This window comes from Diadema antillarum, unplaced genomic scaffold, assembly GCF_040938485.1.
Source record: "Diadema antillarum isolate AM-2024a unplaced genomic scaffold, OU_Dant_1.0 scf00000035, whole genome shotgun sequence".
Taxonomy (NCBI): domain Eukaryota; kingdom Metazoa; phylum Echinodermata; class Echinoidea; order Diadematoida; family Diadematidae; genus Diadema; species Diadema antillarum.
The window spans coordinates 4,638,740-4,699,687 of NW_027270924.1; the positions used below are offsets into that span (position 1 = coordinate 4,638,740).

Below are 60,948 nucleotides of genomic sequence, written 5' to 3' on the forward strand. Positions count from 1 at the left end.
GGGGGGTGCGCCCCCTCCCAATCCGCTGGTAAAAAAAAAAAAAAGATTTACCGAAATAGTAGTTCAAGTGTTAGTAAACTGCTTTTGAATGAAAGGGTGATCCAGAAATAAGATATTTTTCTATGATTTCTTTTAACCATAATTAAATAGGTATATACATGTAGTGTGAAACATTGTTCAAAAAGCCTGGACCCGACAAAAGATTGTGATTCCTGGTTTTAAGCAGGATGTGCGCAGTGTACTCAGTACATCCGAACGAAGAGTCGCTACAATGTTGCGGAATGTGATGTAGAATGTATACACCTTTGTACCTTATACGCTTCGTTATAATATATCAAGGCTAGATCATTGATTTTGCAGTTTTGCTTTACATACTAGTCTATATAAAAATGTCTTGCATTGCCAATAAAAAGACTTGACCTGGGCTAATTCCTAACTTTTCCATGTATATAATACACACACACAAACAAACACGCACAATTAGTTAAGGGGATGCTCTAAAGTGCAGATTTTGGACATCCTTTCCCCGCTTGGTCACTTCGATTCCACCTCGCTGGTCATACCTCCCCCAGTCATGAACATACACCGACACCCTTGACTACCAGTGGTAGATCCAGGGGGAGGGGCGCACCGGGCGTCCCCCCCCCCCCCCTTTAATTTCCAAAGCGAAAAAATGAAAATAAAATAGCTGCAAACGGCAGCTTTTGGACAGTAAAATGTCAAAATTTTCAAGCTCGCTCGCTCCTCTCGCTTGCATTTAGTCGTAATGCCATTCTCTTGAAGTTGCTGCCAGTAATTGCCAGCAGTTGCGCCTGGTGCGCCCCCCCCCTTAATTTCCAAAGCGAAAAATATAGCTACAAACGGCAGTTTGGGGACTGTAAAATGTCAAATTTTTCAAGCTTGCTCGCTCCGTTCGCTCGCATTTAGTCTTTATGCCATTCTTCTGATGTTGCTGCCAGTAATTGCCTGCAGTTGCGCCCGGTGCGGCCCCCCCCCCTTAATTTCCAAAGCGAAAAAATATGGCTAAGAACGGCAGTTTTTGGACTGTAAAATGTAAAACTTTCAAGCTCGCTCTCTTCGCTCGCTCGCATTTAATTGTTATGCAATTCACCTGATGTTGCTGCCAGTAATTGCCAGCAGTTCCGCCCGGTGCCCCTCCCCCTTAATTTCCAAAGCGAAAAAATATGACTAAGAACGGCAGTTTTTGGACTGTAAAATGTAAAATTTTCAAGCTCGCTCGTTCCGCTCGCTCGAATGTAATCATTATGCTCTCCTGATATTGCTGCCAGTATTTGCCAGCAGTTGCGCCCGATGCGCCTCCTTAAATTCTAAAGCGAAGAAATATAGCTACAAACGGCAGTTTGTTTGTTTTTTACTGTAAAATGTCAAAATTTTCAAGCTCGCTCACTCGCTCGCTCGCTCGCTCGCATTTAATTGTTACGCAATTCTCCTGATGTTGCTGCCAGTAATTGCCGGCAGTTGCACCCGGTGCGCCCCCCCCCCCCCCCCTCCTTTATTTCCAAAGCAAAAAAATATGGCTCCAAATGGCAGTTTTGGGACTGTAAAATGTCAAAATTTTCAAGCTCGCTCTCTTCGCTCGCTCGCATTTAATTGTTATGCCATTCACCTGATGTTGCTGCCAGTAATTGCCAGCAGTTGCGCCCGGTGCGCCCCCCCCCCCCCATAATTTTCAAAGCAAAAAAAAAATATGGCTACAAATGGCAGTTTTGGGACTGTAAAATGTCAAAATTTTAAAGCTCGCTCGCTTGCTCGCTCGCATTTAATTGTTATGAAATTCTCCTGATGTTGCTGCCAGTAATTACCGGCAGTTTCGCCCGTTGCGCCCCCCATTCCTCCTTTATTTCCAAAGCGAAAAAATATGGCTCCAAATGGCAGTTTTGGGACTGTAAAATGTCAAAATTTTCAAGCTCGCTCTCTTCGCTCGCTCGCATTTAATCGCTATGCCATTCACCTGATGTTGCTGCCAGTAATTGCCAGCAGTTGCGCCCGGTGCCCCCCCCCCCCTCCCCTTAATTTCCAAAGCAAATAGATATGGCTACAAACGGCAGTTTTGGGACTGTAAAATGTCAAAATTTTCAAGCTCGCTCGCTCGCTCGCTCGCATTTAATTGTTATGCAATTCTCCTGATGTTGCTACCAGTAATTACCGGCAGTTTCGCCCGTTGCGCCCCCCATAATTCCTCCTTTATTTCCAAAGCGAAAAAATATGGCTCCAAATGGCAGTTTTGGGACTGTAAAATGTCAAAATTTCCAAACTCGCTCTCTTTGCTCGCTCGCATTTAATTATTATGCAATTCACCTGATGTTGCTGCCAGTAATTGCCAGCAGTTGCGCCCGGTGCGCCCCCCCCCCCCTTAATTTACAAAGCAAAAAAATGGCTACAAACGGCAGTTTTGGGACTGTAAAATGTCAAAATTTTCAAGCTCGCTCGCTCCCCTCGCTCGCATGTAGTCGTTATGCCATTCTCCTGATATCGCTGCCAGTAATTTGTCGTTTCACACCGTCATTCCATAATCCATTTATAGGGGGTACAACCCCCTCCGGCACTTCCACCCCCCCCCCCCCCTTGCTCGCTCCCTCGCATACTAAACCCTCCCCCCCCCCCCCCAAGATGAAATCCTAGCTACGCCGGTGCCCTTTCCCCGCTTGGTTTCCCTCAAAAAACAGTAAAAGTCTAGGGATTGAGAGCTTCGATATTCCAAATGTCTGTCCAAAAAATCTCGTAAACATTTAGTGTCAAAACGCACCCCCCTTGAAAAAAAGCTGGTGACGCCCCTGGAGTATGTACAGTTTTAGTCACAGTCAGTATCAGGGAGGCATTTCATGAAGGATATCTAAAAAGTCAATCATATCCGACAAGTTTTGAGAAATTATTTAGTCTGATTGGCTGATTTCTCTGAACTTGTCGGATATAATTGACTTGTCGGACATTTTTCCGACAAGTTCCTTCATGAAACGCCCCCAGGTCTATCGGGACCTGCTTGTAAGGCAAAAAGATGTCATGCTTCTGTGTACGGTCCTATTCAAATATTGTAGAAGGCTATTCTGGTTGATATGCAGACACAAGATGATGACGTCTCGAGATAAAATTCATGAGAAGATAAGATATGCACTTATTGATAGTAACCTTGATCCTTTTGCTATAAAAATAGAGAAGAGAAATATCCACGGATATTTCTGATAATAAACTCAAACAAAAATTGTGTGACAAGTACGATCCTTGGGAATATTAAGTATCATACTTAATACATAGCACCCCCAGTGCCCCAAAATAATATTGCCTGGTCGTTAGCTGATAAGAAAACTTTGGAATATATGTGTCATTCCTATGCCTGGTTAAGCATTATTATTTTACTCTCATTCCCCGTTTGAAAACATTATGTACACTTGCCTGTAACATTATAGTTGAGTTGAGTTGAGTTGAGTTGAGTTGAGTTTATTAACAATACATGTGAATATGATAACATGATAACATAAAATTCCACAGTGTAAGATACAATAACATGAAATTTTTTATGAGAATACGATGATTTTGTACAAGGTTCTTACAGCTTTGCAAGCATATATTTTACATACTTATATCTACCTTAGATGAGAATACATGTGTTATAATAGATTTAGTTTTGCTGTGATACATTTATCACTGAAAAAGGCAAAGAGAATGAATAAGTATGTAATGTAGACATATATGCATAGACAGAGGTTATGAAAAAAGTAATAGAAAAAAAATAATAGAAAAACAGAAGATAATGTTAAAGGGAGAACCAAAAGTTAGCACAAGTGCTAGTCGGGAATGGTTCTCCCATTATACATGTATATTTAAGCTGCTTATTGCAAGGTCTACTCTTTTAAAGTAACTATACTATAGAAGTACATTAAACTGAACACTGAAATTTCTTTTCATCACTAAACTTCTTTTAACAAGTGATTTTTTAGGTTTCTTCGAAATGAAGATCTTGTTCTTTCCTCTTGAACATTGGGCAAACTATTCCAAAACTTTGATCCGACAAAAGATATAGAAAATGTACCATGTGTCGTTTTACATTTCGGGAGTCTAAGCATGGAATGATCTTTGCCTCTAGTCCTGTATGCATGATTCATTGGCTCATAATATTGTGTTACAGAATGTGGTAAATGTCCCGTGTGTAGATCATATACAAAGGTTGACACTGCAAGCTTATGGGTCAAAAACATCTAACACTCCTAGGCTGGTGAATAATGGCCTAGAACCTGTTCTTAAGGGGGAAAATGTAATTGCTCTCACGGCCATTTTTTGCGCTAAAAATATAGTAAGTCCTACTTTTTTTAACATGTCATTTATTTTGTTGATGTTTCTGGATGATTGGTGAATAATTATGGAAATGAGTTATTAATCTGTCATCAGATCCTTGTCATGTGACAGACGCTCCAGCAGACAATATCATCTTGATCAAGATTGTTGACAACGAGGACGGGCAAGAAACTAATGGCCTCAGGATCACGTGTCACGTCGACCCACGTGACCAGCCATTTCCACCAATAGAAACTTACAAGATTGCAGTGAATGACGTCATCGAGTCAGCTTCAAACTCCCCTTCCTTGATCCTTGAGTCCATTCCGAGTGAATGCGTTGAAATCTCCTGCACTGGTATCAACGACATCGGAATGACGAACACAACAAAGACTTACTGTCCAAGAAGCGACGGTGAGACGATAACATTTTTCCATAGTGTTAAAGTCCATTTGAGTTCATGCACACATTCTCTCACCAAATCTACATAATAACCACTTTCTCTTACGTATTGTTAATTTACTAGACAGATTTTTTTTTTTGAAGATTTATCCATCTTTATCATCTACATACACCAGTTCTGTTTTAATAATGATAAGGGTAGCACCTTTATCGTTGATTCTTCCAAGTTGATTAAGGAGACACATTAGTACATGTTGCCTTGTGAAATTAAAAAAAGAATGAACAATAATTCAGGTCGCGGCACTTTGAATAGATTCATTTTTCTTTTGACATCGTTATTTTGTATTTACCCTAAACCTTTCGATCAATTAGCTTAAATGTCAATCGACCTAATAGCGGTAATGCAAGAGAGTTATTTTTTTTTCCCCTTAGTGCTGGAAGGTAGCTTGAATTTACAATTGTTTGAAATCGTGAATAATATTTCTACTGCTCATAAGTTTTAATAGGGCGGGTATTCTCTTTAGATGCATTGCACCACTTCCCAATATTTGTATTTCTAAATTTGTCACGTACCGCCATTAATCATAACTCAAAGAAATAAACAAACAAGCAACAAAACACTTTTTTTTCTCTCATTTTTGTATGTCTAGTTCAAGCACCTCCAGCGAGCAACATCCTCTCCATCGAGACCCAGGAGATCAATGGAGAAGGAAGCCAGGTCATTCTCTTTATCACGTGTCATATTAGTCCCGAGGACCAGCCCTCCCCACACCTTCACACATACACCATCGGAGTCGACAACACCACTCTCTCCTCGTCCAGCAGTACCTCGGCTCTCTTCAGACCACGCCCACACAACAGGTGCATCAATGTCACGTGCTCGGGGACGAACGGGATTGGTTGGACCTATAACACCAGTCTAGAGTACTGCTCGACTTTCGGCTCGGAGAAAGGTTGATATACTTTTGATATATTGATTTTATTTACCACAAGGCTGTGATGTAGAAAGCGAAAGAACAAAAAAAGAAAGAAAAACAAACAAGTAAACAATCAAGCAAAAAAAAAACCAAACAAACAAACAAAGAAAAAAAACAACAACAACGTAAGATTTTAATGTGAGATTCCAAGTAACGGCTCGGTGAAAGGTTAATGTTCTTCTGATACGATTTTATTCACCAAAGGAATATGATGTAGAAAGCAAAACAGAAAAAAAAAAAATCACGAACAAACAAAATAACAAACAATCAAATAAACCAAACAAAGAAACAAAAAATAAACCCGCAGAACTGGAAGGTTACACGTAGCGAGGTTGGCGGAGACAATTTTCTCCAGCGTTTTGATGCAAATCAATTTCAGTTCATATACTTATTTTTTTCTTTTTTTTCTAGTCGCAAATTTGTTCACGTGAACAAACAAAATACTGCCGTAGTAGAGTAGGATTTGTTTGTTTGTTTGTTCGTTTTTCTTTTTGTTTAACAAAATAGTAAAGTTTTAATGCTAACATTCATTTTTAAATGAGTTTTAAAGTGTTAATTAGGTGTTTTGTCGTGTTTTGTTTTTTGATAGACAACGCAAAATTTTACAAGCTTATTTGTCGAGATTGCGCAATGTCATCCAAACTCAACAGTGTCTGGTTTAAAATCTTCCTGTGATTACCGAGGATTGGAGGGGGATGTTTCTCATAAGGAATACTATCGTTGATTTCTTGACAAAAGCAAACAAACAAAACAGCAATAAAATAAGCAACATTACATGTTATTACAGAGTTAGGTTTTTATTTTGAACCAAATATAGATCTACCCGCTTGAATTCACTATTATATTTAAGCCTTGTCTACTCGTTCTACTCGAACACTAACGACTTTTCCTAGATGTTTTCGTCTGGTGTGTATTCTCTTGAGATGAGATAATCTTATGTTAGACCATTTTCCTATTAGTTTATTTATCAATAAATCAAATCGTATGGTGGTACCAAACGATGCGGCAACGCTTTAGGAATAACTGCCTAAAGAGAAAAGTGTGTGCAAGAACAATGACTAAGAGAACAATTATATGACTTATGGGGGCTCTTTAATTATCAATGACGGACATCCACTTCTTTGTGTGTTGGTTAATTCAAAATGAATGCAAATCTATTAAAAATTTAATTAGTAGTCGGTTTGGAGTTAAGGGCTCTCATCTTCACGTTGCAAGATTAGTAAACTTATTCCCCCTCCCCAGAAAAAACAAACAAACAAAAAAACAATCAATCTCTTCTTTGCCTCTCACTAAATCTAATAAGGAAAAGTCCAAGATATTGAATGTGTTGATAACGAATATTCAAGAAGTCATCCTACTCAGATCTTAAAGCCAGTAACAAACTATGATGATGATTATGAAGGACCAACGCTTTTACATTTTCATTTACCATTCTTCTGAAGTTGTTTACTTGTTAAATTCTGATCCTTCGAATTTTGAGTAGGGGTCTTAATATTGTTTATCAACGATATTCAGGATTTGAGAAGAATGGTAAGTACCTGACACAGTCTCCCAACCCCCACCCCCACCTCCACTCCCCCCAAAAAAATGATTGGTTTTTTTATGTTGTTGTTGTTGGTTTTTTTTTTCAATCTTAGGTCACGCGCCTCCAGCGAGTGACATCCTCTACATCGAGACCCAGGAGATCAATGGAGAAGGAAGCCAGGTCATTCTCGTTATCACGTGTCACATTAGTCCCGAGGACCAGCCCTCCCCACACCTTCACACATACACCATCGGAGTCGACAACACCACTCTCTCCTCGTCCAGCAGTACCTCGGCTCTCTTCAGACCACGCCCACACAACAGGTGCATCAATGTCACGTGCTCGGGGACGAACGGAATTGGTTGGACCTACACCAGTCTAGAGTACTGCTCGACTTTCGGCTCGGAGAAAGGTTGGTATACTTTTGATATATTGATTTTATTTACCACAAGGCTGTGATGTAGAAAGCGAAAGAACAAAAAAAGAAAGAAAAACAAACAAGTAAACAATCAAGCAAAAAAAAAAAACAAGAAACAAAACAAAGAAAAAAAACAAAACGTAAGATTTTAATGTGAGATTCCAAGTAACGGCTCGGTGAAAGGTTAATGTTCTTCTGATACGATTTTATTTACCAAAGGAATATGATGTAGAAAGCAAAAAAAAAAAAAAAAAAAAAATCACGAACAAACAAAATAACAAACAATCAAATAAATCAAACAAAGAAACAAAAAATAAACCCGCAGAACTGGAAGGTTACACGTAGCGAGGTTGGCGGAGACAATTTTCTCCAGCGTTTTGATATCTCTTTATCCCTACATGATTTAGTTTTGATGAGACTGGAATTTTTATGCGTGAGTTCACTTATATTAAACTTCCACCCGTTTTTTTAATGAATTATTTCAACCGTTGTGATGACATTCATTCAAAATACACACATCATCAATCTAATATTCATCCATTTTGTTTCTGAAGACTTCATGCCCAGAAACAGTCGATAAAGTTTCCTGGATCCAATTCTTGGAACTCCAGAATTCCTGAAAATCTTAAGCTGCCTTTGCATAATTTCAAGAAAAAAAAATGATATGTTTTTGCCTCCTCTTTATTCTATGTTATAATAATTTAATTATCAGGCCTGAGAGGTTCTGGTTGAAACTATATGCATGAGGCGACTTCACTAGTTCTATTTTGAAATAGTGCTATAATGCTACGTAAGACAACGAAGAGACATAGTTTAACCAGAACGTCGAATAATGGTCTGGTATATTTGTTTCATATCCCTCCCAATTAATTGAAGAGTAACAGCAAAGAGCGTGGTTGACTGGTCTAAAGATTCGAAAGTTTCACAATGTGGAAGTGTATAACTGTATGCATTGACTGTGGGATGCCCTTTATCTCTCGAAGCGAAGACGCAGTGCGTTTGGTGAAAAATCGTACTGTAACATGATGTATTATGCATTAAAATACGCGCTTGGCAAATACCCATCGCCATTGCAGCATGGTAATATTTTTTTCCCCCAAGGGAAATATTTGGGCTACGATTTTCATGACATAAATAATGTTTTGTCGCTTTCGCTGGCCTCAACCAATCAGGGGTCAAGAAATAGTTTTTGAGGAATAAGATATATTGTAGGCTTTGGTAGTTTTCATCCCATATTCCTTTTTGATGGTTCTCTGTCAAATAGTAAGGTCATATTTTACCATACAGGTCCAATTACTTGTCTTCATCGAGGAGTTCTTCAAAAGTCGTCGACTACGTACGCCCTGTTTGTGACGGCGTTCCTCATTTTGATGGCTAACTGTGCGATCGTGGTGATAAAAAGAAGAAAAATCATAATCTACTACATTCTTTTTCTTTTCATTTCACCGTACCTTTTCTTCTTTTTCTTTGACTGTTTCTATCATGCCTTCTACATCCCCTTCAAGTGTTAAAAATTCACCCTTTAACCTCTTTGTCTCTACTTTCTTCTTCCCACTCTTCCCTTACTTCTTCTGTTCATTTTTATTCGTTGTTGACATCTTCGTCTTTTTCTTCTCCTGCGGCCGTTAGACTGTCAACCTTGTTTAAATTTATACACGAGTCGATCAGTACTTCAATGGAAATAATTACGAAGAAAAGCTAAGGGTGGCAGTTTCTGGTTTGAACATTTTATTACTGGATAGGGGATGTAACTGTGTCCCCAGGTAGAACCGAGTCTCCGTGAACGGTTTCTATCATGTAGAGTAACAACAGCATTTTGAAACGTTGGTCTTGTGAGTGTTTGAACAATGTTATGTCAATAACAACAACAACAACAACAACAACAACTACAACAATTGTAACCTTTACTTTTTGAATATATAATTTGTTAGTTTTGCTGATAAGGTTGTAATCACAAGTAAATTTTGAAACCCATAATTTTATGACATTAAATAACATGTGACCTGTATGCCTCCGCTCTAGTAATGATTAAGCCTGTATACTATGGAGATTTTTCCCTTGTCAAATATGTCTTTATACTCTTCTAATAGCCAAATTATTTCTATTTTGTTTTGTTACTCTTCTTATAGATGGACAGCACAAACCGGAATATCGGCCTCATAATCAAGTTTGTCATTTTGTTCGACAAAAACAACCACCCACCTGGCGAATGTGACAGTGGATGAGTGTAAAGGCAGTAGATAATTTACCTCTTTTATTAAGCAGATGACAACCAGAAATTGATATTACTTCTATTCTAATACGTATATGTCGATTGCATGGTATGTGCACGGAAATAGGTAAGAACAAGTATTATCTTTAAGCGGATTTTTTTTTTTATCTTGCTTTTTTTTTTTAGTCAGACCTTCTTCTCAGTACCTAAATAATTGGTGAAGGAAGAGAAGTCTAGTCTCCGACTCGAGGACAATTACGTGAAACCTTCATAGATGTGATTAACTGGTCTTTACTTTTAAAACAAACAATTTTCATTACATCCTATGTCCATTGTACGTCAAAATATAGGATCAAATCATATTCATTCTAATTATATAATATACCAAAGTGCGCACTCAAAATTCAAGTAAAATTCTCAAGCTGCTGGACATGAAAAGAAGACTATCGTGGCTTGGATATGTAACGTGTATCCACGTTCACACGCACAGACACACACCTTATGACTTGTGATCTAGTCATCCCTGATCGCAGCATCATACTGGTTTTAAACCAGGACCCTGTTTCATAAAGATGTTCGTAAAGTAACGAACAAAAACTGGTTTTCAGTTCAGATGTGCTATACTTATTAGAATATCAATAATTCAGCACAAGAACTGATCACCAGTCGTTAATAAGTCGTTCATAACTTTTCGAACAGCTTTATGAAACACCCCCTGGACATTTTCTTTGCTTCTATGTGTTCAAAGCATTTGATCAAATCATATCCTGTTTAGGCTTTATTGATGATATGATTACATCAGTCTTTATCCGGCAGTATAGGATTGTCATTGTGAAAGCATATCACTCAGTAAAGACTTCTTTTGAAGATCAATAACCACGTCTTTACAACACTTGTCTGATTTCATGATTGCATATTTGTCATTGTATCTTTTCTCCCTCTTTCTGAAAAGAAAACAGAATCTAAAATCAAAATCACAGTCAGTGACGGATAGTAGAACGTGTTTGTGAATAGGTAAGGATGTTTCTATTAAAGTCACGTGACGGATGAGCGGGAGAAGTACGCTGTGTAAAAATTGGCAAAAGTAAGATTGAGACACATGTATGTTTGTGTATGCATCATGTCCACGTGTGTAAGCATGAAATGGCGTGCTTATGTGCATAGGTATAGAATGGTGAACACAGACTACCCATGACTGTGTAAGGCAAACTGCAGCGTTGGAGTTGAGTGTATCTGCGATGCTCATGACCTTGTAGTATGACCGTATAGAGAATGACAGGATGTTTGCAGAAAACAAGTTTGGAGGCAGAAGAAAAACACAATATGAGACTCCGCGTGAAATCGAGACGAATTTATATTAGTGAGTAGATGGATATGATTGTATGTTTGAAATGGATGGTGTAGTATCGTTAGAGATTAGGATGAGAGTTTAAACATTTTGCTAGATACTCGATATCAAGAAATCACTCACAAAATATTACAGAGCATATTATTCTAACAGGAATTCTAAAATCATTTGATGAAAATCGGTTTATGGCTAAGATATCAACAAAAAAAAAAATAAAATAAAACAAAGAGACCGTAATAAAAGGTTTGCCCCACCTTTTATTAGGATCAGTCTTTTTTGAATATCTCAGCCATATCCAAAACAATTTTTATCAAATAAAGTGGATTCCTTTTGGAATCACATATCTTTCATATTTCAAAAAGAGTTATTTCGTTATCTCACCAAAGAATGTTAGAGAGCAAACATAAGTATAGGTCTCAACCTATAAAAGTATATGAATGTATTTAAGACTATGTGTGTGTGTGTGTGTGTGTGTGTGTGTGTGTGTGTGTGTTTGTGTGTGTGTGTGTATACATAAATGACCCTACATCAGAAAACCAATAAAGAAGCCACAAGACATGGATTTTTTAGCGCGATCATGTTCTGGAAGAGTATCCAGACTTGAAACTTTAAATAATGCAAAACTCAACTCAAATATACTCTCCTAAGCTATCTAAACATTGGAAAGAAAGCACACACTCTGGAAAAGTGTGTTTCGAGAAAAGAGGTTCTGAAGTACAGCCTATTCAAGCGTTTAATCTTACCGTGAGCCGTGCTGTGTAAAACAAATATCGCAGTAGGGCAAAAAAAAAAAAAAAAAAAAAATGATGTAAAACTTCATAGCAACGGCAATGAAGGGATTATCAAATCAACTTCTATTTTATCATGCTCGACTAATATGATTGACACATGTTGTTAATGTGTAGTACCAACTTTCGAAACAGTGCTATCAGCATCCTTTCAAAAGATGTAAGAATTGATCTTGAAAAAGTGTGTATAGATTTTTAAGAAATGAAAAAGGGGCTCTTCGGACACATCTAATCACACAATTCTGCTTGAAGTAAAAATAAAATAAACAAAACAAAAAGGAAACACACAAACGTTTCCAAAATAATATACAGTCTTCAAAGTCTTATTTCTTCATTTTCACTTCTATGTTTCATTAAAGCAGGCACCTATCCAGGACGGGGTCATAGATTTTCAAACGCAAAGAGCTTTATCAAAAAGGTATTGTTTTGTTGTTGTTGCAGTTGATGATGATGATGATGATGATTTTGGTTGGGGTTTTAATCTGAAATAAAACAAACTATTATGACAAACGCCCTCAACGACATGTTCTATAGAGCAAAATTCTATCGGAGGAGTCAGATTAGATGTCAACCTAATCACCATTAAGATTCAGGTCTTACAGAAATGCCTGAGATGGGATTGATCAGAGAAGGCCTATAATAGTGGAATATAATGCAGTATTGAAATTAAAAGAGTCTGAGGTTTTCCCACAATTCTAGATATCTCAACACTTGCTTATGATAAGTCACTCGTTCTTCAGCAAAATCGTGTCGGAGGAGGCCGCAGACGGAAGTCAACCTGCAATAAACCTCAAATAAAGTAATTTAACTAAAAGGTATTTGTAGTATTCCAGTATTAGAGTGTAATGAAGTGCTGCAAGTAAAATAATCTGAGGTTTTCCTACAAGTCGAAATATCTCAACAAGACGTGTCAATCTCTCGTTCTACAGTAAATTTGTGTCAGAGGAGGAAGACGGAAGTAAACTTGCAATGCAGTTCAATAATCTAAGTTCTACAAAACATTCAGTGGTGGTTTTGGTAGCATAATATACCATGGAAAGTAAAACAGTAAAATATTCCTACAAGAAGAGACATCCCAACAGGACGTCTTACAGTGCATGTGCCGGTAAGTTGTAACTGTGATGTAATATTGAGAACATCATGCATGAACATACGACCTGTTAAACTTGTAAAAGATGGAGTTATCAACACCTTATGCTAATCACATATTCCTAGGTTCTGGAATTCAAAGAGCATTACGAAGATTTAATAGAGGAAGTGCAGTAAAATTATTTTGAAATGGACTCGTCAGACTCCAACCGTCAAAAAAACAAACAAACAAAAAACACGGCAATTTACCCAAGCAGTGAAAACAAGAACAGCAAAAAGTGAGATCCTCTATCGATATAGCTTTACAGGGAATATCCATGAACACGTAATTGGATTTAGCCTGTTGCTTCATGTTGCCACATGTTCTTAACTTCATCACCAGCTTCCATTCCTTTGCCAGGAATGGTTTTTGACCTGTTAAAGTGGATTGTCTTTTACAAATTAATATGTATTATTACATTAGAATATCAAGTAATACGTGCATTGAAGATATGCCCCTCATGGCAAATATTGAAATAAAAGAAATGAAATAAAAATTGAAAAAAAATGATATCATTCATCACTGATAGTAATATGGAAGCTTGAATTTAAAGAGCAGACTTCCTTTGGTTGAAAGCAAGTGAATTTTGTTACTCTTTCTAATGGGTTCCTGTTGAATAGGTGAGTTTGTTGATGTTTCTTTGTTTGTTTGTTTCTTTCTTTATTTCGACTGACCTCTACGAAGTCATTGTTTATTTCTACTTCTATCTTCCGTGTAGATACCAGTCTCCTATCTTCAGTTACAGGGCAGTATATTTTCAAACAAAAGAGCTATTGAAAAACAATCGTCCTGGTTTTGTTTGGTTTGGTTTGGTTTTGTTTGGTTAAAAGCCATTTTGTAGTTCGACTTTGCGCATGAGCAAAAAAAAAAAAAAAAAAAAAAGTCATTTTATAACAGGCATTGCATCTGTGATGCCATGATTGCTCATGTAAACCTTAACAGTTCGTGCTAGCACATCCACCTGATAGCAGCAAATTGTTCATTAAAGCCCAGCATTTGGCAATAATAGTAGAAATAGTTTGCTCTGCATACAGTGCACACTATGAAATGATGCTTCCCTGATTGTTGATCGAGAGGCGGCTTCTCTGGTAACCAGTCTGGTCTATGCACATTTATTCTTTGTTTGAACATGAATTCCATAAATTGCTACGTCGGGCAACCGTATGCCTCATAACGCTTTGAAACAAAAATTACATGCCTCAACCAAATGAGCAAAAAGAAAGGTCATTTTCGGAAAGGTTCACGTGAGCTAATTACGAAAGTGCTGATACATGTACCCACAACAACTAAGATAAGCCCCAGTGCCGAATCTGATAAGCCACACTGATGAACTCCCTCAACGACCAGTTCTTCAGCAAAATCGTGTCTGAGGAGGGCAGACGGAAGTCAACCTGCAATCATGCAGTCCAGTATTACGTCTAAGGTCTCTAACTTTCACCGGTAGTATTGGTAGTATAACAAAAATCAAAGTAGAATATAATGGAGCATGGGAAGAAAAGAAGCTGAGATTTCTCTACAAGTCGAGATATCTCAACAGAGCGTATATACCACTCGTTCTACAGTAAAATCGCGTCAGAGGAGGCAGACGGAAGTCAACCTGCAATACAGTTCAATGATTTTTAGGGTCTTAAAGAACTTTCACAGGACATCGTACTATTAGAAGTATAACAGTATAGAAGTAAAATGTAATGGAGCATTAAAAGAAAAGATCCTGAGGTTTTTCTACAAGTCGAGATATCTCAACAGAGCGTATTTACCATTAGTTCTACAGTAAAATCGTGTCGGAGGAGGCAGACGGAAGTCAACCTAAAATACAGTTCAGTAAGTTTAGGGCCTTGAAGAACTTTCACAGGTGGTATTGGTAATACTGTATGTCCACTGAAAGTAAACGAATCTGAGATATTCCTACAAGTAGAGACATCTCAACAAGACGTCACAGTGCATGTGCCTGCTATAGTTGTAACTGTGGTAGAATATTGAGAACATCAGAACATAGTATTATACTAGTTTCTAAAAGATGGAGTTATCAACACCTCAATGATTATCACATATTCTTAGTGTCTGCTATATTCACAGATCATTACGAACTGTTAATAGAGGAAGTGCAGTGAAATAATTTCAAAACGGACTCGCAGGACCTCAAACGTCAACAAAAAACCGGAAATATGCCCAAGCAGTCAAAACAAGAACAGCAAAAAGTGAGATCATATAATTATCCATATAGCTTGACAGGAAATATCCATGAACAAATAACTGGATACATCATGATGCTATATAATACTCAGACCAGTATTTCCAATGCGCAATGCCGTGATTCCCATTTATATACATTGTAGTTCATTGATCAGTCTAAATTTGATATCTCAATTGTGAAAATTCGTCCATTCTCATGATTTAAACAATAAACACATGCTATCTTTGTCCGTTTCTCACTTATCATTATAACGGAAGTTCTTGGTACATCCTTGAATTCGTCTCTACGCCGTAGCAAATCTGTCATATTTTCTGTTTTTATTTATCTGAAGGTTTTTTTTTTTTTCAGCAATTCGATAACAATAGACATTGGTGTTCAAATATGCTTCAGAAGGGATTTGCAAAGACTCGTATATCTACGTAAATAGAATTTTAAACTCTAAAAGCTTGAACACAAGAAATCTGATTTTCACAGCATTCAAACCCAACTGAAGTAAAACAAGGAAATCAAGACATGTGTTTTGATCATGGGAAGCGAGAGACCAGCCTTCCAGCCCACCGCACGTTGCGCGGACGGATCTGGATCACGGAAGTTGTCTTTTCTCCATTTACAACTATACCAGACCGGGTGACGAATGATGTTTATAATCAAGTATTTCTTGAAATGTACAACACTCTCTCCTTCACATTCTCCAGGAGTGATATCAATTGTGAGTAGAGGCGAGTACAGAAGACTAACGAATGCTGAATTTTATCTTCCTCAAACATCTGGTATTTGCTATGCGAAATATTCATTCCTCTTTTAGAAGTCAACTAAATTAAGAAGAATTACTTTGTATCGATATCTTATACTGATTATAAGTTATTCATTTCTTTGTTTTCATTCGTCAGTTTATTGATATTTTATATCTATTTGTATTTTTGAATGCAATGTACTTAAGTTTTAATAGTATGTACTCACTATAGTATAGTTAATTATTTTCATTTTTATTTCATCCAGCAGGGTTCTCATGTTATCCAAGACTCACATCAGAATGATCGGCAACGGAGTGTTGGTTCAGGTCGGGATTCTTCTCATGAATATTTACCATAACGGTAAGGAGTATAAAAAACGTTAAATAGTCTGTTTATTATTTTGCACCATGGCATTATCCATTTTCGTGCAATTTATATACACTGACATGAATTTTACATTGCAGGCAGCTACAACGTGTGAAGCGGCGAAGAGATATGTGGGAAGTCGTGATGCAAATGGAATGTTATAAAATGTTATGAAAGACTGAAAATGACCATGTTTGGGTAAATTTTCATCTATTAATGTTGTGTATCATCAGGAGTCTGTATTTACCATTCCTTTCTTATCAAATTACTCAATGCAATTGCTCACTTCACTTATACATGTGTACTTTGTATTTAGGATAATGTAGAACCTAAAGTGTGCATACGAGTCTTTTGTATCTGTGTTAAATTCATTAAGTCATGACTCATTATATCAATCCCCTTATAGATTTTCTTTTTGTTCTTTCAGTTGCAATGACAGTGAACCTCGAGGTACCCTTGACTCTCCGGGCTGGCCTTGAAGTCACAGCAGTGTGCTCAGGAAATGACATCCACGGCTCGGCTGCTCTGACCTGGTATTTGAACGGCGTCCAAATCACAGACGGCTTCACCACTACCAGCGAAATCATCCGAAGCGATGATTGGTGTACCTTCTTTGGGTTAGACTGACCGGTAAAAATTGTGAAAATGAATTTGAAGTACTTATGAGTTTGTGACGGACATAATCTGAATGCATGTGATTATTGGATATTATATTTAGCCTTGAAAATGTGACCGAATGGTTCATTAAATTGAAATTACTTACGTTAAAAGACAGACGATTTCTGCCATATTCATGTAAGGCTTATAATAAGGATTTTTGTCCCTGATAAAACGAGTATAGTTTCCAGGTCTGAAATGATCTCTGTACAAGCGAAAAAAATTCCTACTTTACAACAGCAGGATAGAATGTGTGACACATGTCGAGAAGCTTTATACAAATCATTTAGAAGACAATAAGGTCTTAGCACAGGGAGATATGCTTGGTGAAATGGAAATTTATCACACAGAATGTCGAAACGGAAAACAATGGAGTTGAGAAATCGGATGTCAACTTTTACCCACAAGTGCTGAAAATCAGGAAGGGTAGGATTTCAACACCATGTGAGATAAGTATTCTACTAAAATTATAGAGAAGGCACGGTGTTTGATCCCTTCATTTATCTTAACCGGGTTAAAATAACTCCTGAGGTAGGGTTTTCTGTCGATTACTAACTTTTTAACACCTAGAGGCAGTGTGTGCTGTGTGACGAATGAAATTCATAACATAACGTCCACTCTATACTGGATGCGGCGATAAGTGTGGAAACACATGTCCTGGTTATGCGGGTGAGTACCGGACGCAGGGGCGGATCCAAGAATTCTGTAAAGGGGGGGGGGGGGGGGGCAAATGATATTTCTGGTGCCACTTCCGGGTTTCATTTCATTTTTTTTTTCTATTCATTTCTTTTATTCTTAACGAAAAAATAAAGGGGGGGGGGGGCGTGCGCCAGTTGCGCCCCCTCTGGATCCGCCACTGGGACGGGTGCACGCCACTTGATAATTTGACTACGTTCCAAAATACACAGTGGAACAGGCACATTGTATTATAAATACGGTACACTAAGCTTTGTGCGCGTATATCAAAGCAAAATGAGTATGATGAGAGGCGGTACCAATGGATAGGCCTATAGTTATTACGTGAGTATATACAGCTGACACACAATCACGGCTGGATTCAACTTTTAAAAGCAAATCTTGTTTCGCCTTATACTTCACTTTGCTTTGTCTTTCCCTACTTCTTATAGCCCGTTCATGGTAATGACTTTCCTCATCAAAAAGCCAAAGTACCAATGTCCTGTTAATCCCTGTTCAATGCCAAATACATGATGAAGTTTTTACCTCCTTTCCCACTGTGGCCAGGCCCTATTGGTATAGGGCAGAAAGCAAATACTTGTTTTCCTGAAAAAAAAAAATGGGCATGAAATCGTTTATTTGTATAGCAAGATATAGCAAGTATAGCAAGAACTGAATGAAGCTCGGTGTACCCACTTGACAGCTGCTTGATCTCCGGTCATGATTACTTCTTGTCATGGCCAAAATACGGTATTTTTGAGAATGCTTGAAAATATGGATTACAATAATAGTGATTTATTTTGTTTCGTTTGTATGAGAGCCATGAATATCCCTTACGCCCTTATACATTATGATCATAATTTGAATATCATTCCTGTGTTTTGGAACTACGCGGTCGTCCTCCAAAACAACTGCATTAATTACAATAAAATTTAATTAACAACGCCTCTATAATAGGAATTTTCTTGTTAGTTTTGTACGTTTTCATCATAATTTCATGTATTCACGTAAATTACATGTCAAGATGCCAACAGTTATATTAAGACAATTTGTGGTTATCAACAATACCATAAACCTTCAGACTTGAGATTTCGGCAATGTATTGCAGCCTGTCACAAATAACTAAGTATAGTGCACCGTTTTCACCTTGTGCCGCCAGCACCGCCGTGGCTCCGGCGCGCCGGAGCCACGTTTTCAAAAGTGTGTGTATGTGCGGGGGTGGGGGAGGGCACATCGGGGTTTCATGAGGTAACAAAAAAGAACACAAGAAAAAAAATACGTGTGCAGAAAAGTAAAGGGGGGGGGGGGCTGCTGGCTCATGACAGGGGTAGCAAAAGGTATTAACTTCAAGATTCTTCTTCTTTCATGTCTATCGTATACATTGTAAAAAAAATTTCCACTGCCTATCTTAAAAACATTCTTCTTTACCAATCACCACGAAATCTTCGTTCATAGAACTCACAAAGATTAAAGCTTCACCTCGAATTAATTAGTTGAGGGGATTGTGCTTTCTCATACATGGGCCAAAAACTTTGGAACAGCCTTCCAATATCTTTTCGACCAGCACCTTCTATTGATGCTTTCAAAAAGAACCTCAAGACCTATGATTTGTGTATTTACATTGACAAAGAATGTTTACTTGTATATAGGCACCTATGAGTATAGTTTCTTTGTTTATTGTTCTTATATCTTCTGTGATACTCTGTTGTAACGTGATACATTTTTTTTTTTTTTTTGTAGGACCTATACTCTGTTCCATAGAGCCAAGAGCATCGTTTTGGGGTAGAAATTATGTATTATAAGAGTCTCTCTATAAGGCCTATAATAAGAACGGCCCAAGTTCAAATTTGGCTGCAGATCGTTTTGTCATGAAAATCATGCACCTGCAACAAAGTATAGCCCGTATTGTTAATGTAGATAATCATTCAAAGTTTAATTTTTAATTTGTTGGAGTGACATTCTCATTATTGAAATACAACAGAAATATAAGATGTAATCTGTCCTTTAAAAAAATATATTTCTCAATGTTCTTTCTTGTAAATAATGACAGTCTTAAAACTTTAATTGTCATGATAGGGGAATGTGGGGGGGGGGGGGGGGGGCGGCACGGTGTGCATGCTGTGCATTGATCAAACTATAGAGGGCTCAATCTACATCACTAGTATAATCATCCATTTCATAAATTCGGCATCACTTGCTGTTTGTTCATGGCTGGATGGTGAGTCGAACCTATGTTAAAGTGATTACTAGTATTTGAAGCTGCATTTCATTGCTTTTAAATGACAATTAAGATAGGATTACTAGTGCATGTTCATTAATTCTTATAATGCTTACACTAATCAATCTTTATTCTTAGTGTAACATTTCAGTTGGCTTGCATTTGCCGGCTCCTGGCAGCTGCTAATGTCTGCGGGATTGCATCGCATTCCACTATCACAAAATACTAAGGTGTGAAATCACGCGCATAGTGTGTGCATGTTGCATAGTTTTGTGTGCGTAGTGTATGTGTGTTGGCTGAAAGCTTCGGCGAAAGAAATTCGGTTGGATAAACTTGTATCTACACCAAAGTTGATGACAAGTTTGGAGAAAGTGTAAGGTTACGACAGCCCGTGAATGTGTCAACTATTATTGGGATTAAAGGTTGCTGGAAATGCTATCGTGATCATGAGGGTAAGGTGTGATTAACATGTAGAGTTAAGGCCAATGTAAGAGGTAGAAACTAGGAGTAGAATGACCTAGCATTGATGATATCAGACTTAAACGTTACAGTTAAACTAACATTTATAGACGTAGACCTACACTAGGCCTACTACTATAGACCATACCGTTTGCTGTTCCAGTTTGTGTGCCTGTTAAGAGACGCAAGACATTGTAAAATTCTTAAGTTTCAAGTCGCTTTGATTTGGTCTAAATCAATTTAAAAATATTAAAATCATTTCTTGTACTGTAGTGCTGTGATAGCTGCTAGTATACTGATAGTTTGATTATCATAAATAGTATTTTGATTAGCAGTACGGCATAGGCCTAATACCGGTTAGGTTAATCCTTCTTCCATAAGGTTTACTTTGTAAACAGCTTCTTCTTCTTCTCCTTCTTCTTCTTCTTCTTTTTCTTCTCGAGTCCTTTCTCTCCCCTTCTTCTTGGAAAGTACAGTCCACCATCAGGTGAACATGTAAAATAAGCCTATTGGTGTTCTATTGGCAGGTGTGGTGGATGTAACTAGTGACTTTAAAAACAGTTTTACATCGTATTCGTACTTTGTGCAGCTAAAAACAATGCTCTTCTATCAATGAAACAGGATGTTGTACATCTGCTTGAAGAGGTTTACAGAGGTGGTGGTGACTAGTTGCTCAGACAGAGTGTTTCCATAACCTGATAGCATCTGGGAAGAAGGATCTTTGGTAGACAAGAGTCCGTACAAAATTTATCTGGAAAATGCCTGGAGTGTCCACGGAGTGATGTTGGTACTCGGCATTCTAGGAATGTTTGATGTTTGATGTTTTGATGCCCATACTCTGGTCGATTACACGGTGTATCGTCAGCATCTTGCTCTGTGTCCTGCGTTCCTGTAGAAGTTGCCATTTGAGTTTGCTATAGCAGATAAGACTGTAAGAGATTATGAATTTGATTTGTTATTATGGTGTATTTATTCTCATTTCATGAGTTAGAGATGTTGGAATATTGAACGTTAACATTATGGCACTTTGGCAAGTGTTGAACAGACTTCTCTAACTAGTAGTTTGTGTAAGAGGCGTCGTTTGGTTGTCTCAGAAATGTTTGTAATTGGTTTGGTTTGTGATGTCGTTATTGTGCTGATCTGGTGAGATGTCACTACTAAACATCGACCTAAGACCCACGGGTTACTCACAACACCAACCCTCAGATTTGTGTCCGTGAATATGAAGATATTCACAAACGAATGAATACGATAAGCCTGCAAAAACAGACAAGCACAACATCGTATATGTGTGTATTTGAAGGGATTTGTTTCTTGGTTTCTAATGTTATGTGCATTTGCAGTTAAGTTTTTTATTACGAATATTTATTAACTGCGCCATCCCATAGGAAAGAAATCAGCCTGCCGCATACTGCTGCGGATGCCTTGCCGCAGATCTGCCGCAGACAGGCATCATTTTCACATGCAAATTACTCGTAGCTGCTGCCGCAGACTCTTCCAGGCCACTGAGGGAGACTGGAGAGTCTGCGGCAGATCTATGCGGCAGACTGTTAATGATGAATATTCATATAAGTACGATTTCAGGAAGAGCTTGTGGTAGATCTGCGGCAAGATTTCTACAGGTATGCAGTATTAAGTATTAAAGCGGCATTAGGCTGGGGCAAGTCAGCGGCAAGTCTGCAGCAGACGCCTATTAAATATGTATATAGATCTAGTAAATGACCTAACCTACATCGGCAAGTATGCACGAATTAGCTAGGGCTGCTGCAAGTAAGCGGCAGGTATGCAGCAGTCTAATGCTTAGACTCAGCTATAGTTCTACATACAATTGCAATGCATCACATGATTTGTATACCCACAAAAAATTGTTATGTTTTATGGCACGGTTACTAAAATATATGTGGCAGATCTGCGGCAGATCTGCAGCAGGCTGATTCATAAGTACAATTTCAGGAAGAGGTTATGGCAGATCTGCGGCAAGATTTCTACACATGCAGGTATGCAGTATGCGAGAAGTCTGCCGCAAGTTCCTCTCTGTGGCAGCCTTCCCGCAGATCTGCCACAGACTGTCAGTGTTCCTGCCGCATACTAACAGTTAGTATGCGGCAGGTCTGCAGCAAAGCTTGGTTCTGCCGCATACCCCCGCTGCAGACTAAAAAGTATGCTGCAGACCTGCGGCAAGTCTGCCGGAGATCTGCGGCAGACTTTTCTTTTTCTTATGGGATGTGTTGATTAATCTGCCTAACGTACAATATAATATTAGCTTGCAATTCATGTGATTTTGATAAATGTCATTTATCTATCTATTTATCTTTTTATCTCATGTTTATTACAGTGAGGCTGGTTGGTGGATCAACCCAAAATGAAGGCCGAGTTGAGATATCGTGTAACGGGCAGTGGGGCACGGTGTGTGACGGTGACTGGGATATGAGAGACGCGCACGTGGTGTGCAGAGAACTCGGCTACTCATCGGCCTCAGCTAGTTATAGGTCATCGCACTTTGGGCAGGGATCTGGACCAATCTGGGTTAACTGGGCTTACTGTGATGGAACGGAAAACTCTCTGGTTCATTGCCTTCGTAATCCATGGGGGTGTCATGTGATTGACTGTAGTCACAGATCAGACGCCGGAGTGAGGTGTGAAGGAGACCGTAAGTTTGATTCATTTATTCACGCATTTCATAATGTACTGAGAGTCACTTTTTTGACGGACATAACGCTGCAAGTGACGAACACCACAGTCACTTTTTTGACGGACAACACGTTGAAAGTGACGCACACCTCGGTCACTTTTTTGACGGACATCCTCGGTACATTTGACGCACCCCCGTAAATACTGAAACGATTTTTGCATACGTTTTATTCAAGCAATTTCATTTTCTTTTGGTTCGTACACATAATTTGTAAAAGTTTCGGCAAGTTTCCCTTACCATGTAAGCACCGTATTGTCATTCACCGTACATCACGCTGCTGCTACGATATTCTGTGCAGTAGTTCTGTGCATGCAATCCATACATGGCAATCACATGTGTGCAGAATGCGCTGTGTGTGCGCGGCCATTGCTAGTGCGGTGGATGCATACTGCTGCAGCGCAGGTAGGTACACACCACGCCGCGCCACGGCATTCATATTCCCGCTCGAGTACTGCGTAACTACAGCCTAGTCGCGGTACGTAGAGATTCGCACAGCTAACAGCGTCGCGCGCGCGTCTGGCCAGCTGGTGTCGGGCAAATTCAGTGTTGCCAGATGGTGATTTCGGTAACCAAAAAGGGTGAAATTTGGTGATTTTTGAAGTTGTTTGGTGACAGAATTTTAGCCTGGTAACCAAATCAAAATTTGGTGATTTTTGGTTATTTTTTGGTGGTTATGAGACAAATGAAAAATAATCACACTAATTCAAACGAAAGTGCATTTTGCCCAAAGTTTTCCCCTTATTTCCTTAGAATCATAACATGTGCCCTTTTTTTTGTCACTCAACACACACAAACACTCATATATCCCAACACATCGTAAACATTTTGCATTTAGTCTGTGTGACAACGGCGCGCCGTAAATTGCACCGAGACTCGCGCAGAGTGTTTGATAAAGGTTTATTGACATAATTTTGTCTTGAATTTAAGCCTTACCTACGCTTTTCCAAATTTGGTAATTTTTTATGGCTTTTGGTGATTTTTCACATACCTTTTGGTGATTTTGCTCTGTTGGGACCTGGCAACGGGTCGGGCTATCCCGCGAGCAGAAAATGGCATGCGGCAAGCAGTTCTTCTGCTGCCGTTTCGACAGGAAAGATTGAACTAAGTTGTTGCGTCGCTGAACAGTCCCTGGTTTGAGATTGAGTATGCATGATTTCATGGGTTTGTTGGAGGGAAAATGTAAGGAGAAAGGGTGGCTTTTAAATTCTTTGCTTGCCAGATTCTGGCAAGCATTTTTTCCTCTTATTCCAAAACGCTTCCCGACTTTGATTTTCACTTGCCGCGGGAAAGCGCTCACTGTAACTTCACTCGCGGTACGTGTATCCAGCGTGCAAAAATGCGTGTTATTTTCCATAGCCAAGTGACGTACCATGACGCACCCCTCGGTCAAAATTTTGACCGACAATGATGGGATTTTGACGCACCCCTCGGTCAAAAATTTGACGGACAAAGCTGGTAAAATGACGAACACCTGGGTCACAAATTTGACGGACCAAACGAGTAACTCAGGCCAAGTTACAGAAATAGAAATAATAATAAAATAAAAATCTAAGATGAAATGATTAAAGAAAAGGGTTTAAAATTGAATTAAAGTAGTTTGTTGTTCGAGTTTTGTTTCTTTCTTTATCTCTCTCCCTCTCTCTCTCTCTCTCTCCCTCTCTCTCTCTCTCTTTGCCACTAGCACTTCACACAGTGTTGTACGTCAAAATCAATGCACAATCTAGCGGGAAGGCACAGTGCGTGTGTAGGGTTGATAGTTTTGCATCGCCAAGCAAATTTCAAATATGCACAAACTCTCCCTAAATATTTTACAACCAAAAGTCCCTACACCTGAGTCTACAAAGTCTGGTAAAAGTTGAATATTTGCTATTAAGTTGAACACTTTTAGACTCATTTAGAAATGGCTGTACTCTGCTCCCGTGTACGTGTACACTACCATACCGCGGCCAACTGTTTGAGTGCAGCGCAAAGTTTAAATTCAAACCATCGAGTGATTTCGAAATGGGTAAAAGGGTCTTAACCGGTTTTTAAATATTCAACTTCTTTTTGTGTTTGTGTGTGTGTGTGTGTGTGCGTGTGTGTGTTTATCTTTATGGGTTTTTTTCAGTGTTTTAACAAAAATAAACAAGGCAGTCCAGTGTAAACAGCTATGTACACGCGTGTGGCCGGCTGACCGGCTGGATACAACCAGCTAGCTACACGATCGACCAGCGAGCCGGCGCGGCGCCCCATCGGAGCGCGGCGGCCAGCGCTATGTTCCCAATGGGTACCGGTATGTAACATAACAAGCGAGCGCTACTGAACGTAGGTCCTATGTACGTGGATTCTTTCTGAGTGGCCCGGTGACCAGGGGCCACCAAAAATGAAAGTCGAGCCACGAAATTTCGAAAAAGGGCAAATTTGATGGCCCATTTTTTGTTCTTTTTGTTGAAAAGTGTCATTTATTTATCTTTAGATGTTGCAACTCATGTACCTGTCAATGAATATCAATACTTAGTCTTCACCATTCAGCAGTTAAATTTTAGGATGGATGACAAGGACTGAAAGAGTGCCAGAGATCGAGTGTTGCGAGTTTGTTGAGGTTTATTTACACTACCGCTATGAAGTACATTTATGAGTAGATATGTCCAGCTCCTAATTCTTTCTATGATAGAACTTGGATATTTGACTCATTATAAAACAAAGATTTCTAATGCTTTTATTGTTTTTTTTTTCGGAGCAACAAATTTTTCTCTCGGGCCACCAAAAATTAGAAAATAAAAAAAAAATGTAGATTTTGATGGCCCCGTCGGGCCACCAAAAAAAAAAAAGAAAAAAAAAAGAAGAAGTTAGTGTTGAGCCCTGTTTTACCTGTGTAATGAGAAATAAAGAAAGTTATTTAACACGAAGCTAGGTGTCTAATCTTAATTTTTTTTTAATGTTTTAACTGTCATGATAAAGTACTTGGGGTATGGAGTTACCGGTAAGGGTTTCATAACAGTTTTCCTCCCTGAATTAATTCAAATTTATTATGCATTGTAGCACACCAAATTCTCCCTAATTCAGAAATTTGCATATTTCCTCTCAGAATAATTCGGAATCTTTTTTTTGGGGGGGGGGGGGGGATAGGGATCAGCTTGTTTTCCTAATTTCTTTCTTAACTAAAAAAAAAAAAAAAAAATAGAAAGGTTTTCACAATACCACTTGAGAAAAAAATCCAGACCTTAGGAAGACAAATCTTATTAGGAAGGTTTTCAGAATATCATCCGCCTGGAAGGCCTACATGACATTTGGTGTGTGACCATACCGTCCTCCCGAAAGAGGCAGACCACTCTGTCCCTTGGATAGGACATAAAATGGAGGTCCCTTGTGTGAGAGAGTCACAACTCATCCACGTAAAAGATCCCACTTCATTCATTCATCGCAAAGAGCAGGGTGCGTAGCCCAGAGAAGTGGTCCCGGCTTCCATCCAACTGGACCCAATGGGAGACCAGGAGCCCATTGCATAACAGTTACAATTTATGCTAACTTTACCATCCAATGGTAACTACCATGGCAACAATAGTCAATAGCCAATCAAAATCAAGAATTCCATGGAAGTTGCCATTGGATGGCAAAGTTACCATAAACTGTTACGCAACGGGCCCCAGCTATTGCAGCTGAATATGGGCTATCCAGCCATCTCCTCAGATGGAAATGAAACAAACAAACAAACAAACAAAACAAAAATAATTTGAAACCAAGTCAGCCTGGCTCATACGAGTGTGTGAAGACAACTCGTCCATGCAAGGTAGGGCCTACAGTGGCTGGGAGTGTTGTTCACCAAGTCGAACTTGATTTGGAATTAACCAAATTAAAGTATGCCACTGGTTTCCCTGTTCAATTTCTTGAGCCCAATCACCACCTGCTTGCGTTTATCGTTATTTTTCTTTTGTTACAGAATTATTTAGTTGTTACTTATTTCATCTTGTATTTTAATGGCTACATGAAAAACGTCTCCAAAATTTTCATCTTGCATTAAAAAGTTGAGCAACATTGATCACAGCACACACAGCATACCATAGATTTTAGTCAATCTTGACTTTTAAGTTCACCTTAAATTCTTTGTGAAACACCCCAAGGTTTGTAGATCCTTCTTGCCCAGAGCCAGTAGAGGCAGGTTGCAAACAGGGATCAGCAGCACAGATTTTAGACGTTTTCATCAGTGTTGTAGAAAAAAAAAATGCGAATGGTTTTGACGTAATGAAATGCCCCCGTTAACAAAAAATCTTTCTTTTAATACTTTAGGCCTTAAATTCATTTAGCCGAAATGACAAACATATGGAAATATTAGAATACACTTAGAATGTTTTTAGAATGCAATGTGAATGCTCCGTGATGTGTGTCAAGAATGCCGGCGAAATGGTCTCCGATAACGCATAAGATGGTGATTTTCACCTGCCAGTCTAGTGTCAACCCGATCATCCTTGGACCATGTTGCTTTGCTACAGATTACTGTCCTCCAGCAAGACCTTTTTGAAAGAGAGTCTCTAGGCCAGGTACCCGCTGGGCAATTACCCCAGACCCTTCCCGTGACCCTAATCCTGCTCCTAATTCTGAACCTTATCCTAACCCTAACCCAAACTCTAACTCCAAACCTAACCCTAACTGTAATCTTTACTCTAACCAGTTACCTTTTCGCTAACCAATGTTGTATTTAATTGGGGGTAATTGTATGAACATTGGAACATTTGAGATATTTCGGCAGAATTTGAGGTGCAACACCGTTCCCATTCTCCCTCAAATGAGGTCAGAATTTTTCAAATGCTGTTTGAATGCCGTAGGAATATTTAGAATGCCGTAAAAATAGTTACAATGTAATCAGAGTCCGATCAAAATACCCTTCGAATGCAGATCGATATTTCTCCACTTCGAATGCTCCTCGAATGTTATTAAGCATGGGCAAAACGTTCGGGCTGGCCACAAGAAAGGACCTAAATGATTGGATTGCACTCAGAATGTCGTCCGAATTTCGAATATGCAGGAATGCAGTTAGAATTTTCATTCCAATGGCGTTCCAGCTCATTCCGCCTCTAGTATGACGGAGGTATTGATTATGATCATTCCATAAGAGACATCTTCGTTCATCATTGAAGCAAGGAAGAACTTTATGTGAACTTTAGGGTCCTATGTGATGATCGATCGCGCCATAGCAATCGCATATGTCTACAATGGTTTACTTATAATGTGGTACAAGATAAATGTTTTGATGATATTCAAACTAATTCCAATTCATTGGCTTCTATATGCTGTTGTTTCTCATGTAGGAAGCGATAATTCTGTCAGCGAGTCTGTTACTTCGGGTTTTGACTACCGTATCAATCGTTTTACATATTACAACGTTAGTAGCGAGCTGACGTTCACTCCGACCGCAGCTGACAATGGGGGCGTACTTCAGTGTCATCTGATCGGCAGTGAACGGTCTCAAACCTTGGTAGTTCAGCGTGAGTACAGTTTCGTTTAATATCTGATCTATCTGCACCTGCGTGCAGTCAAAAATTAACGCCTTCACCTTTAACATAGAAAGTTCTCTCAAAATATTGTTAAAGGCTGTGCTGGTTGCCAGGCATACGATTATTACGACACGACATATTTTTTTCAGACAAGATAATTAAAGGGATGGTTTAGTTTTGGTTGAGACCTAATTTCAAGTTTCTAAAATTTTTTGGTGAGATAATGAGAAACCTTTTAAAATTTAATATGAAAGAGCATGTAATTCTATGAGAAATTCGACGTTCATTTGATGAAAATTCGTTTTGAAATGGCTGAGGTTCTATATCAGAAAAAAAAGGGCGACTCTAATAAAGTGTGGGACCCACACGTTGTTACCATCGCTTTGTTTTACTTTGTTTTTGGATGTTTCAGTCATTCCAAACCCGATTTTAATCAAATAAACTTTGAATTCCTCTTAAAATGGAATGCTCTGTACTATTATCATAGGTGTTTTCTTGGTATCTCGCAGAAAGTTAAAAGCCCAATTCTCATCTCCACCAATACTGTACTATCCCTTTAATAATGCTTATGATGCAATTAATAAGGATCCTTGATTCACATGGCAAGGTATTCAAAAAAAAAAGAAGAAGAAGAAAAGGCACACGTGGTTATTTTCATAAAGTAGAAAATAAAGCAGTTTTGATGTGAGAGTCGAGCTCGCAGCAAATTAGTGCAAGACACTCGAAGCGCCAAGATAATGGTTGTTCGTGAGCTGATATGGAAGCTTTGTTGATTTGGAATGGTACATACATACTTAATATACATCTCTTTTTGTTCATTTCCATGATGAGCAAGATTTTACTTAATGCTTTTGAAGTTATATCAACACTTGCCAATGAAAATAAAAAGATGATAGCACGATTAACTTTGAAAAACAATTAATATTGATTCCTACTTTTTGATCATACATAATGTACTGTATTCTATTAACATTTTTGAAAAAATGTATAATTATTATCAGCAGAATGTGTTCTATCATCCGTCTACCTTTAACTCTCGTCTTCTCGACAGACCCTCCAGCAGACAATATCATCTTGATCAAGATCGCTGACAACGAGAACGGACAAGAAACTAATGGCCTCAGGATCACGTGTCACGTCGACCCACGTGACCAACCATATCCACCAGTGGGAATATACAAGATTGCATTGAATGGCGTCATTGAGTCAGCTTTGAGCTCCCCTTCATTGATCCTTGAGTCCACTCCCAGTGAATGCGTTGAAATCTCCTGCACCGGTATCAACGACATTGGGAGGACGAACTCTACAAAGACTTACTGTCCAAGAAGCGACGGTAAGATGATAAAACTTTTCATATCATTGCTATACCAAAGCGCTTTTGATCAGTATAAGGCAAATCAATTTCAGTTCATATACTTATTTGTTTTTCTTTTTTATTTCTAGTTGCAAATATGTTCACGTGAACAAACACGATACTGCCGTAGTAGAGTAGGATTTGTTTGTTTGTTTTTGTTTTTGTTTAACAAAATAGTAAAGTTTTAGTGTTAACATTCATTTTTAAATGAGTTTTAAAGCGTTAATTAGGTGTTTTGTCTTGTTTTGTTTTTTGATAGACAACGCAAATTTTACAATCTTATTTGTCGAGATTGCGCAATGTCATCCAAACTCAACAGTGTCTGGTTAAAAATCTTTATGTGATTACCGAGGATTGGATGGGGATGTTTCTCATAAGGAATACTATCGTTGATTTCTTGACAAAAGCAAACAAACAAAACAACAATATAATTAGCAACATTACATATTATTACAGAGTTAGGTTTTTATTTTGAACCAAATATAGACCTACCCGCTTCAATTCACTATTATATTCAAGCTTTGTCTACTCGGTCTACTCGAACACTTACGACTGATTATAGATGTTGTAGTCTGGAGGGTATTCTCTTGAGAATTAGTTTATTCATCAATAAATCAAATCGTATGGTGGTACCAAACGATGCGGCAACGCTTTAGGAATAACTGCCTAAAGAGAAAAGTGTGTGCAAGAACAATGACTAAGAGAACAATATGATTTATGGGGGCTCTTTAATTATCAATGGCGGACATCCACTTCTTTGTGTGTTGGTTAATTCAAAATGAATGCAAATCTATTAAAAATTTAATTAGTAGTCGGTTTGGAGTTAAGGACTCTCATCTTCACGTTGCAAGATTAGTAAACTTATTCCCCCTCCCCAGAAAAAAAAACAAACAAACAAACAAAAAAACAATCAATCTCTTCTTTGCCTCTCACTGAATCTAATAAGGAAAAGTCCAAGATATTGAATGTGTTGATAACGAATATTCAAGAAGTCATCCTACTCAGATCTTAAAGCCAGTAACAAACTATAATGATGATTATGAAGGACCAACGCTTTTGCATTTTCATTTACCATTCTTCTGAAGTTGTTTACTTGTTAAATTCTGATCCTTCGAATTTTGAGTAGGGGGTCTTAATATTGTTTATCAACGATATTCAGGATTTGAGAAGAATGGAAGGTACCTGACACAGTCTCCCAACCCCCACCCCACCCCTCCCCTCCTAAAAAAAAAAAAATGATTGTTTTTTTATGTTGTTGTTGTTGATTTTTTTCAATCTTAGGTCACGCGCCTCCAGCGAGTGACATCCTCTCCATCGAGACCCAGGAGATCAATGGAGAAGGAAGCCAGGTCATTCTCGTTATCACGTGTCACATTAGTCCCGAGAACCAGCCCTCCCCACACCTTCACACATACACCATCGGAGTCGACAACACAACTCTCTCCTCGTCCAGCAGTACCTCGGCTCTCTTCAGACCACGCCCACACAACAGGTGCATCAATGTCACGTGCTCGGGGACGAACGGGATTGGTTGGACCTACACCAGTCTAGAGTACTGCTCGACTTTCGGCTCGGAGAAAGGTTGATATACTTTTGATATATTGATTTTATTTACCACAAGGCTGTGATGTAGAAAGCGAAAGAACAAAAAAAGAAAAAGAAAAAAAAACAAACAGGTAAACAATCAAGCAAAAAAAAAAAAAAAAACAAAGAAAAACAAAACAAAACGTAAGATTTTAATGTGAAATTCCAAGTAACGGCTCGGTGAAAGGTTAATGTTTTTCTGATACGATTTTATTTACCAAAGGAATATGATGTAGAAAGCAAAACAGAAAAAAAAAATCACGAACAAGCAAAATAACAAACAATCAAATAAACCAAACAAAGAAACAAAAAATAAACCCGCAGAACTGGAAGGTTACACGTATAGAGGTTGGCGGAGACAATTTTCTCCAGCGTTTTGATGCAAATCAATTTTAGTTCATATACTTATTTTTTTTTCCTTTTTTTTCTAGTTGCAAATTTGTTCACGTGAATACTGCCGTAGTAGAGTAGGATTTGTTTGTTTGTTTGTTTGTTTTTCTTTTTGTTTAAAAAATAGTGAAGTTTTAATGTTAACATTCATTTTTAAATGAATTTTAAAGTGTTGATTAGGTGTTTTGTCTTGTTTTGTTTTTTGATAGACAACGCAAAATTTTACAATCTTATTTGTCGAGATTGCGCAATGTCATCCAAACTCAACAGTGTCTGGTTTAAAATCTTCCTGTGATTACCGAGGATTGGAGGGGGATGTTTCTCATAAGGAATACTATCGTTGATTTCTTGACAAAAGCAAACAAACAAAACAGCAATAAAATAAGGAACATTACACATTATTACAAAGTTAGGTTTTTATTTTGAACCAAATATAGATCTACCCGCTTGAATTCACTATTATATTTAAGCCTTGTCTACTCGTTCCACTCGAACACTTACGACTGATCCTAGATGTTTTCGTCTGGAGTGTATTCTCTTGAGATGAGATAATCTTATGTTAGACCATTTTCCTATTAGTTTATTTATCAATAAATCAAATCGTATGGTGGTACCAAACGATGCGGCAACGCTTTAGGAATAACTGCCTAAAGAGAAAAGTGTGTGCAAGAACAATGACTAAGAGAACAATATGATTTATGGGGGCTCTTTAATTATCAATGACGGACATCCACTTCTTTGTGTGTTGGTTAATTCAAAATGAATGCAAATCTATTAAAAATTTAATTAGCAGTAGGCTTGGAGTTAAGGACTCTCATCTTCACGTTGCAAGATTAGTAAACTTATTCCCCTTCCCCAGAAAAAAACAAACAAACAAACAAAAAAACAATCAATCTCTTCTTTGCCTCTCACTGAATCTAATAAGGAAAAGTCCAAGATATTGAATGTGTTGATAACGAATATTCAAGAAGTCATCCTACTCAGATCTTAAAGCCAGTAACAAACTATAATGATGATTATGAAGGACCAACGCTTTTACATTTTCATTTACCATTCTTCTGAAGTTGTTTACTTGTTAAATTCTGATCCTTCGAATTTTGAGTGGGGGGTCTTAATATTGTTTATCAACGATATTCAGGATTTGAGAAGAATGGTAAGTACCTGACACAGTCTCCCAACCCCCACCCCACCCCCACCCCCTCAAAAAAAAAATGATTGTTTTTTTATGTTGTTGTTGTTTTTTTTTTTTTTTCAATCTTAGGTCACGCGCCTCCAGCGAGTGACATCCTCTCCATCGAGACCCAGGAGATCAATGGAGAAGGAAGCCAGGTCATTCTCTTAATCACGTGTCATATTAGTCCCGAGGACCAGCCCTCCCCACACCTTCACACATACACCATCGGAGTCGACAACACCACTCTCTCCTCGTCCAGCAGTACCTCGGCTCTCTTCAGACCACGCCCACACAACAGGTGCATCAATGTCACGTGCTCGGGGACGAACGGGATTGGTTGGACCTACACCAGTCTAGAGTACTGCTCGACTTTCGGCTCGGAGAAAGGTTGATATACTTTTGATATATTGATTTTATTTACCACAAGGCTGTGATGTAGAAAGCGAAAGAACAAAAAAAAAAAAGAAAGAAAAACAAACAGGTAAACAATCAAGCAAAAAAAAAAAAAACAAAAACAAAACGTAAGATTTTAATGTGAAATTCCAAGTAACGGCTCGGTGAAAGGTTAATGTTCTTCTGATACGATTTTATTTACCAAAGGAATATGATGTAGAAAGCAAAACAGAAAAAAAAAAATCACGAACAAGCAAAATAACAAACAATCAAATAAACCAAACAAAGAAACAAAAAATAAACCCGCAGAACTGGAAGGTTACTCGTAGCGAGGTTGGCGGAGACAATTTTCTCCAGCGTTTTGATGCAAATCAATTTTAGTTCATATACTTATTTTTTTTCCTTTTTTTTCTAGTTGCAAATTTGTTCACGTGAATACTGCCGTAGTAGAGTAGGATTTGTTTGTTTGTTTGTTTGTTTTTCTTTTTGTTTAAAAAATAGTGAAGTTTTAATGTTAACATTCATTTTTAAATGAATTTTAAAGTGTTGATTAGGTGTTTTGTCTTGTTTTGTTTTTTGATAGACAACGCAAAATTTTACAATCTTATTTGTCGAGATTGCGCAATGTCATCCAAACTCAACAGTGTCTGGTTTAAAATCTTCCTGTGATTACCGAGGATTGGAGGGGGATGTTTCTCATAAGGAATACTATCGTTGATTTCTTGACAAAAGCAAACAAACAAAACAGCAATAAAATAAGGAACATTACACATTATTACAAAGTTAGGTTTTTATTTTGAACCAAATATAGATCTACCCGCTTGAATTCACTATTATATTTAAGCCTTGTCTACTCGTTCCACTCGAACACTTACGACTGATCCTAGATGTTTTCGTCTGGAGTGTATTCTCTTGAGATGAGATAATCTTATGTTAGACCATTTTCCTATTAGTTTATTTATCAATAAATCAAATCGTATGGTGGTACCAAACGATGCGGCAACGCTTTAGGAATAACTGCCTAAAGAGAAAAGTGTGTGCAAGAACAATGACTAAGAGAACAATATGATTTATGGGGGCTCTTTAATTATCAATGACGGACATCCACTTCTTTGTGTGTTGGTTAATTCAAAATGAATGCAAATCTATTAAAAATTTAATTAGCAGTAGGCTTGGAGTTAAGGACTCTCATCTTCACGTTGCAAGATTAGTAAACTTATTCCCCTTCCCCAGAAAAAAACAAACAAACAAACAAAAAAACAATCAATCTCTTCTTTGCCTCTCACTGAATCTAATAAGGAAAAGTCCAAGATATTGAATGTGTTGATAACGAATATTCAAGAAGTCATCCTACTCAGATCTTAAAGCCAGTAACAAACTATAATGATGATTATGAAGGACCAACGCTTTTACATTTTCATTTACCATTCTTCTGAAGTTGTTTACTTGTTAAATTCTGATCCTTCGAATTTTGAGTAGGGGGTCTTAATATTGTTTATCAACGATATTCAGGATTTGAGAAGAATGGTAAGTACCTGACACAGTCTCCCAACCCCCACCCCACCCCTCCCCTCCAAAAAAAAAAAAGATTGTTTTTTATGTTGTTGTTGTTTTTTTTTTTTTCAATCTTAGGTCACGCGCCTCCAGCGAGTGACATCCTCTCCATCGAGACCCAGGAGATCAATGGAGAAGGAAGCCAGGTCATTCTCTTTATCACGTGTCATATTAGTCCCGAGGACCAGCCCTCCCCACACCTTCACACATACACCATCGGAGTCGACAACACCACTCTCTCCTCGTCCAGCAGTACCTCGGCTCTCTTCAGACCACGCCCACACAAGAAGTGCATCAATGTCACGTGCTCGGGGACAAACGGGATTGGTTGGACCTACACCAGTCTCGAGTACTGCTTGGAGAGAGGTTAATCTACTTTTGACGCAATGATTTCATTCGCCTCTGGGCTTTAATAGAGCAAGCGCAAAGACCATAAAAAATGTGTAATATGAAATGATACAACCCGTCGATGATAGCTCCAATTTTGTATAATGTTGGACTTTCACCTGCATGTTAGATAATGTATTTCATCACTATTCCCCATTATTCAAATCTATATCTTAGCATTCTAATGAAATTAATTCAATTTGTTTAAAGAATTGACATAATTATGTTTCACTCTCATCATATTGAATACATTTTGATTATGTTCTTAAAATGACATTAAATGATGTAGATAAAGTTTATGACAAGACGTGTGTTTAATGAGGGTCTGAGCCTTGATCGTTTACCTTCGATTATTCCATTAATTGCTCTTTGTCAAAACATTACGGTCATTATGTTGGTTTGGTCATACAGATCCAATTGCTTGTCTTCATCGAGGGTTCTTCAGAAGTTGTCGACCACGTACGCCTTGCTTTTAACGGCGTTCTTCATGTCGATGATGACCTATGCGATCGCGGTGATGAAAAGAAAGAAAATTATAATCTTCTGAAGAGGTATACTATCGACTTTTTACTCTTCCTTTTCTACTATATTCTCTTCTCATTTTACCTGTACTTTTTTCTAACTTTTCTTTCTCTTTTTCTACCTTGCCTTCTACACTCCCTTGAAGTGCTTTAAAATCTTGTTACACTTTTACCTCTTTGTCTCAACCTTCTATTTCCCGCTCTTTTCTGGTTTCTTCTATTCATTTTTATTCATCGTTGACATCTTTGTCTATTCTTATTTGGATCTTTGGTGTTTAGCCTTGTTGAAATGTCCCCTATTGCAAATCATAAAATACAGGGAAGTAAAAGTAAAGTAGAGCTAAGGGCCGCAGGTTTTGTAATTTGAAAGTTTTATTTAATACTGGCTCGCCGTGTGGATGGAGAAGTGCGTCTCCCATTCTGTACTCAATCTACGTAATCGATTGTTATCATAGTGTACGGAACCAATACCATTTTGAGACAATGACCTTGAAAGTGTTAAACGATTCCCTCAAAAGAATAACGGAGAAAAAAAATGAGCTTTCGACTTCAGTGCAATTTTTGAAACCATTCTATATGGCTTGCTGATAATAATCACAAGTGAAAATAACAACCTATAATCTCCTGAGGTCTTACCTGTATATAATCATCTGAACACTAGAAAAATAAATGTATTTTCCTATTTTCAATAATGTGTCTGTCTTCTGTACCAACATTCAAATTGTTTTTACCTCTCTCTCTTCACTTTTCTTATAGATAGAGAGCATAAACTTGGATCGTGGTCTTAGAGTCATGTTTGCCATTTCGTTCGACAAAGACCATCACCCTCAGTGACGGATGAGACAGTAGACAGTGTAGCTCGTAGAGTCTTAGATCCTTATTTTACTCGAGATCCGCTGTGACTTAAACATTAACAACGGATGGAATACATAAAACCTAATACAAACCCTTGTAGCCACAATGTACAAAGAGGTGGAATCTGTGCAGCAAATTTGACCATTGTGTCTTAAAATAATGTTAAGATGTATTTCTTTGCTTTTGTCTTTTTTTTGTAGACGTGACCTGTAATCAAACAAAGACAATTACCTTTCTTTCCTTCATATCGTTCCTTAATCTCAAACTTCACATATGGAAGTTGTGATGATGGAAATAAATAAACTATTGAATTGAAATTGAATTGAATATCGCATGGGGGAAAATAATACCTTCTCATAAAAAAAGTGAAATTTGAAAGCAATGAAGTTGTCCAGATAATGAACGTAAACAAAATATCTTTCATATTAGAAATATGTATGTGATGCAGACTGCATGTGGACTGAAATAGGTAAGAAAATAGAATTGTTATGTTTGTGAGTGAGGATCCTTAATCTTGCTTATTTTTGTTTTGGTCAGACCTTGTTCTCAGTGCTACAGAAAGTTGAAGAAAAGACGTTTAGTTATTCGCACGAATACAATTACTTGAAACCTTTAAAATATATATTTTATTGACTTCAAAAGAAGGCATTTCTTTGCTTCGTAATCCAATGCATTAGATAAAAGTATGGTAAGCTTAGACCTGAGTGATAAAAGGATTGCACGTTATTTAGTCGTAATGCCGTAGTGTAGGATTGTCATTGACGCATTGCACGCAGTAAAGACGTCTTTTGAAGACTGAAAATCACGTAATTTTAACACTTGTCCGGTTGTATGATTTAAAGTGTGTATTGTAAGTTGTTGTTTTACTTTTATATTATTTCTAGCAAAGAAGAGAAGTCTTGAATCGGAAGCACGTTGGCGACTTTTACCAATTATGAGATTTTTATATTTGTGTAGGCAGGGATACTATAAAAGGCGTCTGTCAGTTGACTTTTTGATCAAAGAATAGAGCTATGGTTTGAGGGAGTTATACGAAAGAGAGAAAGTTACAGAAGTAAGAAAGATGGAAACGCTTGTGTGTTTATATGCATGAAGGTGCTTAATCTATATGTGTGTGTGTGTGTGTGTGTGTGTGTGTGTGCACGTGTGTGAGTCTGAAACCGTAGGATTTTGTGTATAATGGCAAACTGCAGTTCTTAGGATGTGGGTATCCAATACTATTAGTGTTCAGATTTTGAAGTTTGACGGCCGAAAATGAATTAAAGTTTTGAGGCAGAAGTAGAATAAAGAAGACTCCGCCTGTATATCTGGCCTGGACGATGTAATAAGTGTATACAAAAATCTGGATGCATTTGACCATAGACTTTGTGTTTGTTTGTTTGTGTGTGTGTGTGTGTGTGTGTGTGTGTGTGTTAGTGTGTGTGTGTGTTTGTTTGTGTGAGTGTCGTGCTGTGTATTAGTAGATCGGAATCTGTCTGTGTGTGCACGTGTGCACGTGTGTGTGTCTGCATATCACCATAAGAGTGTGAAAAGTTTTCAGACATACTGTACATAAAAGACGTACACCCGTACGGATGGAGAAATTGTTGAACACCGTTCTGATATCGATGATACTGTAGTAAGTCAATACAGATAAACCTTCAGCAAATGTTCTCTCAATGAATAGTTTGTTTTTTACAAAGGTCAAAGTGACTTGGGTTGACCCAGTTTTAGAGAGAGTATCTATTTTTATCCACATCTTTCTCTTTCTCTCGGTCTTGATTGTCCCGACTTTTCTTCCAACAGATTAGACCTGTCACTCAAAATTAAAACCTTTTCCAATTCTATCGTTAAAAATCATTTCTTGTATTTCTCTGTTCACGTACTCTATACTTTGTTGTTGGAGTATTTCATCCCATTCGTTTAAATGTTAGATATATTATGCCCTGAGAGGTTTACTGTGAAATAGAACATAATATACCTAATTACCAAATGATATCGATAACAAATAAAGTGCACAAGCTCACATCACAAATCCACCGGAAAGATGTCAGACATTTTTCTCCTTTATTAATTTAGAAAATAAGATTATGATTTAAGAGGCATGGAAAGTTTTGAAATCTCATACTGAAACAGTTTTAATTTGATTTGATTTCATTTGATTTGATTTGATTTAATCTAATGTATTGGTTTCTGCGTTCCTGTACATGTACACATTAGTACAAGTATGTGATATAGGCCTACATAAGAATATAAATTCATTGCTTACACAATGTTATTTCACAAAAGTATATACTACACGATAATATATACAATATATAACACAGAACGGCTACAACTTAAGTGTAGCTTGATTTGCATGCATCCCTTTGAAATATTCATCGTACATGCAAAGAAAAACTGAAAACTAAATGGAGGCGAAGAGTGACTTGCGTAGTTTCCCGATCTTTGTTAGTACTTTATACACTGAAATGACAGATAACGTTTGGTTTTCAAAATCATCAAGCAATTAATATTCCAAGCAAGACCTCCGGAGGATTTTTTCAGATTTTTATGAACTCCTATAAGTTGGTTATACTGGGTACAGAGTTTCAGATTTGCATTGAGTGGGATGAGGAATAATAATGCTTTCAAAATTTATAACAAATCACAATGAACAAGGATGAGGAGATGATTGGCAGCCTCACTACAAGAAGGCATGAATGTATGGGTAGGCTGGGGCTCATGGAAGCAGAACAAAGGAAGAACGTGTGGATAAATTGCCTCACAGGTGAACTTGTCAAGCACGTGATATTGTAAGGGCATGAAGTATTACATTGCAACATTTCTGAAATATGTGAGGCTCCTATGTCAATCTCATTATCACTGTTCAGTGTAATTTGTCTTTTGGTCTTTCAAAGTTTTGATTTGTCTGCTCAAGTATCACAATAAACTCCACATATACATGGATCTGTTAATTTATGTACTCCATGGTGTGAAATTATGAATACATTATCGTCTGGAGTACCCCTTTAAACAGTTTTGATGTAGGTCCAGGTTTACCTAACTCATTTGACCCCGCATTTTCCATTAAATTTTCGTCAATCTAACTAATCTATTGCAAACATTGTTGAAATAAGTTACAGACGAGTATCAGCTAGCTGCGAGATTTTTTTTTTCTTTCTGCTTTTACTTATTCAGCAGATGGAAAGAATATAAACAGGATTCAAAAATAAAAAAAACAACAACACTACAACAAAGATGAAACATAAAATTTTGATTGACTGCCGCGATGACAATATCAAATTTGATGAATTCTTGAGCCAATTCAAATTCTGGTTTGACAGTGCATGGTTAACATTGGTTGAGTAATAAAAGCACTCACAGAATAGGAATGTAGGTATGAGAAGACGTGTCTGCATTAAGCTTCTTAACGAAATGTAATTTTTTCTCCTTGCCAAACTGAAAATTTTCCTGTCCACTCGTTGAAAGATGTGATTGTGTGGGAGAGAAGTCCTTCAGTGTTGTTATTTGCTCAACATTTTCGGCGACGACGGGAAGGGGCGCCATTTTCTTTGGAGTATGCAGAATATCTTCGTCATCTTGATGGACAGGAGCAGAGTTTATTTCGAGTTGGTAATCATCGACCAGGAGGAAACGATCAGGACAAATTGTAAAGACAATGAGTCATACAATCTGCAAAAGCTCGCTGAAGAGCCGAGTAATGTGAGTCTCAATAAGAATTGTCCGACGCCGAGAAGGAAAAGAAAGAAAGAAAGAAAGAAAAAAGAAAAGGTCTTTATGAAGCTCAAAGGGTTGTAGCGCCCTCTTGGAAGGCTGCCCTTCGTGAACAACAACTTCTTGACGGAGCTCTAAACCAGCTACATGTATAACATGCACTGAACAGTATGCACACGACTGTATGATAGTCACACACAAGACAACAGGATACGATCTCCGGATACAGTATCACGACCAATGCTACCGTACAGAGTGCAAACTGATAGCTGGTCACAAATTCAAAATTAGTCATCGGTAAATGTAATCATCATGTCTGGACAGGAAACGTAGCTTGCCTTAAGTAGTCGTCACTGACTAGCTTACGATTAAATATCATAGCACCAAATTCCACCAGTAAGCAGGAATAGCAAATGTTCTTTGCTTTGCTCAAACACAGTTTGCCAGTTATGATTTTCATCCAAGTGGATTTTCTTCTCGGCAATGTTGTATATTTGGGATTTTAATCTAATAGATTTAAGATAGGATCCTACTGGTAAAATTTCCCGATATCAGTCAATGTTGCAGAAGAAGTTTTTGTATCAAGTACTCATTTGGTTAATGCAAGTTATTATAATACAATACTATTGTTATATGTTCCTTTCGCCGATGAATCTATAATTTGCTTTCTAATTTCCTTCTATTTTTGTCTGACTTCTCGGACGAGTTCCATAAGTTTCTGAAGCCAGTTACAGTCTTTGCTGTCTTATTCCTTCATGTAATCGCTGCATTATGATATCAGCTTCCTATCTTGAAAACAATGTCAAAGAGGTTAGTTAGTATTATTTTTTTTCTACTCAAAGAGGTATAAAAGAATGAATTGTCCCAACTTAAAACATGAAATTTTGGTATAGGCAGTATACCAGTGGTAGTACATTATAATGAAAGTAAAAGAATCTGAGGTTTCCAGACAAGTCGAGATATCGCAACAGGACGTGTCATAAACCACTCGTTCTTTATGAGTATTGTGTCTGAGGAGGCAAACGGAAGTCAACCTGCTGTCCAATAAGTCTAAGCGAACGTTCACTGATGGGATACCACTGAAAGTAAACGAATCTGAGACATTCCTTGAAGTCAAGATATTTCAACAGGACGTGTTATTAACTGTAACAGTGTGCCTGTTAGTGATAACAGTGGTATCTCGTGCTAGCAACATCTTGCAGCAGAAACATTCCGGGTTTAAATTAGTCTACAAAGGCTAGAGGTAACAACACACTATGCTTATTGCATATTCTTAGTGTTTTCAATTCATAAAAAAAAACACCCAGAAATGTTAAAAGAGGAAGTGCAGTGATTTTATCCACTGCTGACTTGTCAGACTTCAAACGTCAACAAAAAACACCCGGAAATTTGCCCGAGCAGAGTACAAACAAGACCAGCAAGAAGTGAGATGTTCTTTCGATACAGCTTTATACTAAAAAATATTTTTGAACAAGATAGTGTTTAGAATACTTGTGCTCTATACCCAAAACCTGTATACGGCACACTACCTCGATTCCGCCTGTTTGTTTTTGTTTTTTTATTTGGATCTATTAGTTATAAATGATTAAAATAAATGAATAATCAGATAGCTTTAGAATGATACAAACAAGATTCGACGATTGTTTATAAGAAATCGCTTATTGAAAGGTGCAATGCGATTAATTAATTTATTTTTTTATTCATTATACTTATTCATTTATCTATTCATTCATTGATATATAAAAATGATCAGCAGTATCAACGTACTGAGAGGGTCAGTGTACAAATGAGAATATGAACAATATTCAAATAGATGTACACACTGAAGCAAAATCAGAAATTTGAGATTAAACGCTTCCCCATACACAAAATATAAACTAAATACAATAGGTAATCAATGGTGATTTCCTGGCGATACATTCAATGTTCAAATCTATTGGCCCACGTACATACACACATACATCCATGTGTAACTTGTTTGTCTTCTCACTCTCTCATCCATTTCTCTTCTTCTCTCTCTCGTCTCCATATTCCCTTCATTCTTTGTTCACTTATCGTATGAATATAAATATTATTTCCACGTACGTCTTTGCGGTTTTTTTTAAACTCTCCGTTTCTTTTGAATGTTTTTTTTTAACTATTATGTCACTCATATTTATCTTATTGTTGATTTGTATAAGTACTTTGTTACCAGTTTTGAGTCTTTCTGACTTTTCGCTCTTAACTTCCATTTTTATTGTCTCTCCGTCTCTCTCTCTCTCTCTCTCTTTTTCTCTCTCGTCATAATCATAAGCATAATCTTAATCATAATTTCTTCTTTACTTTGTCCACCATATAATCCTGTTTATATTGTTAATTTCTGTACATTTTTGTCTTTTCATCAATCATATTTTCACTTTTATTTACTTAATTATTGTTATGTATGTTGTGAAGTCATCTCTGTATTATCAAACTGATTTTATATTTTTACATTGGACCCCGATCCCGAGAGTATGCGTTAGTTGTTGAATAAAATAAACTATCAAACTGTCAAACTTTGAACTTTATAGCTCACAAGCACATACACACACACACACACACACACACACACACACACATACACACGTGCATACACAGACACACAAATACAGACATCCATACGCAGGCTTACGAATACAAACAAACACGTAAAGATACAATACAATACACACACACTCACACACACACACACACACACACACACCGACACACACACATATACATAAGCACTATATTTATCTGCCCCTGTGATTGTGTGAGAAATTCGTGCACATAATATACGACTCATTGGTATAGAAGGAATCGATTGAGAACAAATTGCGGGATACATTTTTTTTTATTTTCATTAACACGTGTTTCTAAAACCGCTATATGGGGCTGTGCAGCGTTTCATGTGGTTCTTTTTTGTTTTTCTTTCATTGACATAAATTATGTAACAAAGTAACGTGCGAATACTGCTACAATGACTGCTAATGAAATTCAAGCTCATATTACTATAACTTGCGTCTGCTATTCATAAAGTATCACGACATGTAGAGGAAGTATAGTGATATCATACACGTTGAGGACATGTAGGATGACAAAAAATGTCAACAAAACCCGTTAAATTGCCAGGCAGTGAAAACAAGAACAACGGAAAGTGAGATTGTCTACAGCGATATAATGCATGACGGTGAACATCCAGTAACTAGTGTAGGTTTTTACTAATGCCAACAAACCAGTATTGGGAAGCAGTGCCTCAATTCAACTTTTTGATTAATTCAGAAATAAATATTCATCTATAATGTGTACATTATGAGGATTCCGTCGTTCTCGACTGAGACATAAGATGAAGGTTTTTATTTAGATTGATTAGTTTGAGGCCAATGTAGGCCATTTATTCGGCAAAATAGAACACACACAGACACACACATACACACAAAAAACATAGCAATAGTGGCGTTTACAATGAGAGCCAGGCAGCCTTGAAAGCATCCTGGCTTGTGTTATAGGTTGCCTACAACATGAAAATACTAATGTAACTTTACAGTAGCAACATAATTATATTTTATCATCCACTAAAAAAAAAATCTTCAGTTATTCTTTCTTATTCACTTTTAATATTGCCACTTCCTTGCAGGCCTATTGTGATTAAGCCGCCGAGTAAATACGCCCTTTGATGCCTACTCACAGTGTCACCAGAGTGTTCGTGTTTTCGGCTTGTCCTTCACATGTCATATAATTATTTCCCTCTTCTTGGTATTTTGAGTTTGCAGATTGATGATATATATGATGAACAATATGATATTACATGTAAAACTTGTGGGGAAGATTCGGAGTGATTAATGAAAGGATACGTTGTTTTTGATGCTGGGATTTCTTTCAAATTATTTCGATACTGTTTGATGCCTTATAATAATCTCATCAAAAAGAGACTTCAGGATCGTTCACATCCATAATTCATATTTCGGTCTTTCAGCGAATTACAGCCCCCCCCCCCCCCCCCCCGAAAAAAAAATACATATATATGTATATTAATATATATATATATATATATATATATATATATATAAATAAACAAATCAGCAACAGCAAAAACAAACAAACCAAAACAAAATATTTCATCCACTATTTTTAACTGAAACTAAACAGAAAAATACATAATCTGACTGACGTGTGATTGTAAGTTTATGCTTGTCATATACCAACCACCAATATCGGACCAGGCTAAATCATCTATGCGAGATCCTTTTTATTTCTATAAACATGATCATTGAGGCCGCAAGTGTGCAGTGTTTCTTGTTTTGTTTTGTTTTTCAATTCAAAAACATACAATGTAAGAAGGTATACATCCATATACACGTATAATGTGTGAATGTATTGCTATAATTACTCCTTGTGAAATTCAAAGCGCATATTCCTTGCATCTGCTATTCACAAAGTATCACACACACACACACACAGACACACACACACGGGTTTCCCAATGTGAAAGCTGTATCTTTTGTTGACACGGATCACCGAGCTTACACAATATTCACCGTATGGATCGCGTAGTGCACTTTAATTATTATCTCATACTGTAAGTCGCAAAAATCCGGCGAAATTTGACAATGACTGCATTTTCAGAAATTGGCGTAGAATAAAAAGTACTGAACCAAATTTGATGATTTTGGCATCTTCTACGGAAGATGCTCTTTCTAATGATGTCAAAAGATATATAACTTTTAGACCGCAAGATACTGAAAATCCACCGTTCCGCTTTTTTTGGGACACCCGGTATATATATATATATATATATATATATATATATATATATATAATTATATATCTATATATATATATATATATATATATATATATATATATATATTTAATTTCATTAATGAAATGAAATCATGACCGATTTGTAATGTTTTATTCCACCTTTCTAATCTTTAAGCATTTATTAGGAAAATTCTGTTTTAGCATACCTTCAGATCATAAGCATTAAACACCTTTAGCTATGTAAGATAAACAACCATTTTGTCGATTATTATGTCACGCAGGAAACATGTCAAACTGATAATCAACATTGCTGAATTTGATTTTCAAAACTGCGAGCTCAAAGCTACAAACGACAAAATAATGCAATTTGAGCAGAATGCAAAATGAATTTAGTAAGCTCTATCAAGACTAATTTGATGAAAGGGATTGTTAACAAGTATAGGGTAGATATTGAAATGAATGTCAATTATCTCTGCAAATTATATGTTGCTTACATTTAACATAATATCGTCTGTTGAGAATGAGAAGGGCGTTAAGTTGTCTTGAACTCTATGGGTTTAGTGGAAACTTAACACCCAGAACTAAAGTAGTCAAATGTATAGTTGCAAGTTAAAGGAGAGATTAAAAACTAAACTCTTTAAATGCATTAAGATAAAGTAATCAAGAGCCTTGAAAAAAAAAATTGTGTGAGACGGAAATGAGACGGAAGAGAGACATTACGTTGCGCGGATGAATTTTGATGTACGATTTGTCTCTCTAACATACATCTAACCACCCGTGACTCAATAAAAACAAGGAAATTTAAGGCCGGATGACGAACCAGGATTGAAACCAACTTTAAACCATAGGACATACCCAAGTGTCTCCGGAAATCGGGAAAGAAATTTCTTCTGATGATTTCCACATATTGATATCTGTGAGTATTATAGACAGCAGCAAGTATATGAACTACTCTGAGTGTTGACTTTCATTTTCTCTAACCACTAATTTTCCTTACGTATAAAATACTGGATACTCACTCTTCTTTTCTGAGTGAAAATACTGAAGGCGAATGAAATTAGGATGTGTGTGCCGATTAATGACTTGCTTTGCTGCTAGTTTTTACTGATTTTCTATGTAGGTATCTATTTGTTAATGCATTGTCTATATCGTGATATGATAAGCTCATGATTTTATTAAATATTGCCATCTCTACTCCATCCAGAAGGATTCTCATGTTATCCAGGAATCTCATCAAAATGACTGACAGCCGAGTGTTGGTGCATGTCGTGATTCTTCTCATATATATTCACTACAGCGGTAAGGAATACCACTGATTTAATCTAGTTATTATTTTACATTATGACACCATTCAATTTCCGTATATTATGAAATAAATCCTCATAGATAGCTACAACGTGTGAAGCAGCGAAGAGATTGGCGGAAGTCGTGATGCAAAGGAAATGTAAAATCTTGCAAGATTGAGAGTCACTATTCATAGTACAACTCATAATCTGGGAAAGTTGTGATGACATGAATTGACTTAATTACGCTGGAATTTATTCCATAATATTTATAATCTATCATTAAATGCACACTCACACACACACACACATCCATATATATATATATATATATATATATATATACATATATATATGCATATAGATTTATTTTTCGTATGTGTATTCATGACTGTGCGTGTGGGTGTGTTATGTGTGTCCATTTATTCATGGCTCAGAAAGATCCCCTTGTTTTCTGTTATTGTTCTTTCAGTTGCAATGACAATGAACCTCGAGGTACCCTCGCCTCTTCGGGCTGGCCTTGAAGTCACAGCAGTGTGCTCAGGAACTGACATCCACGGCTCGGCTGCTCTGACCTGGTATTTGAACGGCGTCCAAATCGCAGACGGCTTCACCACTACCAGCGAAATCAGCCGAAGCGATTATTGGTGCACCTTTTCTGACTACAGTAGACTGACCGCTAAAAATAGCCAAATCAAATTGAAATACTAATTAACCTGTGATAGATGAATTCTGAATGTGTATGAGTTTAGAAGTTTGTACTCTACCTTGAAAGACTGACAAAATGGTTCAAAAAATGGAAATCACTCGTGTAAAAAGACTAACGTTTTCTGCCACATGGTTATAAGGGTTATAATTGAAATTATTGTCACTGTGCAAACGCGTACTCTCGATAGGTTAAAAAAATCGGCACAGACAAAAATACTTTAAAAAGCAAGACGAAAACCATGCAACATCTATCGAGCAACGTAATATGCAATGCTTTTCATCAAGTTCAAAGACCGTAAGGTTTACAAACACCAAGATATGCTGGGTGATAAAGACATTTAACAGACATTAACAGACAGATTGCGAAACGGAAAGCAATGGGGCAATTGAAGTCGGATGTCAACTTTTACCAACTTTGATGAAAATCGAGAAGAGTCAGATTTTAACACCAGTTAAGGTATACATTTCTCAAAGATACAGAAAAGGTACAGAGTTTGATCCCTTATCGATCTTACCCGGGTTGTAATAACTCCTGAGGATGTGTTATTTTCTGTCCATTACTAATTCTTTACACCTAGGGGCAGTGGGTGCCGTGAGACGAATGCACTGCGTAACATAAAGTCCACTCTGGTTTTTCAAACTGCCCCGACAAATGCGGAAACACATGTCCCGGATATACGGGTGAGTACATGAGACTTGAAAAGTTGAATACGATCCAAAATACATAATGCGTAGGCCTACAAGACAACACATTGTACCAGACACCAAGTGCGCGCGATATATCCACACGAGACAAGTAGTACTCCTGTACGACCGAAAGTAAGGCTATCTAGTATACGATATGGGAGTCGACACATAGACCTATAATGCACACGTCTGAATTTGAACTCTCAAAAATATTGATACACTAGCTGTATTCAGTTCCGATTACTTTGACTTCCCTGCCCCGGTCTTGTCTGTGTTGTTTTACAGTACTTTGCTTTTATTTGTTTATGGATTTTTTTTTCTCTACTCCGTAAGGAGGTGACACTTAATAATGATAATGATAATAATAATGATAATAATAATGATGATAATAATAATAATAATAATAATAATAATAATAATAATAATAGCAATGATGATAATAATAATAATAATAATAATAATAATAATAATACTGATAATAATAACAATAATAGTAATAATAATAATGTCTTACTTATACAGGGTAACCTCTTCAGTGGTGTCACTGCTCTACCAGAGGGCCCTGCCATTATCATTACCTTAGCGTTGCCAGGTACCCCTATCACACCTGGGTAGAGAGGAACATTGTGGGTAAAAACATCTTGTCCAAGGACGGAAGCACTGGGCGGGAATCGAACTCGGGTCCTCCCATCGGGAGTCGAGAGTCTTGTCCACTATGCCACAGTGCCCCCACATATTATACTTATAAAAAAAAAAGTTATTTCCCCTGATAGCAGCAATAATAGAATGTTTGCCTTCTACCCTATCAACCTACAATTTGCTTGCATAATTATAATAGACGAGGGATTTTTAAAAAGAAGGAATAAGGGACTTTGGTGTAATGCTTGAGACTAAAGGTAGATTATTGTTATCATCAATTTGGACGACGCTTTAAAATTCAGACAATTTTTTCTAATATTCTTGTTCCCAACCCTTATTCTCCCAATCATAATCACAACTGGAAAACTTCTGTAGGATAATCTCCATGGATATTACCCTAACAACCTTTATGAAAAGAACGCCTTTGAGACTTTTGACTCATCAGCTGTTGGCTTGTTTTATTTCATCTGTCCGTATAACATGGGAATACAGCCTAAGATCATACACTTTGGTATGGTACAGAATGTTGTACACCCAAGGCCCGTAACGATAGGGGAGGGGGTTCAGGGCGCCCCCCTCCCGTTTGCAACCAGCAAAAAAAAAAGAAAAGAAAAAAGACAAAGTGTGTTCCCTTTATAATAAAAAAAACTAATAAACAAGAAATTATCATTCTGTGTGAGGTGATTGCAGTGGTACCAGAAAATATATAAGCCTTTTTGTTTGTTTGTTTGTTTGTTTGTTTGTTTGTTTGTCAGGTAATTAAACCCGGAAGTGGTACCAGAGATATTTCTTGCGCCCCAATGTTAAACATAAACTTGAACTGAAATTCTGAAACCTCCAATTAAAACCCTATGCATATACGGGCCTGTGAGGCCCTAGTTTGCAAGTGAACCTGTCAATGTAATGTCACTCTAAAGGGAGAGCGGGGTGAAGTGGAACAAAATTTTTTGATTGTTTTTTCGTATAACTTTTCTGAAATTGAGAATGGGACACTCATGTCTCGCACCCAATGACTACAGATGTGCTAGGCCACATGATGTGTTGATACTTCTTATTCCTACAAGTCTCATATTTGTGTTATTATTAAATAATTTTAAAAATGTGTGAACTGAATCAATAAATATTGGGTGAATGAAAACGGGTGAATTTGGCCACCCACTGGTAGAAGACAGTGGGATATTATCAAAGTTGGACAAAGAGTAACTAGGCAAGCGATGAACTTATAATGTGAGTGTGTGTGTGTGTGTGTGTATGTGTGTGTGTGTATGTTGTTGTTGTTATTGTTGTTGTTGTTTTAAAGAAAGAAAGAAGAGAGAGAGAAAAAAAAATGGGGACTTTATACAAAAATGCCCGGGGCGATACTTACTTGAGAAACATTATAAAAATTAGAGATATTAATCAAGAATATTAAATATACAATGTCTCCACGAGAGAGCTCATATCGTTTCCACGAGGGAGCTCATGATGAATACTAATTCACCCATGCACAACTAATGTACACTCAAACAAATACACACACGCACACACACACACACCATCACACCTTCAACCACGCACACATACTAAAGTAGTATCAGGGGTCAACCAAAATGTATACGACATAAAGCACACTTTGAATTTCGGAATCTCTCCTAATTTTGTCACTGAAGATTTCCACTCTCTCTTCGACTTGAAGCCCGCTGGTATACTCACATCATTAAAACCACCACTATATTTATTTGTACAATATTTCTCCATTGTTTTGCTGCAAAATTACTTTGCTGCATTCATCTGTTTTTTTTTTCCAGTATCTAAGAAGTGGTCATCATACTCATTGACGGTCTTGATTTTGGTTACAGTTCGTTATTCCGAAGGTTCCTTATTCCGAAGGCTCTTTATTCCTAAGATTCGTTATTCCGAAGGTTCATTGTTCCGAATTTCATTTTCGGATTAACCAATCTTCGGAATAAAGAACCTTCGGAATAACGCCATAAATTTTCGGATTAACGAACCCTTTTTCACTTTCGGATTAACGAACCTCTGTAGGTATAGGGAATTTGCATGTTTCGGATTAACGACCCTTCGGAATAACGAACCTTCGGAACAGCGAACCTTCGGAATAACGAACAGCACCCCTTGATTTTATTAGCTTTTAGATTATCAGATTTATCTTACCTGAGAAAGAACATGCCAGATGAAAACCATGTGATGGATTTCAATAATTAAGTACAGCGTTGAGAAAATACAGCACATTCAGCTGCTGCTTTTCCATCTTTTCTCTTCGAATTTCCATTTTAAAAAATGGGGAAAAAAAGAGACACGTGAAGAACAATTTACAATAGAAAAATAGCCAAAAATAATACAAAGAAGAAAAAAAGAAAAGAATTCATTACATAAAGCTCGTGAGAGAAAAACAAAAGGAGTAAAGAGAAGAGAGAAATAACCTGGTGAGATTGTGATCCCTCCCCATCTATCACCGTTTACGCATAATGCATCCCCCTCCCCCCACCCTGCTCGATGGATCCGGAACATTAGTTGAAGCATGTGAAAATTTATTGAATGCTTATGACCAATGACAATCATTCATTCCAAAATATTGGTCAGCAAGGGAGAGTGGGGCATTAGCTGTGTACATTGGTTTGTTATTCTTGCTGCTAAATAGGGCAGGGCATTGTCAATATATACCTAGCCTCCCTTGACCTCGTATCCCATCCCGGTCAACACCATTGCTGGAAAAAAAAATAGATCCGCGAAACATGTCATAACATCACATTTAATGTATCTCTGGTATGTAAAATTTCGGTTTCAAAAGGTACTACATCCAGTTTCGGTTTAAAAGGTATACAATAATACACAAAAATATTTAAAAAAAAATTAATTCATTGAAAAACAAATGCATGGACCTGCATATTCTTATAGAGAGTGGTTTTAGTGTTATATCATTTAGCAGTATAGAAGGGGAAAATATCATTCCTTTCTGAGCTTGCTAAATAAATTATGATTATCAAAAAACACGTTTTTTTCTCAGAAATTGAAATTATTGATGTAGTAGGCCTACCTTTTGAATCAGAACTCTTCATATATTCTTCTTCTTCCTTTTTTTTTACGATAATGATACAGCTATGTAAGGTTCTCTTCTCTTACTCTCTCTCTCTCTCTCTCTGTGAGAGAGAGTTATACACATGAAGAGTTCAATAGCAAAACGTATTTTATCCATCATGGTCATCAGAGAAAATTACAATTAAAACGTCTGAAATTAAAGACAATAATAAGCAAAACAGGGATATTTTTATCATAACTTTGAATTAAAGGAAAAGTGGGTTAATGACAATAATATCCCTTTATGCCCCAGTATTGGAACTCACAAGGCCTACACATAGCGTGCTTAGTGTCTGCTAAAGTTATATAGCAGTGAATTCAAAAAGCATTTCACACTGAATGCAAAAAAAAAAAACCTACAAAAATAGTGTCATGAAAAATTAAACTTTCCAGCAGAGTTGTTGTAGAGCTGTTACCATGTGCTTGTACTCTGATGCCATAGGCCTAATAGGGGACAAGACCTGAAAAAAAAAAAAAAAAAAGGAGGATGGTCGGCCTACACTTGGGACGATGGGGAGGGTCAGTCATTGTATTTACAATGTTCAACTGTAGAGGGCTCACCCATTTCAATGATCGCATCCGTGATTTATTATAATCCTAGCACAAATTTTTTTGATCAGTAATTGCAATACTTGGACGCCGTTCTGCTTGCTTTGGCTAAATGGTGAGTGAAGCAAAATTTAAAGTAACATCTGAAGCTATTATTTATGGACACGTGCATGGAAATTGAATGATCTTCGAGGGCTATACTGCTAAGCAATGAAAATTCTCGGGATATGATTTAGTTCTATTGAAACGGTAGCTGCTATTTATTGGGTTTGCATGTTTTAGACTACTGTATGTGGTATGGTATGGGCAATCACGCGTAGTGTGTGCAAACAGCATAGTTTTGCGCGCGTAGTGAATGTTGGCGAAAGGATCGGACGCTTGGAGAATGCAATGTACTTCAGTAATGGGAATGGGCGAAAGAAAACCGGTGGAATAATGTATGTAATAGGCCTAAGTTAGTAGACCAAAGTTGATGGCAGGTTTGGAGATGGTTTTGTGAACGTGAGATTATAAACCATAAGAGGTTTGACTGAAATTCTGTAGTGATCATGAGGGTATAGACATGAAATCCATCGAGATCTCGTCAGGAGGAATGTAAAGTAGGCCTACTAAAGATCAATCGAGTAGGCCTACGGTTATTGCAAAGGAGTTGCAATATTATAGGCTAGAGAACTGCTCAAATTAGATAAACTCGACTAGGGTGGGTCTACGTAAATTATTACGTTCACAGTTCCAGTTTGTGTGCGGAGTAAAAATTGAAAATTTACAAAAAGCATTTTGAGGAACACATTCTTTTCGAATTTGGTATGAAACGATACAAAATAAAACAAAGGTAGGTAGGTTGTTATGTTGTTTGCAACAAAGAAACTGATTTGACTAATGTTAATTTACACATTAACTTTATACGATGGATACCGTACTTCATGTTTAATAATACATGTAATAATAATATGCGCAACAGTTACAGGAAAAAAAAATGTAGGACCTAGGCCTAATGACTATATGTATACGGTAGCCGTTACGCCTGTTTAAAGTTCTCACAATCATTAGGTTTGTGTTAGTGTGTAACATTTGTTTTGTACGGACGAGAAACAATTCGACATCATTTCTGTTTGTTGTTTTAATCTAAATGTATTTTGTTTTACCCGTTTCAGGGCGGTGTCAGAATGTTGGAAGTTTACAACTTGGGAATTTGACGTGTTGGTTGTACTGTTAAGAAAGGACCTCTCTCATTGTTCGTGTCAGAGGTGTCGTTTACTTTCTAGTTGTCTCAGTCCTCAGAAATGTTTGTGCTTTGTTTATTTGTTTGTTTGTTTGTTTGTTTTTTTCTGATGTCGTTCCTGTGTCCTGATCTGGTGAGATGTCACTACTATAAACATCGACCTAAAGACCTACGACACGCTCACAACACCAATACTCAGATTATTATGTTTGAATATGAATTTTTTTCACACATGAATGATCACACAAGCCTGTAAGGAAATGTACGGCTGTGTGTCTGAAGTCTTGAGTGTTGTGTGCATATTTTACCATGTGTATCAAACCACACTGTAATATGTCTTATCTAACTCATAAGCAATTCAACCTTTGCATGTCATTTATGTGATTTTCATATTACCATTTATCTATGTATTTATCTTTTTATCTCATGTTTATTACAGTGAGGCTGGTTGGTGGATCAACCCCAAATGAAGGCCGAGTTGAGATATCGTGTAACGGGCAGTGGGGCACGGTGTGTGACATTCAATGGGATATGAGAGACGCGCACGTGGTGTGCAGAGATCTCGGCTACTCATCGGCCTCAGCTGTTTATAGGTCATCGCACTTTGGGCAGGGATCTGGACCAATCTGGGTTGACGGGCTTCCTGTGATGGAACGGAAAACTCTCTGGTTTATTGTCTTCGTTGGCCATGGGGATGTGAGTATGGCTCATACTGTACTCACAGTGAAGACGCCGGAGTGAGGTGTGAAGGAGACCGTAAGTTTGATTCATTTATTCACGTATTTCATAATGTACTGAGTAACTCAGGCCAAGTTACAGAAATAAAAATGATATAATAAAAATCTAAGATGAAATACTTAAAGAAAAGGGTTTAAAATTGAATGAAGGTAGTTTCTCGTTCGAGTTTTGTTTCTCTCTTTATCTCTCTCCCTCTCTCTCCCTCTCTCTCTCTCTCTCTCTCTTTATCTTTAGCCAATTCATACAGTGTTGTATGTACGTCAAAATCAATGCACAATCTAGCGGGAGGCACAGTGCTTGTGTAGTGTAGTTCTGCATCGCCACGCAAATTTCAAACATGCACAAACTCTCCCTAAATATTTTACAAACGAAAGTCCCTACATCTGAGAATACAAAGTCTGGTAAAAGTTGGATATTTGCTGTTAATTTTGTCACTTTTAGACTCATTTAAAAATGACTGTACTTCGCTGCCGTGTACGTGTACACTACCGCACTGCGGCCAACTGTTGGAGTGCAGCTAGCGCAGAGCTTCAATTCAAACCATCGAGTTATTTTAGAATGGGTAAAAGTGTATCCGAAAAATTGAACTTCTCCAAGGCTTTTACAATTTCAGATGTGGTTTAGATTATAAAACATTTAGGGCGAGTTTGTAGATGTGTGAATAATATTATCATAATAAATATGAGGCGACACGAAACTACAACTTGTCCTACTTACTATACAACCACATGAATGATCGCCCGGCCCAATGTCGGGCACGAGTCCTGGGGTGGTATTCTGAAAATCTTCCTAAATTTCTTTCTAAATATTTTCCAGAATCCTAAGGCACAAAGTTATGAAGTGCTTAAAAAAGATAAGACCATTCAAATCTAACACCCGGGTCTGACACGTGATCCCAAGAAATTCTTACTGTAAATTGAGACATCCTTATCCCAGCCCACTGCAGTTTCTGATATCAAAATCAACATTACTAGTCGTCGCTTTTGAAAAAAAAGTAACCAGTGCAGTGACATTATTATGAAATTCAAGTGACAGCAGGTTAATAACAATTCGTGTTTTAATCTAACTGGAATACCCATGATACTACACAGTCCTAAAACATGAACTTCTTAGAAGGAAAGAAGCATTCAAAGAAAATGGCTGACTTTTTGTTTGTTTGTTTGTTTTGTACAAAAGTAAACAAACAAACAACAAGGGTTAGTTCTAGTCAGTGTATACAGCACACGTGTGTTAGGCTACGTTGACGGTATGTGGCAGGGCTGACCGGCTGGATACATCCAGCTAGCTACACGATCGACCAGCGGGCCGGCGCCCGAGGGCAGCGCGGCGGCAAACGCTTCCAACATGCCTAGTACATACATACGTCATTACGCCTGTTCGCTTTCCGTATGTAGGCTTACAGTACAGCGAGTACTGACTGAACGTTCATGGATTCTTTCAGAGAATTTTATGCACTCACATCAATTTGTATAGGAAAGCAAACACCCAACTTGCAGTCTCCATTACTTAGAGTAACAGAAGTAATTACTCACAATGTTATAATTCATACCAGAGAGAATTCTCTGCCTCGCATATTACGTGTTTGTATGAAATGGCGCCCACTACGAAATGCATAATCTTTTCATACTCACACAGCCTTTGAAAGTCTTTATTATGAAAGCGGCAATTCTTTATGGGGGAAACATTGGTAATCTTTCCTCTGTAATGTTGCATCCTTCTGTTTGCTATAGCCGCTGACATGATTCTTTGTATATCTTGCTATATCTTAGAAATAACATTGATTATCATGATAACGTAGGCTCCTACTTAGTACAGGTTTAAGGCTCTCCTTATTAGTCTTCCTTAAATTATTTTTGAAGTGCGTTCTAGAATACAATGAACCAATTTCTTCTTAAAGTCAGAAAAGTGCATATCTTTAGAATTCATCCTTATTTGAATATTCTATGTTTCTTCCTGCTTAGTTAAAGAAAGTAAAGAAAGAAAGGCTTTCAGAATATCACTTAAGAAAAAAAAATCTTGACATAGGTAGAACAAATCTTCCCAGGAAGGTTTTCAGAATACCATCCCCAGTACATAACATTTTAAAACCAAGCCAGCCTGGCTCTAAATACGAGTTTGTGGAACAACTTGTCCATTCACAACGTAATTGTTGATGCTTTCTAAACAGCTACTGTTATGACAATGCAAAGTGATCATACGTTGCGAAACATATGGGAATTTCCGATTTTTTCCCTTTTTTATTTGAGACTAAGAAAAGTAAATATCGAAGAAAAAAATGCCGTGACAACTCTAATGTTTTCATTTGTGTTGTGAAAAAAAATGGAGAACACTAAACAACAACAACAATAACAATAACAACACACCAGAATGGCAAAATCTGATGGGCGCTGGGATGAGAAACCTACCTTCTTCTTTTTTAGGCCTTATATTCATTGAGCATATAAAGGTGACAAATGTGTAGGTAGATTATAATACTAGTACACTAGCACCAGATTTTTTGTTGTTGTTTCAACCAACACTTTTGTTACAAGTCGATTTGAGATACTATTTCCCCCTATTTCTTACTTTGAATACATTTTAGAGCAAATCTCGACAGTTCTGCAGTCATAAGAAAATAATGTTTGTCTTTAGAGACTTGAAGACACACTTGACAGCAATATCTCTTTTTTTTATTTTCAAATTATTATAATTTGTCGAAGACACACCTATAAGGAGGTAACTATAACATCTTTTGTTCTACAATATAATAACCCATTGTTTATGAGTGCGCTTGGTTCTGGCATGGCGCATTGATACATTTTTATTGCGTGATGAAGTGAACCACTACATGTATGTATTGTCTACGCCTATTGAGGTTAAGTTGAAGAAAGCTTCAGCCATGGCGTCTACCATGTAGAAGATCAAGTTGTTTCGTTTAAAACATCTGTCATTGTTTCTGGAAGTATAGTTTAGCACTACAAGAATTTGTAAAACCACAAACTAAATCATCCAGGGAACATGGATGTTTATCATATAACTTCTTGAATCCATTGCTGTCACACGCACACGTGCCATTCATTACTAGTAGGTCTACTTCCGTCCTGCTATTCAGGCCTGAAGCTATTTCCATTGACAACCGTCCTAAGACAGGATTGAGAAATATTTGGTTCAGATCAATTTTACGTCATGTATGAAGTCATCTTTATCACTCGTTCTTATAATGGAAGACTTTCTTAATTCTTCTTCTCTTTTTGTTACCGTGCATGACAAAGTTTGCATTGTTTATCATGTTCTTCTTTATGATATCGTTGGTGCATATACTTTTGTTCAAGGTACAATCCTTGTCAGATGAATGAAAGTTAATCTGTAAATGTGTGCCGCTTTGAATCTTTTTTTATTATTTTAATGGAAATCGAGAAACTATTGAATTGAATATAATCGAAAGCTCTGAGAAATAAGCAAGGCCAAAACTTCCAATGATTAATGTACAATAATATGTCAAAGATAAATCTTCTGATGTTTAATATTCAGACTCATTCCAGTTCGTTGGTTTTTATTTTTCTTTGTTTCTCGTGTCAAGGAAGCGATAATGCAGTCAACGAGTCTGTTACTTCTGGTCTTGACTACCGTATCAATCGTTTTACATATTACAACGTTAGTAGCGAGCTGACGTTCACTCCGACCACATCTGACAATGGGGGCGTACTTCAGTGTCGTCTCATCGGCAGTGAACGGTCCCGAACCTTGGATGTTCAACGTAAGTACAGCTTTAGTTCATTATCTGATCTATCGGGACCTGCATGCAAGTCAAAAGGATGTTATGCTCCTGTGTACGGTCGTATCCGAGTAATGTTGAAAGCTATTCTGGTTCAGATGCAGACACGAGATGATGACGTCACCACCTAAAATTCATGAGAAGATAAGAAATGCTCTTAGTGAGAGTAACCTTGATCCTTCTACTATTAAAGAAATAGAAGAGAAATATCCACATATATTTCTTATGATAAACGCAAACAAAAATTGTGTGAGAAATAAGATTGCTGGGAATTAGTATGAAGACACACATGGCACCCTCAGTACACCAAAATAACACTGACTGCTCGTTATCTGATAAGAAAACTTTGGAATATGTGTCACTCTTATGCCTGATAAGCATGTTTTACTCTCATTCGTTTGAAGATGAACAGTTGCCTGTTACGTCATGATGACTATTGTGACGACTTCATGATATACCCCGAAAGAAAATTATGTTAAAGTAAGTCCTGCTTTTTTGTTTTAACATGTCATATATTTTGTCGATGTTTCTGGATAAATTGTGAATATGAGAATGAGTTATAATCTGTCTACATTTTATCCTTGTCACGTGGCAGATGCTCCAGCAGACAATATCATCTTGATCAAGATTGTTGACGAGGACGGACAAGAAACTGATGGCCTCAGGATCACGTGTCACGTCCACCCACGTGACCAGCCATTTCCACCAATAGAAAATTACGAGATTGCAGTGAATGACGTCATCGAATCATCTTCAAGCTCCCCTTCCTTGATCCTTGAGTCAATTCCGAGTGAATGCTTTGAAATCTCCTGCACCGGTGTCAACGACATCGGAATGACGAACGCTTCAAAGACTTACTGTCCAAGAAGCGACGGTAAGACGATAAAACTTTCCATAATATTATTATGTTATGCAAAATTTCTTGAGACCACTGCAAAGAAAGGTCCATTTGAGTTCATACACACATTCTCTCACCAAATCTACATGATACTAGTAACCACTTTCTCTCTGACGTATTGTTATATTTACTAGACAGAAAGGTGTTTTTTTTTTTTAAGATTGATCCATCTCAATCATCTACATACAACAGTTCTAATTATTCTATTGATAATGATAAGGGCAACACCTTTATCGTTGATTCTTCCAAGTGAATTAAGTATACACATTAGTCATGTTGTAAACAATACAAAATACAATTTAAAAAGTCGTGGCACTATGGATATATTTATTTTTTTTTACATCATTATTTTGTTTTTACCCTAAACCTTTCGATCAAATAGTTTTAATGACAATTGACCTAATAGCGATAATGCAAGAGAGTTATTTTTTTTTTTCCTTTAGTACTGGAAGGTTGCTTGAATTCACAATTGTTTGAAGTTATGATAGGGCGGGCTTTCTCTTTACATGCCTTGCACCAGTTCCCAATATTTGTATTTCTAAATATGTCACGTACCGCAATTAATCATGAATAAAAAAAAACAAATAAATAAACAAACAAACAAACAAACAACAAAACACATTATTTAATTTTTGTATGCTAAGGCCAGGCGCCCCCAGCGAGAAACATCCTCTCTATCGAGATCCAGGAGATCAATGGGGAAGGAAGCCAGGTCATTCTCGTTATCACGTGTCATATTAGTCCCGAGGACCAGTCCTCCCTACACCTTCACACATACACCATCGGAGTCGACAACACCACTCTCTCCTCGTCCAGCAGCGCCTCGGCTCTCTTTAGACCACGCCCACACAACAGGTGCATCAATGTCACGTGTTCGGGGACGAACGGGATTGGTTGGACCTCTACTAGTCTTGGGCATTGTTCGACTTTCGGCTCAAAGAGAGGTTAATCTACTTATCATATAAATACTGGACTCATTTTTATTCCACTCTGGACTGTAAACATGGTAAAACGGCAAGCGGAAAAAAAGGGTTATGTGGAATACTCTGTAGTATGGATGAAAGCTTCACTCTTGTATAACTATGAAAGAGTTGCGTTGGAATAAATGGGTGGCCCTAGTCGGTGTGCTGTCCACTGGGGTACATAAAAAAAAAAAAAAAAAAATCACAAATACCATCGGTTAGTGAATATGTGCATGATGGTGCGTGATGAAATCTGCTGTACACGGATATACGGGATGAAGTTGTACACATTATTTGTTACAAGGATTCCCATGATCCGAGCCGGGTCACCCTACTCACTCCACGGTATCCCAGGCTAGAGGGGAGCTTTAATAATAACCATCATCCCTGCATGCTAGATTTTAATTATCATTGTAAAAATACATTTTTCTTTATTTGTATAAGCTGTAAGTACCTTGTTAGTAGGGCCTACCCAAACAATGTAACCGAAACAAATGTATTATTTTTTTCTTCGAAGATTTCACCTTCATTTTCTCACCCTTATCATATTGAATATAATTATAATAACATTATGCTTCATTATAACAATACATGACCGAGATAAATCACATGATAAATAGACGTGTGTGGAATTATGATCTATGGTCGTTTGCTATCGAAAGTCCCTTCATTGTGTTCTGTCATAATACTACGGTCATGATTTTGATCTTGCCATCCAGGTTCTGGTCCAGGTGTTCTCCAAAGGTCGTCGACTACGTACGTCCTGCTCGTCACGGCATTCTTCATGTCGATGATGACCTATGCCATCGTGGTGATGAAAAGAAGAAAAATCATAATCTTCTGAAGAGGTATATCTCTCTTCTTCTTCCTTTTCTACGACAATGTGCATCATCTTTTCCTCGCATTAATTTCTTTTTGTTTATACCGGCACTCCCCCTTTTTTTTTACTTCCTCTTCAAGTTTTTTTTTTTTTTTTTTTTTTGCAAACTATGTTAACCTTTAACCTCTTTGTCTCCATCTTCTTATTCCAATTCTTCTTCTGCTTCTCTTTTCATTCTTATTCATCGTTGGCATCTCCGTTTTCTTCGACTAATTTTAGTATTTAGTCTTGTTTAAATGTCCTTCATTGCCAATCATTAGATGCATCGAAGTAATCGCAAAAGAAATCTAGAGACGACATGTTTTTACAATTTAACATCTTTA

General features: G+C 37.4%; 1 protein-coding gene and 2 long non-coding RNA genes across 3 annotated transcripts; all 3 read left to right on the forward strand.

The window, feature by feature from the left end:
- The first annotated feature begins 22,926 nt into the window (after positions 1–22,926).
- On the forward strand, positions 22,927–29,827 carry LOC139744050 (uncharacterized). Its single transcript, XR_011711802.1, has 3 exons — positions 22,927–23,042; positions 28,370–28,546; positions 29,607–29,827. It is a non-coding gene; the product is annotated as an uncharacterized lncRNA (long non-coding RNA).
- A 5,294-nt stretch (positions 29,828–35,121) lies between these two features.
- On the forward strand, positions 35,122–38,114 carry LOC139744058 (uncharacterized). The gene is made up of 3 exons (XR_011711804.1): positions 35,122–35,370; positions 35,803–35,942; positions 36,669–38,114. It is a non-coding gene; the product is annotated as an uncharacterized lncRNA (long non-coding RNA).
- Positions 38,115–39,398: 1,284 nt separating this feature from the next.
- Positions 39,399–60,589, forward strand: LOC139744835 (uncharacterized). The gene is made up of 8 exons (XM_071655251.1): positions 39,399–39,516; positions 46,983–47,157; positions 47,797–47,899; positions 54,095–54,149; positions 57,691–57,867; positions 58,481–58,759; positions 59,428–59,727; positions 60,465–60,589. The coding sequence occupies exons 1-8, from the start codon at positions 39,399–39,401 to the stop codon at positions 60,587–60,589; spliced, it is 1,332 nt and encodes a 443-aa protein (XP_071511352.1).
- Positions 60,590–60,948: the final 359 nt, after the last annotated feature.

Bases quoted from the DNA above. Each gene is read 5' to 3' on its own strand.
- LOC139744835 (XM_071655251.1), top strand. From the start codon at position 39,399: ATGAACAAGGATGAGGAGATGATTGGCAGCCTCACTACAAGAAGGCAT. The intron at 54,150-57,690 runs GTAAGTTTGATT...TCTCGTGTCAAG, and splicing joins AGTGAGGTGTGAAGGAGACC to GAAGCGATAATGCAGTCAAC. The intron at 58,760-59,427 runs GTAAGACGATAA...TTGTATGCTAAG, and splicing joins TTACTGTCCAAGAAGCGACG to GCCAGGCGCCCCCAGCGAGA.